The sequence below is a fragment of the Rhipicephalus microplus genome, chromosome 3 (assembly GCF_043290135.1).
Source record: "Rhipicephalus microplus isolate Deutch F79 chromosome 3, USDA_Rmic, whole genome shotgun sequence".
NCBI classification, from domain to species: domain Eukaryota; kingdom Metazoa; phylum Arthropoda; class Arachnida; order Ixodida; family Ixodidae; genus Rhipicephalus; species Rhipicephalus microplus.
In genome coordinates this window covers 125,387,798-125,459,886 of record NC_134702.1, presented here as the reverse complement: position 1 = coordinate 125,459,886, position 72,089 = coordinate 125,387,798, and the positions used below count along the sequence as shown (strand labels likewise).

The window sequence follows — 72,089 nt, the reverse complement described above, 5'->3', positions numbered from 1 at the left end:
TGAAAGCGAGAAAGGTACAGTCTCTGGCAAGCGCGGTTGCTCTTACGAGTCGCAGATCCTAGGCATGATTAGCGCCACTTTGCGGTCACACGATCAGCAGGCGTTACGCCATCTGTTGAGGCGACATGCTTCTGTGTTTGACTTTTGCCAAGAGGTGAAGCCACTACCATTACCATGTTCTCGCGCTCACCATAGGATTGACACCAGCACTGCCTATCCGATCCGACAAAGCCTAACCGAGTGTCGTCATCAGAACGAAAAGTTATTGCCGACCAGGTTCAAGAAATGCTGAACAAGGGTGTTATTGAAGAGTCGTGTAGCCCGTGGGCAGCACCTGTCATCTTGGTTAAGAAGAAAGATGGTGCCTAACGGTTCTGCTTTGATTACAGAAGACTCAACGCCGTGACCAAAAATATGTATATTCGCTGCCTAGGATTGACGATGTTATTGACTGCTTACACTCGAATTCGTACTTTTCTTCAATAGACCTACAATCAGGATATTGGCAGATACATATGCAGCCTTCAGACAAGGAGAAGACCGCATTCGTGACGCCTGATGGACTGTACCAATTCAATGTGATGCCGTTTGGGCTTTGCAATGCCCCCGCCACTTTTGAAACGTTTATGGACTCTGTCCTTTGTGGTCTTAAATCAGAGGTGTGCTTATGCTACCTGGATGACGTCGTCACTTATGGGCGTACCTTCGTAGAGCACAGCGTCAGTTTAAGCCTTGTTTTAGACTGCGTCGGAAAGGCTGGCTTGATTTTGAACTCTAAGAAGTGCCGGTTTGGTGAACGACAGGCTTTAGTCTTCGGTCACCTAGTTGATAAAGATGGTGTCAGGCCGGATATCCGCAAAATCGAAGCAGTCGGCACATTCAAACCACCGCAGACACTGAAGGAACTTCGCAGCTTCTTGGGCCTATGTTCCTACTTTCGCCGCTTTGCGCCCCGATTCGCGGACTTAGTACACCCACTGACGAGCCTGTTGCGAAAAGACAGCCCATTCGAATGGAGACCTGATTGTGACGCCGTATTTTCTGAACTGAAATTTCTACTAACATCTAAGCCTATTCTTCGTCATTTCGATCCTTCTGCTCCTACAGAAGTGCACAGTGACGCAAGTGGAATTGGCATCGAAGGTGTGCTTCTTCAGCGCCATGATAATGCAGAGCATGTTGTTGCTTATACGAGTCGATCTCTAAGCAAGGCTGAATTGAATTGTACGGTGACAGAGCAAGAACGTTTGGCGGCTGTATTCGCCATTCAGAAGTTTCGATGTTACGTCTATGGTCGTCCATTTACGATTGTGACAGACCATCATTCATTATGTTGGCTTGTTACCCTCTGAGACCCTTCTGGCCGCCTTGCTCGATGGGCTTTACGCCTTCAAGAATTTGACTTCAGCATTTCGTACAGAAGGGGACGGCGTCATTCGAACGCTGATTGCCTTTCTCGCCTACCTATGACCACGACGGAGGACAGTGCAGATACCCTTGACATCTGTTTTGCTGCGGTCTCTCACACGTTTCCTGACGCCAATATCTTCAAACGAGAACAATTGAATGATTTATCTTTAGACCCTTTGTTCGTTGACGCTCGGAATCTCAAAGGCAGCGGTCGCTTTCGCATTCGTGATGGACTGTTGTGCAAAACGAATTACTCAGCAACCGGCGCAAGTTATTTAGTGATTGCATGTCAAAGTCTTCAATGCGACGTTCTCCGTACTGTGCACGATGATCCAACGTCAGGACACCTTGGGTTCATTCGCACCCTGCATCGAGTGCAGCAGCGTTTTTACTGGCCCCGAATGCGAGATTTTACAAAACAATACGTCTCAAGCTGCGAGAATTGCCAGCGCCACAAACGGCCTACCAGTGCACCGCACGGCCTTCTTCATCCCGTAGAACCACCTACTACGCCTTTCGAGCAAGTGGGCATCGACCTATTGGGACCGTTTCCGCGATCTTCGAACAACAACTGCTGGATAATAGTGTGTGCCGACCACCTTACCAGATACGCCGTTGTGAAACACTAATGCCGAGCCGAGAACACTGTTTGTTATAACGCGATAGCGTTAGGGCCGGTTCACGCTAGCGGCAACCATGCCCTGACGGCGCAGTGCCGGACAAGCGGCCGGCGGCGCCTGCAGGAGAGCTGTTCCAATTGCCATGCAAGCTCCTCCGACAACCATGGCTTCCCTTCCGAATGCAGATGTCCCACGCCCCGAATCTATCAAGCGGCCGCCGTGCGCTCTGTAGCTCGTAAACTCCGAACTGATGGTTCCATTTGCTCTAGACTCATGTCCTTTAGCTTCGACAACAAAGTACTCGAATCGATTCGGCATCGTTTTTGAGAACGATACTCAAAACATTGATGCCCTAGTCCTAAGCGACACTTCCCGAATCTCAGAGGATATAAATACGCGTTTGTCTGTTGTTGATAACGCTAGATAGCTGGTGCCACTTATCCAAACGCTTGCTTTGGGGACATCATTTTGAATTGTTTGCGCTTCTTAAATACCGGTTAGGCGAATATGCTCTAACCACTGCTGGAACGTAGTCTGGGAACAACAGGTACGACATATTGTGAAAACCGCGGAGCAACAATGAAGCCGCTGGAAGTGTCCCGCGGCAGACGCAGACAATGCAGAGAGGCAAAACCAGACGACGCGGCTCAGCCATGCTGCTTCTCCGTCGCTGATTGGCTACGCTGTTGTCCGGCAAACAGCAAACTTCAAAAAAATGGGTCTCGCACCCATTCTTCGAACGCCAGACGTGCGAAAAGGAAACAGCCGCGCACGGCTGCCTGAAAACGTCAAACGGCGAGGCATGCGTGCCACTACACTCCAAGTCAGGTGCCGGATAACGAATGGCACATAGGCGGCGCGCTCCTGCGCACTGACTAAAATCCTGTGTATAGGGAGCCCAGCAATAAAAAAATACTCGTGACATCCGCGCAGCGTGGGTCACGCAAACAGCCTGTAAGAGCAGGCGCAAGAAAGAAAAAAAGAAAAGAAAGAGGAGAGCCGCCGTCTCCGTCGCGCCAGCCTGGCGCCAGGAGCCAGCATCAACTAACGCAGAACCGTTCAGCCACAAGCGTGAGCGTGGAAAAAAAAAAGAGAACCCCCCCTCCCCTGCCGTCGCCACGCCAGCTGGGCGCCCGGCGCCGCCATGACGTTCACCGTCGCCTGCATGCCGTGGCATTTGTGAGTCGCCGTTTCGTCTGCTGTCTTGTGACGGTCGTTTTTCTACAAGATGGTCTGAGACGGAAACGTTTTCCAGTGCTATATGGCACACTTTATTCAAGATATTATGCATCTCTCTAAATTTGGGCATACAATGGGGTGTTCTTTCACATTGTTACTCTTTTGATTTCAATAAAAGAGCACAAACAACTTTCCGTTCATCAGTTGTCGAGGTATGACACTGTGTCATGCACTAAATAAAAGAGTACGAGTGCATGCATGACAGCTTTCTGAAAACCTGGCCTATGTCTGTTGATGCTCATGTTCTACCAAACAAGTTGAACTGATAATATTAGGAAAGCATGGCAAAATAGAAACAGAATGAAAGCCGCGAGACAAAAAAAAAGATCAAAATTGAAGATCTATTTGTCGATCTTTGATTAGTGGTTGCGTAATTTGATGATGAACATCAAGTACAGAAGCCAGAAGTCAGCTGCAGAAGTCAACAGGAGAGCCAAGCCGCGGTGGTCTAGTGGCTAAGGTACTCGGCTGCTGATCCGCAGGTCGCGGGTTTGAATCCCGGCTGCGGCGGCTGCATTTCCGATGAAGGCGGAAATGTTGTAGGCCCATGTGCTCAGATATTGGTGCACGTTAAGGAACCCCAGGTGGTCGAAATTTCTGGAGCTTTCCACTACGGCGTCTCTTGTTATCATACGGTGGTTTTTGGACGTTAAACCCCACATATCAAACAATAAATTGAAGTCAGCAGGAGAGCGTATGTAACCGACATCTGCTCACTCTTTTGAATATCAAGTACAGTTCTTATATTTCAGCATGAATTTGTAACAGTGAACCACGACCAAGACAACCAGTGTACTGCTGCGGAGATAATGTACCAGCTATAAAAATCCCCATTTTCTAAAGAGCAACTGCTAGCAGTAAGAATAAATATTTTGAGGTTCGTTCTGCACCTTTTCTTGACCCCAACTGCATGCCGACGTTCGCGAAAGAGATGTGCAGAGGCATTATTTATTTGGAGGGAGACCGACCTGTCCGTCGCTTATTTGTGTACGTCACACTTGACCTTGGTGCGCGTTTCGGCTTTCACTCAAACAGCGATGTGATGTTAAAGAAAGGTCAGAGTAGCCTTTCCCCATAAATAGAATCAGTGAAAGACTGAAAATGAGTAAAAAGCACTCTATATAGCGAAATAATGCGCATAAATTTTAATTGCAAAAATAGGTAATCGTCGAAATTCTGGAAAAGCGCTTCTGCTCCAGCGTGCAGCTCACGGCAGTTCGCGCGCAGCTCACGGCAGTTCGCGCGCATGAAATGCAAATATTAAAGTAGGCACGCTAAAATACGCATGCAACGTTTACGTGCGAAAGTGCATTGCCTCAAACAGCTGAGAATAGGCTGCTGTCACTGACACGCGTGTACTTCCCGACACAGATAAGCAAAATTTCTCACAGCACACGCGCGTGCGAGAAACATACGCAGGTTTTGACAGCCGAACACAGCCTAGTCCGCGAATTTCGGTGAGCGTAGCACCCGTAGTTCACGGGAAAGCACTAAAATGACGCACAAACACACGTTAATTGTTCTTGCGGAACGGCGCACCATGAACCGAAGTGGGAGCCGAAAGCGCTCACCGTGGTTGTCTCGAATTCATGAAGTCCTTCAAACTATTCGCTGATCAAATGTATGCACATGGCACAAAAACAGTTCAAGGTGGCGAAGACGGTTTGCGAAAATCCACTTGGTATATTCCTCAAAATGACTCGCCGTCATGCGGTGACGCTCTGCTACAATGGGTAAGACATTTGCTTCAAGCGCGTGCGGTCCCGAGTTCGATTTCAGGGCGGTGCTTTGCATGTTAATCTCGCAAATGTAAGTGGTTGTGATACTAATGGTGTCTAATTACCTGCAATCATAATATCTGTCGCATTCTTGGCCAGGAACTGCTCTGAAAAGCATAAAAAATACTTTTTCCCCCACCGCATCAACACCTGACCGCCCATGGAAAGTCACGCTTAACCGCAGGCCATATTTTGCGAGAAAAATTTTGACATAAAATTCATACTAAACTTTGTCCCGGCTATTCTGAAGGCCACTTAAAATCGGGACGGCTTCTCTGCAACAAAGCTACGGAGCCGCCTAGAAGCGGGGATAATGTGACCTTATTTCCTGCCTGCGGGAGTGTAATCTAGCCAGGATTTGACTCAGAGTGTAGCGTGAACCAGCTCACTCACCAGGCTTGACATTTTTGAGATGACAAGCGCAATGCATGGACAAGGCATTCATAATCACGTCTGCCAAAATTTGCAACGCTACGCGCCGCGGAATGGGTCAAATTTCAAGATGAGCGCTGCTTCCCCTCCCTTCTGCCGGTGCGCGCCCAGAGAAGGAGCGCATGATGTGCGCGTATGAATGACCCTACGTACTCGGCAATGCAGTGAAGTTGGTCCTCTACGTAAATGAGTCTGCTCTGACGTTGCAAACAGGGGCACGTGACATGGAGAGAATTATTTAACGCGGTATGCATAGTTTATGTAATCTGTTGCTTGAAGAGAATAATAAAGAAAAACTCCAAAGCATTTCCCCGAGGGTGAACATGGTTAAGTGCGAATGCACGGGGTGATGCTATGAGGAGTATTTATTAATTCGCACTATTATATTTATTAATCACACTCTCCGGGACATCCATCGCACGACCCGCTCTCGACGGGAACCTGAGAGAGAAGGCGGGAGCGCGAGAGAGAGGGGTGCGCACGCAGCTGCAGCGAGCGAGGAGAGCGGAGGAGTGAGCGAAGGGGGAGGGGGACGCGCGCAGCAGCGTTAAAGATATAAGGCGCGTTACTGACACCGATATCAGCGTCGCGTCCGTGGCTTATTCGGTAAAGCGTCGCGCTGCGGCCCGCCAAGTCCTCTTTCTTTTAAAGATAGAGAGAAGACTGCGGACGCCGCCGACGGCGGTGGATGGTTTGGGGTCGCTTATAAAGTGTATTCACTCTTAATAATGAGACGCAATAAGGGAATGTGAATTCTCCTGTGCATTGCAACGAAATGCGGGGCTGATGTGTCGGCGTTTCGCATTCGCTCGTTTACCCGCGGTCAGCGCATCGAGCAGATGACCGCTGTTGAACACTCCTACGCGTTCGCGAACTCATTGTATTCATCTATTCTACCGCGTCTAAGCCAGCGTTTCCAAACCGTCCCGCAGAAACAGCCAGAAGACCACAAGATAACGCTGGTCAAAAAAAAAATAATAATAAAACGCCGCTTGCTTGCTCAGCGATTGCACTTTTTTGGGCACGTCATGCGCACGTGACCTTTTGGTCTGATGCCTGAGGGGGTGGGAAAGAGATTTGGCTTGCGAAGACTACGCGGACTACCGGCAAGGGTTTCGAGCTCGCCTCCTGTCATCCTCGTTACGCACCGCTTCAAAAAACCCGTTTCGCCACTCATGATGAAGCAAGTCAAAAAATTTTTGTGGCAAAATGTTCCTCATTGGACACCCAAGAACTTTCACTGTATAACTAAAATTTGGTATTGGGCCTGGTGAGTGACCCTTTAAAGAGCTCGTGTCGCAGAAAACCCTTCGATGGCGTCAGCCCCATTGGTCTGTAAGCGAAAAATCGTCTGTGCGTCTGTGACCGACAAATCGAGTTACCCAGATAGCCGCGGGAGGCCGCTACTTGTCCACGCGTGCGTGCACAGTAAACCGATTCTGACCCTTAAGGGTGTCAAAAGGGTGCCGACACCCTAAGCACACCCTTTAAGCACCCTATTCGCGTCTCAGCACCCTACAAGCGGAACCTAAAGGGTGAACACATCAAAAGGGTGGAAACTAGGGTGCAAAAAGGGTGCAACAACTAATGGGTGCTGATGAGCACCCATTAGGGTGCACAGTCGCCGACAAAGCTTTGTAAGTAACGTGGTCATAGAGCATAACCAACAGCTTTTAGATGTCTACTGGTTAGACACCAGGGTCTCATTAATAGCCCCACCGCAGTAACTCTGGTATCTGAATAGCGATAGTGCCGGGCTGAACGTAAGTTCTGCACTGGTTCTTGCATTCTTGCTGCCTTTTTCTCGTCGCCTCACGGCCGGCGCTGACCAAGCCATGCGCTACAAGCTCACTAGCCAATGGCGGAGTACGCAGCTTGTAGAGCTACAACAAGATTGTGACTTACACATATAGAGCTCTCGGCCTCGTTTGCGCCTAACATTGAAAACAAAGGTTCGTCCATGACAGTATATATAAATCATACATTTGTTAATGCAAATAAATACAAACCAACAAGACCGTGGTAGATAAAATAGTTTTTGTGTAGTACAAATAGTTGTTAACCTTACAATGTATCAGTTGACACGCGTTACCAATTTTTATGGCGGGCTATGGACATTGACGTTCTAGTATTATAACATTACAGAAACATTTTCTTGATTTTGTTCATAGAAATATTCTTCAAAGCAAATTAAATTGAGCCTTGACTAAAACATTTTCCTAAAGAAAATTTACTAAAGACAGCTAAAATATTGTTTGCCAACTAATCTGCTTATTTTGATGTGACAAATTTTGCTTGCTGCCTGTACGTTGTACTAATATACAAACGCTTTGACACTGTTTCTAACAGCCAGCTTAACCACTCAACCAATGTACAGATGTTAACAAGGTATCGGTATAAGAAATACACAAGCAAACAAACGTTTCAAATTTCGCGCGCTCTTTCACATTTTAAATTTCGCGCAAAAACGCGTTATGTGATTTTGTCATTTTCAAAAGTAAAAAATATTCTATGCAATACGCACTAGAGTATCTTCTATCTTCACTATTTTTTACTTAAAGTTTAAGCAGAAATAATCTATTTACTTATCATATAAAAAATTATGTGCGCAAATGCGGATCGGTGGCGTCAGCAAGACAGAAATGGCGGTATCTTCCTGGAGGCCGCAACGGCCGTGTGCCGAGCGTTTAAAGTCGATTCTTTATGTTGTTCAAAGTGTGTTTGCGCTGTCTTTCGTGTTCTGTCGGTGCTGCTTGTTACGAAGATGCACTATACTCAAGAGAGGACCGGCTGCTTTGTACCATCGAGCGCTCGCCAAACTAAAAAGGTAGGTGGATGTTTCTGCTGTCGACGCTTTGTTTTTTGCTTCTCCGGCCAGGCCGCGGCGTGCCCGATCCAGGCTGTTATGTTTCCGCTCGCGTCCTCGGCTCCTCCCGCGGTTAACACCGAAAGCGCTATAGTATAATAACGTTGTGAACTAAGGTTTTTCTAGCTGGTAGACGATAAGTGAGTTTTTATTAACGTAGCGAGCCTGCTGGCGTGTCTGATTTCATTAGGCTCAAGTCTAAGCTCAGGGACGTTACGCGCGGATGAATTTTTTCTGCGGGGAAGGAGGTTAAAGCAATGTGCGCTGTGATGCTGTGAGTCGGCGGGCGATGCTCTGCACGCTATGAATCACTATATTTTTGCAATGCCGTCGGACGCCGTTCGGGGACTGCGCATGGAAGCCGTAAGCGTCGTCTGTGTGTCGCGTGCGTTGGAGTATTCCGGTGATTCGCGTTGAATTAGATCTTTGCGTATTTAATTTAGAAGAATGGAGAAGAATAACGTGGTGTCCGCGTTGGTATTTACGCGGCCTTGTTCGTTTTCTGTGCCAAAGAAGTATATGAAGAAAGTTTTATATGTTACGCGTCCTCTTTTCAACAGCTACATGATCATTAAATGTGTGTGACTACTATAAGGTAGATGTGTTTTTCTGTGTGACCAAATGTGTTTGCATCCACCGGGCACGTATAATAATAAATGACCATGATATTTAGCTTAATTAGGTGTGCGTAAACTTGACACAGCGTGCTGTAGGTGCGGTTCTCAAAGCGTGCAATTACGCCTAGGTCAATACATTTTCTCTATGAGTGGCCGAATAGCCGTACCTTAGCTATGCAAGCGCTAGGTTGAGCAGTACACTCGTTCGAGTGCAATTTCGGTGGTACTGCTTGTTCCCCCCTGCTCACATATCATTGCATTCTTCTGGTTTGTAAAACAATTGTGGGCGCTGCAGCCCGCTTTGGAGTTAAAACTTTGCCGAATACCTATACGTCTACAAACATTCTAAAACTAAGTTCTACCAAAACTTTTAATGACACTTTCGAATACAAGTGTAACGCTATATCTGATAACATCAATTCTGTATGACCTCGCTGCAGATTTACAAGTGACCTGTGATATGTGCAGTGTATGAATGCCTAATTTATTGCTCAAAACACAATAAGGTAATACATCACAGTATGCGTGCATATGTTGCTGCTGACATGCAAACTTAGACATTGTATTTATCTAAGAATGAACAAATCTAAACTGCCGTTTTTTGAAGATGTACGCATCAGACCAATTGAATAATATCAAAAATAATGTTCACCAAGTGATTGTTGTTTATTGCCTTGCACCAACGTCACTAAAACCGCCTTGTTGGTACTTAGACCACATGGTAGGATGCAAGATTCAGGACGTCATATTGAATGCTAATGTCACATGATATGCAAGGTAAATTGTTATTATCATACAGAGGCCAATAACGTTATGGCCTCATCGTTATCATAATGAAGCAGGTTAGGCAATATGTGATTCTGCTGCCTTTACGTCATGTTGGGAAACCATTACGTTATGTAGCTATCTGCAGCGTCTGAGATCCTGGTTGCCGGTCAATATTGCAGAAGCTTGCCTGCTTCATTGTGATGGCATGGGGTTCAAGATTGATGTTTTGTCTTAATGTTTCCACTTTTCCCCGCTATGGTCATTAGACAGCTTGTGCTGTTTGATTAGAAGTGAGGAGTGGTGCCTTTTTAGCCAACTAGAACAATTTAGATCAATGATCTCTATGAAGCAGCACACAATATTCATTTAGTGAACTCAATTTCAGGCGAATTATAAGCGTCCGAATGTTAGCTGTTTGAAGGAAGCTTCATTCGTTGAACTCATGAGAATAAATGGTAGAGAAGGAAAGGCAGGGAGGTTAGCCAGACCAGCAAAGACGGTCTATCACCCTACACGGGGGAACAGGGAGATTGAAGTCTTGTCGCAGTGGTCTAGTCGCTAAGGTACTCGGTTTCTAACCCGAAGGTCGCAGGATGATATTCCGGCCTTGCTGGCTGCTTTTTCGATAAAGGTTAAAATGCTGTAGGCCCGTGTTCTCAGATTTGTGCGCACGTTAAAGAACCCCAGGTAGTCGAAATTTCTGGAGCTCTCCACTCCCTTGGTAAAAAATTCATATGTCAGTATTGCTTTAATTTTATGCTTTATCTGCAGTGCATGCATATGTGCATACGGACATGTATATGCAGTGGTATTGCAATTTTACGAAATAAAATATTCATATGCTGCATATTGCATGGCATTTACTTAAGAAACATATCACATGGGTATCATAACTACAGAAATGCAAATGTGCCTCTATGGATGCGCTCGTGCATATATTTGGTCAGCTTCAAGAACAGAATTTATTGATTGCAGGCAACAGCATTACTCACGCATGCTTATCTCTTAATTACGTGCAGTCGATACAGCTAAAAGGGGGTGTCTTCATCTAAAAGTTCTAACTTCATCTTCGTGCATGAGTGAGCTATAAAGGTGAATGAAAATTCACATGTATGACATCGACATGAAAAGCTCTGCAGCAGCATGTTTTTTGTTGTATTTATACTGCAGCATGCCCTTTTTGTATTTCTCAGTTGCGTGCCACTAAATATATGTTGGCCATGCGTTTCTAGCCATTCACTGCAATTTGGCAAGCAGCGCATGCAGTCTAGACAAACCTCACTAAAATTATTTTTTTGCACTCGTGCAGAAATTCTTCGGCACAGTCTGTCATTTCGTTTGAGTGAAACTGCTCAAGGAAATTTCCTGACAAGGTCAAGGAGCCCAAGCACCAGCGAACTCTGAACCATTGTTTCAAGCATCAGCTCTGTTCACCCTGCTTATGCGCTGTGCCTCACCAAGCTACTGGACGCTGCCTACTTATATGAAGTGCTCTCCATATTCTCCTCACTTTGGCAGCAGTGTGTGTGGTCTTCACAGTGCTTGCCTAAATCATTTTTGCACAGGTGAGACACTTATTTCTTGCTTTAATTGTGTTAGTATTACTGCATGCACTCCTGCCAAGCAAAAGTACTAATGTTTCCTGTGAATTGTTTGTCATGGTAAACAGAGGATTTCAAGCACAAAATTCATACTGAACTTTGGTCCTTCAAGAAGTGTGGAACGAAGGTGGTGACAGTGTCAACGGGCTCTCTTTAGAAATAAAGGCTTTGCATGAAGAGCCTGTCGCACCTTGAAACAGGCACAAAAAACTTCCAGGTGAAAATAAGCAACTTCAGATGAAAATTGAAGAATTTACACTGTATTCAAGGTTGAACTATCTGACATCAAAGGCGTCTCAAATGAGGGTTTTCTTTTGACGCTGTCCGAAATTTTTGGGCGATGATGGAAAAACCATTACTCGTGATGATATTGACACTGCAGACAGAGTAGGAACAAACAAGCCTAGTTTTTAAAAAAATAGTAGTGCATTATGAATGATGTTACAAATGAAATGTTCTGGATAAGACAAAAAACTTACGTCAGTCTACAGTGGCCTTTCCTTTTAGATCAAGTAGTCCTATTTATGTCAACGAACACTTGACAAGACAAGGTAAGCAGTTAGTGAGAGCACGAATGCAAAAAAACAAGTTGGACGGAGGTTCATTTGGATGCAAAGCACAAAATTTATAGTAAAAAATGGAATTATTAGCAATTTTAAAGACTGCCTTTTTAGAAGATCTGGCGAAACGCTGTGTTGATGCCTTCAGAGCCACAATTTTCTTGAGCTTGCAATGTCAGTAAACTATGACTGACATGGCAGAATTTTGATACCTAGATAGTGAAAAATTGATACCTAGATAGTGAAAAAGGCCACCAGCTATCTTCAAAGCCTTTACCTTAAATGCTCTTAGCATTATAAATAAGACTAGTAGCCTGTGTCTCTATTTCGATGACATGCCGGTAAAATTTGATGCCATTCTTTTGACATAATCCTTGTATTTTTTGTGCGATATAGCCCACCAAAAATACCAGGGTACAATTATCATGGCATTGTGTAGTTCATGAAATGGGGAAAAGGAATAGCGCTGCACATCTAACGTTAATTTTTGGCCGATGTCAATAGACTTCCGTGTGTTAAGCCCTGTGTTGAGTGTCTAGTAGTACGACTTGGGGGTTTTGTTTTGCAGCAATTAGCACTCCTCCATTAGGTCATAAGTAGGAATTTTGAGTTTCTGGAAACTAGGTAACTTGATTTTTCGGTCACAGATGCACAGACAATTTTTCGCTCACAACCAACGGGGCAGACGCCGGCGGCGGGTTTTCTGCGACACTAGCTCTTCAACGCTGTCATGTTAAAAAGCTGACATAGGCAGCATTGATCAAATTAATGCAAAGAATAAAGTCAAGTGTGCTAGCAGGAATTGAAACCTAGTATTCTGCTTGGTCTATAAGTATTTTACCACAGAGCCATGCCTGGCCTCAGTTATACTTTCCAAATAGTCTCAAATGTTTGTGTAACGTAAACTGTCGTTGTAGTACTGTCTACCAAATTTTATAACTATTACATGTGCACTCCTATGATGCAGCCGTGAGGTCGAGTCAAAGTCAATTGTAGTCAGGCACCATCCTGTGAAGTATTTGTGTAGCAGTGTTGAGGGCTACCATCGTCGCTAGTGCCAGCGCAAACACCAGTGCTTCATACCAGCCTACCACTTCTAGTGTGGCTAATATCTATGTTTCTGTTGGCATCGTTACGAAACAGCAAATAACTGCTAATGTTGTCAAAGGTGTGACATCTCCCCATAACAAATGAAACATATGCGGCTCTTTAACGTATGTGTGTGCGAGAATTTGTACTTATATTGAGCTCCACTTCATAAGATCGCTCAATAAAAAAAATTAAAATACATGTTATGCGTGTTTCGCATAACATCGATTCCCAAAGTATGTGGGGTCTGCCAAATTTTTAGCATCAATTTTGTAACCTAAATGCTACCACAAACAATTATTTATTGAACATGAACAGCTGGACTGCAACATACTAAGTTTTAGGTATTAGAAAAACTGAATATGTTCATGACTAGAGCATACATAACAGGCAAATACTAGTACTACATACATGACACACTATTGTAGAGCTAGACTAGAATATTGCTTATTGGCACTTTACAATTCTTTAAAAACCCTTATTAACTTCAGTGCCTTATTCGGTTTGTTCAAATCGGATGTGCGCAATTACTTGATGAATAGCTTTTTAGTCAACCTAACTCGTGTTTCACGTGTGCATCATGCTGAATCATTGCTCAGATGTTTCTTGTGTATAAATTTCCTTTCTACTATGCTGTTTGTTTTTGTATGTGAAATCTGTTGTACGTGCTACCCTCTGTAGGCCCCCAGGTACTGTCAAGTTGTTTACACAGTTTTTTGCCTGGGGGACCTCCAATAAGCATGTTTTCAGTTAAAAACAAAGCTAATTTTGATGCTGACTTCTACTCACATAGAACTAAGCACACTCCAGCATTACAAAGTATATTGTATCTTGGACAGTCTGTCTTGTGAAACTCTTTGTGATTACTTCTGTCTTTATTTTAGGCTTCCGGTTGCGGTTGTGCTGTAGAGAAGGAGCGCTCTGACCACACTTTAGTAAAAGGAACCAAAGTCGCCTGGGCAGCTGAAGATGGATTGTGCAAGTGTTTGAATGATCACATTATATTAATCCAACACCACTTGCATTACTTTGCCAATATTTGTGATTTTGTAACGCACAAGTTTAGAAACACACACACATATATAAAGGGAGAGCTGTAAATAAGCCTTGAGCAAGTTTGTAGTCAAGACTTTTAGCATGATGACCAAAGCATGTTATATAAGCCCACATGTTTTACCACACACCTACTTTCCTATCTATTTTCTTTTTCAATTTTGTGGGCACTGGCAACACCCTCAATAAGCGCCTTTGGACTGCTGGTGCCTCTAACTTATATTTTGTTGTTCTAAATAATTTATTTGTTACCTACTATGCAAGGGGGGAAGTCAGAATGTTAAAAGTTGAAAAAGAAGTCTCGTCACAAAAAAGATGTCTACTCGTAAGAAAAAAGATTTGAAAAAACAGAAGATTGATCCTCACTCACAAAGATCTCACCATTACAATCGATGCAGAAGGTCATAGCTCATGTTTACTATTGTCAATCTTTTTCGGTTGTATGCTATGTACAATAAAATAGTGACTATTGGCATCATGTTAATTTATTTGTCATAAATTTTTGTTGGGGCCTAATATCTTGCATTCTCAGATGCATAAAAGCTCACGTCTGCTACACATAATTTAAAAGAGCGCAATGTGGTAAGGTTCTGTATTTAGTGCATATTATCTGTGTGTCTTTCAAAGTGAGTATATGGCATTTGAAATAATCACCAGTATTCGAAACTTGGGAATTTTAATTTGCAGGCATGCATGTCTGTATGGTGACCAAGCATCCATAAATTGTGCATGCATGTGTGCAGCAAGGGGCCTTGAATAGATTGCATTCATTCTAGACCAAAAATGGGTAGCACAGGCCATATACGCACTCTGGGATCAATTTCATGATTATTGAAACACACATATTTATTCAATATAGCTTGCTTTAAGGTATATATTTACATATTGTCTACTTCCACCTTGAACATTGCACCATGCATCCGGCACTCTGCTGAGCGCTTCTCGAGGGCACTTTGGTAACTAGTACACAAACGCACAGACAGCTGTAAGTGGGCCTCCACTTTGTTGACTGCTGGAGAACAACGGCTTCGCCAAATCACACTGCCTTTGTGGTGAAGCTAACTTTGCTCTTGCAACAGTACCAGCTTATCTAAAATTCGACACTGTTCTTTAGAAGTGCAGCTTGTTCTATCCAGAGCAGCCAAAAACGAAAACCCGAGGAACAGCACCTGGACAGGGTAAGGCACAATTGCAGCACTTCTCAATAACAGTGCCGGATTCTCTATTTGCCTACACATAGAGAAAGACAAACACTGAAACCAACTTACCAGTAGCTTCACTGCAGAGACACTGTGTTTTAAAAGACGATGATGCAAAAGCCCCACCTAGAGCTGTCACTGTGTTTCAGTGCTAGTTTCATAAGCGCCTGCGGAAGGCACTGTGTGGAGGGCCGGCCGCGTGCATGGTGCACGTGTTCAGGGTGGAATGGACGACTTAGTACATGTGTTCAAGTACTAACAAACTGTATGTGGGCTGTCACTCTGCATGGTCTACAGAGTATACAGCAATCTGCATTTTTAGCCATCTCCAGCGTCAATCCTAGATTTGGCCCACTGGTACGTCGATGTGGAGCACCCTTCCAGCACCCATTTGAAAGGGTGTTATGACATCACAGCACCTTTTTTTAAAGGGTGCACTCATTACACCCTTCAAAATTTTTGCTCTGCACCCTTTTCTTAAGGGTGCTGAGCTCTGCACCCTTTCTCAGCACCCGTTTTTGAACACCCAATAGGGAGCAAAGGGTGTTCGTCTGGCGACAAGCTCATTTACACCCTTAAGGGTCAGAATTGGTTTAGTGTGTGCGCGATCACTCTGAAGAAGCCGCGCATTCGAAGAAAAAAAAAGTGCTCAAGGTCACGAGGCGCGGTAGTTTTTTTGCCGTGCCACCCCTCCCTGCTCAGCGTCCAGCGTTTACGTCGGGACGATAGAAGACATGATGCAATTGCAGCACGCAACAAACCTTTGCAACTCCACTCGCATTCGATGGATTCTTAAAATTTTTGCGCTGTTGAATTCGTCAGACAATAAGCTCCTCTGCTGAATTCATTCCATGGTTACTTGAAAAGGTGTTTCAGGGCTCCTTTAACGCATTGTGTTTGACAGGTGTCACGACGAAAACGAGCCCATTCAGTGGTAATAGCGTGCGCTGGTTCATTCTACTGTGTGGGTGTTGGTGTGCGTGCGTGTGTATGTAAAAACATATGAATAAATATGCACTTAGCGTTTGAAGGGTGCACTAGGTGCCACATTTCGCTATTGCGTTGAACTCTTAAAGGCAAAGCTTAAGAGTCTCCCAATTTTCGGTCACTTGATAGTATTTTTTGACCGTCCACGCTAGCTACTAAAGCTGGGAAGGCATACCGCGTTTCTCGCGACAGAAAAACGCCATGTGCGGTGAACGGCGGTATTGTATGCACGTTGTAAATAAAAAAAAAAAGAAAGCATTATTCTTTTAACGCTGGGCTCTCACGTGCGAAATGCCAGTATGGATGGTACGCAATGCAATCACATTTCCTAACGAGTCCCTTCGAAGAGGCGAAGGAAATTTTCTCGATTACATGATTTCTGTCCTTAACTCTATTCACTAGATGTCTTGGCAACTATCTCTTCATCGAAACTCGGGAGCTCGCAGTTGGGCAACGTATGTATAAGCCCAATATTGAAGGATCATTTTCTGTATTTTCACGTGAAATATTGTGATATGTTCCAAGTTGTTTCGCAGTTATTCATGCCTTAGGCCTCGTGAATCATTGCTATCCACGCATACCAAGTTTTGTTGAGAGCATTCCGCACTATTTACACAAAGTTCATTGATTTGTAAATGTCTAACATGTATAACCTTGAGTGTGTAAAGATTGAAAAAGTTGTTTACACATTAGTTACCTTTGTGAAAAGAACGATACTCGATGCGAAAAATGCCCACAAACTGGCGTGTCGCTTTTCGGCTTGTAGCTGTAAATTTACGCTCTGGATTTTAAGGCATAAAATAGATATCACCTAGTTGTTTTCTTTACACTGTTACATTTCAAATAATGCTTGCTGGCTAGTGTGCGTTCAGGTCAGCCGTTGCTGACGCTTCCTAACGCCATGATTCTCTCATCAGCACGCGTTATTCCGTGACAAAAACATACTGAGTTCGCGAGAAGCGCCGAAAGTAATTCAATGAGAAGAATTTTATGTAAAATATTTAAACAAGTAACGCGTTTTTACTAAAATTGTTTATCCACGTTACAAACAATTTACGCTCAACATGCCGTTGAATGAATGTTGCAAAAAATTTTCACGTATTTTCCATGTCATAAATTATGCTTTTAGACGCAACAATCGTCTTGAATAACGAGCTTAATCACAACATTTTTTTATTGAAAGAACTCACTGAAGCTTACAGCAGCTGCGCATGTTCGTAAAGTGTGGTAATTGTTTTTAGTGGGCGAATTAGAAGTGTATGTTAAATTTGGCCTAATTATGTCTTATGACTACCACAACAGAAGAATATACACGCAAGTCCGACCACCATCCGCCAGCTTTCAACGTAAGGTTGTTGAAAGTATTTAGGTAGGCTATTGTGGTGCCGTGGTTGTTACGGTTGTTTACCCAAGTAGACCACCTCAAGAAACTTTTCGACAAAATAGAGGACACATGTGCAACTGAAACGCCATGGATAGAATGTGGCTTGTTTTCCAAGCAAACGGCTGCTGATAATGGCCACGAATTTTCAGTGTGACAGTGCCTGATGTTAATCTAGTGCTAATGTTTTCCTTGAAGCTTTTTCACATATCTTCTTTACAGACAGCAGATCTTGTAAACTGGCTGCAGTCTCTAAATCTAGACTTGAACGACGAGACAAGGCTGGCGAAGGTAAACCCGATTGAAATGATGGTGCGCTGCTCTCTCGACTTGGGAGTCCCAGCTATTGTGTCCTTCGAGCTTCTCGATACCCTGTTCTTCCACGGCAAGAGGGGAATGAAGGTGCGAAATAAAACTTTAAAGTTACAGAGGTTTAGTAAAAGAATTATCACAATGTGTTCGTGCTGCTTCACAAGTTTCTATCAGTGACATAGAATTCTTACGAATAATGCTGCTTTTTTCAATTTTCCTGCATTTTAGAAAATGGGTTTTTTTCATATTTCGAAGAGAGTGGATGCGCGAAGGAATGATTCACCATAAACTAATTCAAGTTGAAATATTGGTTGTTTTTTATTGCTGTACTCTCCAAGATCTCGCGTATGACGATCTTTTCCCCTGCACAAGGCTACTATGTTGTTCAAATAGGAACCCCGTCTTCCAACACGCAAGGTCAAGACCAAATTTTGCTCTCAGTCATTTACCATGTTCCATCTTTGCTCCTGTCCCGCCGCGGTGGTCAAGTGGCTAAGGCAACTGGCTGCTGACCCACAGATCACGGGATTGAATCCCGGCTGCGGTGGTGGCATTTCTGACGGGGGTGGAAATGTTTTAGGCCCATTTGCACAGATTTGGGCGCACGTTAAAGAACCCCAGGTGGCCTAAATTTCCGGAGCCCTCCACTATGGCGCCTCTCATAATCATATGGTGGTTTTGGGGCATTAAACCCCACTTATCAATCTATCAGCTTTGCTCCTTTACCAATTTTTTAACACACCATCCTGGCTGCCCGAATCACGTTCTTCTCATGATAGCGCAGAAAGACATGGGTAAAAGGAAATGACAACGCCATCATCAGACCTGTTCTAATGAGAATTAACAGACAATGATGCCAAGTAATGAACTTGGTATTATTAGGAATGGCAATGAAAATGTGAAAAATAAAAGGGAACTAAAAGATAACTTGCCAGCACTAGGATCCAACCGGCAACCTTCAAATAACGCGTCTTTTACAGTTCATTTCATCATTCATAGCGAGGGTCTTGCTCTGGAAGACTTGTTGTCTTCAGGTAGTATGTGTAAGATTATTGGTAAGCTACCAGCTCGTAATAAGATCACGTGGTACGCCATAACAACGTGCTGAAAGAGTGTCCTACACTCACCGCAATGTCAACAGGGGGTGCTGAATAGAGCTCCTACGCTCACATGCACATAAATACACTATATAAGAAACGGGGAGGTGACTGCCGCCGTGGCTCATTGGTAGAGCATCGGACGCATCACTAGAAGGTCGCAGCTTTGAATACTTCCGGTAGCAAGTTACCTTTTTGTCCACTTTTTTTCCCCAAAAAGGCAATGCAATCCTAACTCACTTCTTTTGGTGTAATCATGTGTTAGGTCTCGTAAGTGTTATGTGTAACAAAAAAGCGAGCCTCTTAACTTTACACTTCTTCCGTTCGTTCAATTTTCTGTCGCATATGCGGCGTTTAATGAAGGACTAGAGTGGTGACGAACTTCTTTTGATCGTCTCCATCCCATGTTTTTCATGTGGCCAGCGTACTTGCTTCCTCTTCCACAAGGAGACATCAGAAATCCTTAGGTGTTGAATATAGTATACTGAAATCAAATTGCCGTAACTTCCGATGGTAACTGCATCCCAAAGCTATCATCCGCAAAATACGCGGACAGCGTATTATTATACGCTTAGGCAGGCATTAATAGCATTAGGCAGGCATATATGTGTGACTCCATTTGCTCTATCTGTTGTGACTGAGCTGCTATTTGCCCTTAATATGAAGTGGGCAGGGTCGGAAGTTGAACAATAGTTAGGAATTCACTCATATATAGTTGTATATTTGTGTCAATTTAGCAAATATTGGACTAAAACTGAACGTTATGGGATACCACTTTGCCTGCACGCATGCTGCGTCCTATAGTGGTCATAACATAACATATGTTATATTACAATTGACCGTCGTAAAACAGTTAAAAAAGCAAGCGTGTTAATTACCTTGTAAGAAGGCACGGTACCAACCATACTGAAACGTAATCACTGTCCAGAGCACGAAAGAATACTCAAGAGCTTTTAGTTCAATTTTTAAGCTTATCAAGCTGACCTTCGTAATTCGCGACTAATTTTAGCAAGGAGGTCACATCAGGCATATGACTCAGTAGTCATTGTGGGTCATAAGATTTCTATGTGGAATTAGACTATAGATTTTGAAAGCCCTCTAAAACACTGCGTTTTAGGTGGAGGTGAAATGGACTCAAAGTTTAATTCTATTTAACTTTAAAGCGCAGGTTTTGTTCTTGAACGCAGTGCATTCCCGAAAGAAAAACTATCGAAGGAAAACCTACCTGGCGAGTCTTAAGCCTGTTACTCTGTAGCGATTCTTTGTGCCTCCTCAGATATACCAAATATTGAGGCATAACATTCCCTGCATTGAATTATGTGGCGTGTCATTTCGTTACTCATTTTCAACAGCCCTTCGCTGGTAGAGTGCCTTCAGAGAGAGCATAACTGATTGACGTTGTGCGTCACTCACAATCGCAAAAGTTGTTTTAGGCCCTCTTCAACACGATGAGTATGGTATATATGTACTTACGTTCTTTAATTATAACCCTTCGTTGTGGCCTAGTAATTATGTCACTTGACTGCTGACTCGAATGCAGCAAGATGGAATCACAGCCACAATGACAGAATCACATTTTTGATGAAAGTGGAACTATTTGAGGACTTTGAGCTTAGAATAAGGTGCACATTAAGCAACCCCAGTTTGTTAAAATTTCCGGATCCCTCCACTAAGGTGTCAGTAGGTCAAATTGCGATTTCGGGACGTTATCCATCGCCAATATGTTTTAATTTATTATAGCAATTTTCCTACAATACATTTTGAACACGTCAACTCAGACACACGTCACACGTCAACTGCACGAAAACACAATATCAAAAAAGCCATGCGTATAGCTATTGATTTGTGCGTTCTAACACCCTAAAACCACCTTATGATTATGAGAGACATCGTAGTGGAGGGCTCCGGAAATTTGGACCACCTGGGGTTCTTCAACGTGCACCCAAATCTGAGCGCATGGGCGTACAACATTTATGGCTTCATCGGAAATGCAGCCACTGCAGCCGCAATTCGATCACGCGAACTGCGGGTTAGTAGCCGACTACCTTAGGCACTAGACCACCACGGTGGGACATGCGTATACATAGGCAACGCAAATGTGCAGATTCGAGTGTCGTCTGAGCATCAAGTCAATAAAGATTACTTCTCCCTCTTGTTTTTTTTTTACAGGTTAAATTTAGCACTCAAGAAGATCAATGGCTAAAAGAGCGGAGCGTGCTGCCAAGTGACGTTAACACGAAATATTACACCTCCCTATTGCGCCGGTACGGTGTCGTAACTCGACGAGCCACTGAGCTTGCGTTGAGCATCGCTGGATACGAAATAGAACGTGAGCCCACACCAAATTTCTCGTTATGGCTGACATAGAAGTGAACTGAACGTGTAAGAGGCATTTGTTGTTATGGTAAACTGTAAACTTACAGCAAAGTTGTTTTGTAAACGAGCGAATGGCCTTTTTTATGCACAAACAATCATAGCACGCATCGTCTTCGTTTTTGATATATGCGGGCGCTGCATTCGCCTCCATATGCAAAGTTAAATTCCTTATGCTTCTCTCTAATCTGTCGTGTATCAAGCCGCTTTGTACAAGTGATAGTCCCTCACAAGTAACTCGTATACGTACAGTTCTATAGGCACTACGCGCACATGATCAGGGCAGTGATGGTGGCGCCTGCAGTGGAATTTCTCCGGGACAGCCTCATCGGTGACGCCACTTGGTCTTCGCAGCCCTGAAAAAGGTTTTAGGTATCCCTTGAGCAGGTTTTCCCATAGCACCCATGTCTACATACCGTACTTCACACCCATAACATGGCACCACTTTTTCAGGACACATGTCTATATGACGGAAATTATAGCAATTTGCGTTGTGGTCTTGCTGCAGATTGCCTATTCGCACACATGCGAGCTGCCTGGCTTCCACCACGCTTTCAGTAAACGCGTCGGCTCCCGTTTCGTGTGCTAGCAGTAGATCTGACGTGGCCCTTCTTTATCGCTTTTTAGTGGTGTTTTTTTTTGTCAACTCTGTTGTAAGATATTGTTATGTAACGTAGGTTGTCGTCCAATTTTTATCTTTCACGCAAAAAGCTTATTTTGCAGGGCTCCTTTCAGTCTTCGGGTTACTCCGCAAGTTTATGGAACAGTCTGTCATTCACAAACTAACCTGCTAATTCGCATCATCAACACATCACCTCAAAGAAGTTATGTGAATGAGGTTGCGTCATCAATTGTAACTGTCACGGTTTAAGGCTGCAGAACTGCGGGCACGTATAGAAACCAGAACGCACGCGCTGCTTGCTTGGACGAAAAAGTGTAGCCGCTCTTGGACCTGAACCTACATAAACTTTAAAGGCTTGATAGCAGGACGCAGGAAGCCAAACACACCACACAGTGAGCCGTACTTGAAGCGGTGCGGATGAACAACGCGTTAGCCGTAACCCTTTCACGCCACATCCTCACTGCGGTACCGGCCTGCCGGAAACTACTGCGCAAATTGTCCGAGAGGGATTATACATACGATGTTGTTGGCAGGCGGTGGTTCTTGGAAAACAATTTGCTGAGGTGCTGTGTGGTGTACATGTATTTGGGGGAGGGGGTGGTGGTTCTTATCTAGAGACACTTGGTAGAAAAGGCGCCTGCTAAAGTCGGTAGCACCGCAGGATGCCATCTCACTCACCTTCTACCACTTGACGTCTTGGTCTTTGCCCCGGAGTGATTACTGCACCCTGCCCTTGGTGACATCAGACTCAAACACGCTGACTTGAGTGGAGCGTCACCAGGTTTCCAGCCCCTTGATGCGTGTTCCAGTTGTAGCCTTCTTGCGCTTGAATGTGACGTCCTTGCTAACGACGACGTTTCTTGTTAACTTTTTGTGTAGTATCCGGAAGTCCTACTTTTGAACTTTGGTTCCACGTCCTGTCAGTAGGAGGGCTCGATTGAAACCATCGACTCCTGGACTATTCCGGTAGATGAGAATGAGGGGATCAGAACCTTTGTCTTGTGGTAAAGGTAGAATCGAAAGCACCATCAGAAGTTTTTTTTTATTGCAATAGCACTTATGTGCTCACCCTGCGCTGGATTTTGCCACCGGCACTGGCGTCGACGTCAACGTCATTCGCCGTATGTGTATACGTATATCTATATAAAAACGATAGAAGGAAAAATAATCCAGAAGACTCCGGCACGCGGAGTCGAACCTCCGGCTTCTAATGTATGAGTACGAGGCATAAACCAGTAAGCCACGAAGGAGGACCTCGTTGAACGTCTAAATGGCAAGCTATTTATAAGTGCACTTTTGTGCTGGCCATGGGAATCTTGAGGAAACTACCATCGTGTTTTCAGCATTACCAGTGAGATGGCGCAATGAGCGCGCATTACCAGATCGTCATATCCCACGCGTAGCTTCCCCCGCCGAGAGGGGATGCTCTCGAGTGTGCTCACTTATCTCGCGGTGGGGACAATCGTAAACCTTGTGCTGTCAGCGAGACGATTCTGTTCAAGCGAGCGCACAATGGCCACTGCACTGGTTGCACAGTCTTCCTTTGCGATAAGGGCGTGTTTTTCAGACACAGCGAAGTAACAATTAGGACGCTTATTCGTGCTCATCTGTTGAGTACGTTTTGTGCGTCATTTGTTCGTGAGAAATGCGGGGCACGTTTCAATCTGGTTGCCATTTTTCGCGTGACCTTTCGATTTGTTACTATCGCGTTCATTGCTTCGTCTTTGCGGCAAAGCTGTGACTTTTTCTTTTTGAAAATCATCGTGTACACGGAAAAACGAAGGTGCCACGAGAATAGCCGCTGACTGCCAAGATTTTTGGAGAAACCAAGAATATGTATATGCCCGAAGGAATAAAAATCGCGTTAGAATTTTAGACACGAGCGGGATGCCTGATAGCTGATCTTTTTTTCCAGCAGATCAGGCTACGGAAGAATGAAAGATCACTCATAATTTTAGTAGATGATAGAGACCTCGAATAACTCTGTGCGTGCCTTCACGATATTGTTTTAGGAGGGTGATGCTGGACAGGCAGGAAATTTACCCATATCTAGCACAAGATGTTACTATACATTGATCTCAATACCACTCTTTAATGAACAGACGTGTTCCTGAAGTGCCTCGTTATTGCAACGCTCAGTATCTCTAAAGTGCGCCCTGCCACATGTACACGGAATTCCGTATATGACTGACGTTGCACACGTCCAGCTAGAAGCTTCTAGAACACGCTAAGTGATCGTTTGTTTTTAAAATTATTATTTCTTTCCCTCAGTGACGCCAAATATTTCACTATTGTTCATACGAGAGAGCTATGAGTGCGCGTGTCTGTTGCAAAAAGTTTTGCTCTCTAAACATTTTTTTTTGTTTATCCAGTTATGAGCATCGCCGAAGCTCAAATCCATCCATACGCCCCCGGAATCTATTGGGCCATCGGTAATTTTGGTGCTTACACAGCACCATACGTCAGTTCAGGTAGGTGAGAGTATGAATCAGATTTTCTATTACATTGCAAAATAAATCTTTAGGTGCCTAATGTACAAAAGTATCCTGCATTTAATGGGCTAAACTTTGAAATAATAGACAGTCCTGTTTATAGTATTTTCACACTAGCAATAGAAGTGGTATTGCATGCTGCTCTCTAGCGCACTTTCCTGATCGCATGCTGCGTGTACTTATCTCCTAGTCCACTCAGATGAAACAAGAGGCATCACCAATAGCAAGCACATGATATGAGTTAGCTGAAAACGTTTATCAGCATACCTAATGGTGATTGTAAAGGCGCACAGGCCCCTTGCAGTACTATGTCATCTGCGATAACTCAAACACGACGAATTGAAGCTTACTGTGGCTGCCTTGACCGTTACTCTAGCTACCTTGGCACTTTCTTTAGTTACCATTACTAGACGATTTCTTCCTTTTGTTATCATCACCAGATCAGTGGGCGAGCTACATTTCGAAGTACACCAAGAACACCTACAGAAGTAGAGATTCTATGATCGTCCAACAGAGCGTCCTCAGCCTTATCGTTCAGCTGCTCAAGGCGAAGTCCGTGGGTGAGAAGGGGCTTCAGTACCTGGTCGCTTGGAGTGTCTTCAGGCAGCTGATGAAATACACAGTGCCAAACTTGCTCGTCGGCAGAAGCACGAAAAGCGCCGCTTGCTACGAGCACGCCAAAAAGGCGATGCGCATAGCTGTCACAAGCCCCTACTATCAAACCGGTGCGTTAACAGTTTTTCTACGGTGTACATTTGAAGAATGTATTGCTGATGTACTAGACTCTTTACAAGAATCGTCGCAGAGACCATATTCATTCTAAGGAGTGTTTGTCGGTGTTCCTAGCATTCTTCAATTATAGCTGTAGAGTGTTCAATCAAACTAGAAGGAATTAATATCTATCTATCTATCTATCTATCTATCTATCTATCTATCTATCTATCTATCTATCTATCTATCTATCTATCTATCTATCTATCTATCTATCTATCTATCTATCTATCTATCTATCTATCTATCTATCTATCTATCTATCTATCTATCTATCTATCTATCTATCAATCTATCTATCAATCTATCTATCTGTCTGTCTGTCTGTCTGTCTGTCTGTCTGCCTGTCTGTCTGTCTATCTATCTATCTATCTACCCACCTATCTAGCTTTTAATCTATCTATCTATCTGTCTGTCTGTCTATCTATCTACCTATCTGTCTATCTATCTATCTGTCTGTCTATCTATCTATACCTATCTCGCTATCTATCTATCTATCTATCTATCTATCTATCTATCTATCTATCTATCTATCTATATATATATATATATATATATATATATATATATATATATATATATATATATATACCTATCTGTCTGTCTGCCTGTCTGTCTGTCTATCTATCTATCTATCTATCTATCTATCTATCTATCTATCTATCTATCTGTCTCTCTGTCTGTGAAGTTCTGTCGTGTTCGTTTAAGTACCCACTACATTGAGCGTGTTCGTGAAATGACAGATGTATTACCAACATGGGTAATGTGTTACGATACTTCAAAAGAGTTGACTGTTGGTCGAGTTGGTGCTTCGAGATAGAAACCCTCGTGAGAGCGCGACTAAACACTACACGCAGCCTGTCCTCGTCTCTCACTTTCTGCGTGTCGTGTTTAGTTGGGCTCTCACGATGGTTTCCATGTGTTACGATATCATTCAAGTCTACGTGAATGTCATGTTCTTCATGACGGGTGATAACGTACTGATTAGAGTTTTCTTTGCTTGCATACCCGAACATGCATGAAGCAGCATAAGCAACATTACTTACATTTTTTGATGTGGGCAGCGTTTTATTGCATTGTAAACAGACTAATAACGTTCTATATCTATATCTAAATGTAGTTTATGGACTGCTGCACAATGCTTTCTACTACTGCTCTTACAATACAACAAATATTTCTATTGTCGTAATGAATACCGGCTTTATTCCACTAACTGTTTTGCATAAGAAGACAGTTTCCGGTGAAATAATTCACTAGCTCTTATCTCTATTTGTAATATCCAATAAAGCTTAAGCAAACTGTCCCTTTTGATAGTATTGCATTGAAGTTGTTTTCCGATCTTAATGTTTGTTCCCTTCGCATGCTTAGACCATGTCCGCGCATAAGGAAACGCTGATGTCGTTTTTTTTATTTTATCGAAGATTCAGCTGAAAAGAACTGGTACCGCATGGTAGCTGCGGACGTTAGCATAGACTGTTTTGAAAACTCTTCGGAAGAATAAGCAGCAAAGAAGATTCTTCTTAATTTGTTTCATCGCTACTTGTAGAAGTTATGTCGATTACCATATTTCTTGTGTGGTATTGGTGCACAGCAGTTTAGGGAGGCCAATTCGTCATATGCTGTTGTCCTGAAATCGTACGCAGTCGTCATCGCTTTTTTTTTTTACTCGGGTGAAATTCTATACAGCATAGCCAGCTCTAGCGTATTTAGCACGCGCTCAACCAAAGCGAAATTTCTTCCCTGTTGGTCTTAGAGCACCTTCTTTATGACATTGGTTGTACCGAAAGTACGATTACCAGTGAGCTACAGATTCGAGCGAAGGTGCTAAGTGAATCCGACAACCGTGTGGCGAAGAGTCAAACCCACTCTCTCAAGACCACCCGTACGCCATTTGCTACGTCGCTCGGTGTTTCCTTGGCCACCGTAAGGGATGCAAGAGTGATTCCTGCTCCCGCCAAGTGCGAATTTTGAGCAGTAAATTATTTTATATGCGGAATCTCCTTTTTCATAGGCAAATTGCTGAGGTTTGTGGTCAGGAGTGCGTGTCCAGTCAGCCATAGGTTCATTGGTTTCTTGTGCTTGAAAAAAAAAAAAAGAGGAAAGCAGTTTACATGCTAATTTACTTACGTACAGAATTTATTTAGTTATTTGTTTATATGTTTATTTATTTTCTTATTACCTGGAGTAGAAAGCACTGAAGAAGACAGTGAATTTGAATAAAAGGCCATACTTCTCGACTGCACGAAGCAGTGTAGTTTTGAGTTTTACAACGCAGACAAGACCAAAAACTGAAACAAACATAGGAGACAGAACTTTCGCTGTTGCGTTTGTATTTACTTTGTGTCGTGTTTTTTTTTGCACCTTTAGCTAAAGAAATGCGCCACTGGATTGCCTAAAGAACTATTCTTCGAAGTGTAGCAGTATAGCTGTTGGGTAAAGGAAGTAAAGCAATCATGTACAGCGTCTCCGAGAAATGAAATATGTCTTCTTGTTTTGCGATGACAAATAATGCTTCACTGAAAGTTTTGTCGTGAGTTGCATTTGTCACATGTGAGCAAAGCTCGTTTTTGTGTGCAGATGATCAGGCACAAGGAAACGACAGGATTTTAACCAACAAAAAACTTCGACAAAAATTTATTACACCTGATAATAAATTGCTTAAACCTTACGTTTAAATGTAAGCACTGCGATAATTTTATTGGTTTCCATGTTCCCTGCTACGCAGTGGTCCCACGGAAGTCGCTCGAAGATGTGAAAACAATGCTGCTTAATATTCGCAATGCGTACGCCGAGACGTTCGAGAATTCAAGTTGGGTTGAAGGACAAGATCGCTTTATTGCTCTCCAGAAGCTCTTCAAAATGCGATCATACGTAGGAAGTCCTGAACGATACCTGGATCCCGCATACGTGGAACAACTCTACAGTCAGTATTTTTATTTTTGCATGCTCCACACGCTTACGCAGCAATTTCGCGAAATTGTGGCCGTTATTTGAAATATATCTATATATATATATGTATATATATATATATATATATATATATATATATATATATATAGATCTCTTCTCTCTCTCTTTATATATATTGTTGTGCCACAGACATGTTCCTCGATCGGGAGCAAGTCTCACAAGATCTAGCCCTGTTTCGACGAACTGTCTCCCCCCCCCCCTCCCAGCGCCGCCTTCTGTGCAGGAGAACCGTGCAGTCCGGGGATAACGTCGTTTCCTCCGCCGAACCACTTTGCAGTTCCGGGTAGGGCTACGTCTCCCCCTCCGAGCCCGAGAACTGGTCGGAAAGAATGGACCAAAGACGCTATTTAAGGCCGAGCCGGCCCCATGTTAGTAGATTTTGCCCCAGCCGACGTTGTCGTGCTGGCCGGCCCTGTAAAACGACAACCTGCTACAGTAAACGCTACTTTTGTTGCTGTTTTCTAAACGGATTGCCTCCCTGTTTCACCTTCGGGCTAAGGCTTCATCGAAGTCCGCTCGACGGCTCGCCGCTCGTCGCCACCGCTACCATTGCGACAGAGCAAAATTCCTAACAATATATATATATATATATATATATATATATATATATATATATATATATATATATATATATATATATATATATATATATATCTGTGTTCGTTTAAACGGCAAGCTATTTATATCTACAACTTACCGCTGCTCAGTCAGGATCATCTCGAAGAGAATTGTGTTTTCAGCATTAGCAGCAAGATGGTACAATGAGCACGCGTTGTCTCCCGCTCACCTACGCTTACTTCTCCCGGCTTTGAGAAGGATAGCCCTTATCTCGCAGTGTCAAGGAGGGGAGGATGGTGCGCCTTGGTTTAACGTGACTTTGACATTTGTAACTATCGCTGAAACAATACGCGATAAACGCTCAACAACCTGTGTTAAGAACATGTTTTCCTTTTTTGTTATTACGATTTCTATATAGAGAGATCACCCGTGTTTTTTTTTAGCTGCCCATGCTGATAAGAGACCCTTGAGTAGGGCTATTCTGTAAAAGATTACGCCTATTATTCTAACTCTCCTTTCACTTCTTTTCCGAAACAAATTTCGCGCAACACATAACAGAATGAAAGTACTATCACTGTGTGAGAATTGGTGAAATAGCGAGGCTTTGTTTTTGTACCTACAGAATCGTTCCCAAATGTACCACTGAACCGCCTTTTCCCATCATGGATTAAGGCTATGTCCCTTTCTTGCCATCAAAAATGGGCCGACCGGACAACGCATATATTTGACGAGACGGACGTGAAAGCACATTACCAACCTGACTTTAACCTAATTGTCATACCAACTGCCATTATTACACGCCCATTGTATTACCTTGAAGCTCCACAGGCGCTTAATTATGGTGGCCTCGGAATGGTAAGTTCTTTCACACTGTGTCCAAAGGATCTCGAGAAGTGCATACAAAAACCTATCATCACAGCCGAAGAATCTCTATGAAAAACAGATTCTAAAGAAAGCAACAATGCAGGAACCATGTACTACCGGTGTGCTGCATACCTATTATGCAAGTATAAGCGAGTATTTCATTTCTGACGCATATTGGGAGCTATGTGAAGAAATGCTTCTCGTAGCAAGTTATACGTGTTTGATGCAGCTGTTAATTATTACTGAAGTTTCTTGGGCATGTATGCTAGAAGTAACACGTATACCAGTTAGGAGCGTTCACTGCACGTGTGCTCATTCCTCTGTTAAAGAATCAAGCCCGCGGAAGGCCCTACTTCCTCGTGAATAAGCTGCAACGCTCACCATAAAGCAACACATGCAATTCCTTCTCTGGGAGCTAGACGGCTTCAAGAAAAAAACGAACAAATGTGGCTGACACGTCTGTACAGAAATCAGTATACAACACAAAAGTGATACGTGTTTACATGCGGCAGTAAAGTTTCAACACGAGTTTTCTAATCTACGCGGCTCACGATCGGTTTTAACAGCTGAGTGTTTTATGCCGCTCTCCACCATGGCTCCTCTGACATAGCTTCGTCACGGAAGTGACGTTGATTGATAAATTGAAAACAAAACAGAAGGCAAGCATCTGCTGCGCGAAATCGCACCAGCAACCTCTCGTTTCCCAGCACGCGACGCTAAGCACTCCACCAAAGAGCGTACCTCGCACGGAATGATAACGGCAAGCCATTTATAAACACTATACCCTGTTAGGCAGGGCTCACAGCTTCTATGAAGAAATGCGTTTTCGTTATCAGTGACGAGATGGTCTGACCAACTCGGGTGGGGAGCTCAGGAAGGCCTTCGCCTACACGAAACACAGCCTCCACGGAGCGTGGCCTCTCCAGCGCGCACGCTTAGCAACCTCGTAGTTATGGAAAGGACGAAGGTCACCTCGTATGCTGCGCCAACTCGTTTACGAAAGGAGCGCGCTGCTAAACGACGACGCAGGAAAAATTCTGACAGTTTGCTTATGTCTTGTGTACACTTGTGCACTCGTTTCACGCCTCTTTTTTTCCAGTATGGAGCTGAGACAGCCGTTACTCCGCGCTGGTCCTGTTTTTCCAATTTCGTGCGTGCTTTGTGCTTGATATGCGCGCTGCAAGTTTCGAGCTGCTTGCCGTTCCTAACAGAACTTTGCGATTTGTTGCTGTTGCTGGAACCTGCCTAATAAACGCTTAACTACCTCTGCAAAGAAAGGTTTAACTTTCGTGTTAGACCGACTTATATATATAAGGGGACCAGCCACTTCGTTCCCTAGGAGTCAATCCCAACAGCTTTAGGCATAAAAAACTCCGGCAAAGCTGTTTCCAAAATACATCCTTTGCTATCACTATGTCCGGCCCTCTGAACTTTATTTCAGTGAAAGATTTCTGTTCTTTCAGATAGTGGGCCATGAAATTATGCACGCATATGACGCCAAAGGAAGAAGCTTTGACGACGAGGGAGGACATCGACAATGGGCATCCCGCAGGTTCATGGAAAAATACAGGAAGAGGACGCTTTGTCTCAGAAGAACGTACAAACTTGCCGTAAGTACAGGCGTTGGATATGCCTGACCAATCTTGCAGCAAATAGAGGAGTTTTTGAGGTGGCTGCTCCCCATGAATACTTCGAGAGAATTGAGCAAAAAGTACGATTTTTATGCTTAGAAGCAATTTCGTCATTAGAAACAATAGAGACAGTTTTTTAACATTGTGTGCTTTCTTCTCGTAAATCATACTGCTGGAAAATCTTGTGTAATGAGAAGAATTTCAAGTTACAATAACTTGATTTGCAAGTATCATGAAAATTGTTCGCGTGAAACACTCTTACGTAATTGCGATTGAAGCATTCAGCTAATTTTGAATAAGCAAATTCGACCATCAAGTGCCCCCGTGATTAATACAAAATACTTTTCTTCTTGTTCACCATATCAATGCGTATTTCTAAAAATGATTGTAATCGGTTCTTTTATTCAACAATATAAGAAGGACGACATTGAAGATACCTTTAAATAGAGCGTCTGCCTAATGGTCAATATATTAGGTGCACAAACCAGACAGACAAGAGAGGTCACGCATTTCTGTGTCAGTCAAGCTATGGCTGATGGTTCACGAACACATCAAAGGAACATCAAAAAATAGCTGGCGCCACAGCTTGTTCATAGGAGGTTAATCTGAAAAGTATTTCGTTATTTCTGTGTTAGTAGGGAACAAAAATGGAACGGTTGAAAATACACATGCTACCTGTAATTTTGTACAGTGCACGGACACGAACAAGCCTTTCGGTAATAGCGACTGTACTGCCCCTTGGCGTTGCGTCACATGTAAACATACAGCCTCACGCTTCTTAGGAGAAAAGCTCGTTGGGGCCACACTCCACTCTCGCCGTTGAAGTTCCGAGCGCAGGGGAAAACAACAAATGCACGCTGGCAGCGAGCGCAGGACGGGGCGGAAGACGCCTTCTCGCTGCAGCGCGCGGGCTGCGCTTGCCCCACACTCACTCGCTCAGCCGTTCCCGCCAACAAGCGCTGCAAACATTCTCCCTACGCACTTCCCACCCTACGCCTTCCTCAAAGCCAGAAAGGACGCTTAGTCATATGCTTCCCAATTTAAGAATTTTCGCTTATCGACTGTACTCATACACGAAAGCGTCCGTTTTAAAGACAATAGTCTTTCTTGGGGACCTTCAATGGAAAAATTTTGGTGTGTTTATCTGTCTGCCTCTTTGTCTGTCTGTCTGTACATTTGTCTGTCCGCCCTTAACGATATCTCGAACGGCACCAAACGGCTGACCACATCCGCAGCGCCCCCCCCCCCCAAATATTTCTCAAGACTTAGCGTTCATAGTTGTGCGATTGTCAAGTAAAAACCAATTATTGCGCATATCTGAGGCGCCATAACCACACGTTGATGTTTTGTATTTCTGCATTAATGCTAAAAGAGGCACACACAAGTAACTCTAAGGACTGTAGCGTTTATTGCACTGCGCTGACACTGCTTTGCTACGACGACACCGTGGCGGAACCTGCCCGTTGCTTTGCGTTCCACACCTTACCACCTCCGAGACTGGCGCACAACTTTCTTCGCGGGTGCGCACGCCTTCGTTTTCGAAGATAACTGCCAGATGGCGCTCGTGTCTAACGTGCCTCGATGCGCTCGTTCGCCGCCGCTACACGCTCGAGGCACTCTGAGGCAGCGCCTCCAGAATACCATTCACCGATTTTCTTGCGCAGAACATCAAATAAGTGTTTTCTTCACTCTCTTCAAACGCAAGACTATCGTCTTTCGACGCAATTTGCAGTGTAACATGCAGATTTCGAACAAAGGTTTTTATCAAGATTTCTCAGATCCTATTATTTACTTACACAAGTAATACAATATCGCACGATATTTATTCCTCTATTGTACTTTTTGACCACCCTAACAATCACTTACACCATCATTTATTGTCCTTGTACTGAGCGTTATTGAAACAGAACACCGCCAGCTAATGCAATGTATGTGATAACCGATGACGGACTGAGAGGTTGTTTTCAAGTGCAGATTTTTATCCATAAGAAAAATACTTATGAGTGCGAAGCGCGAGCGTGTGCACGAGCTGGAGATGCTGGACTGCTCGAGAATTTGTGTCCGTACTGGCTGTCTGCCTATTACCTGACGTTGCTATTAAACTCCCTTGCAAAGTGTTGGAGGTGCTGGGTACGCAAATCTGGAACTTTGAAGCCGGAAGCTGCCCACTGTATCAGCAATGCCTGATCAGACAACCGAGCAAGGCGCCACCCAGGAAAGCACGGCCCTATCTGAACTGGTCATCGTGCCTACCACCCTGCACCAACGGGATCACCCCTTCTTTAGCGGCACTGAGGACAAAGATGTGGAAGACTGGTTGCATCTGTTTGAAAATGTGAGTGCTGCCAACAAGTGGGACGACCCCTCGAAATTGGAGTATGTCCTATTTTATCTCAAAGACGTCGCCTGCCTGTGGTTCACAAACCACTGTGCTGAGTTTACCACTTGGGCTGCTTTCAAGACCACCCTGGCAGCTGGGTTTGATCGGCCCGCAGTACGCAAGCTGCGTGCTTAACAGCGCCTACGCGGACGTGCATAAAGGCAGGGCGAAAGCTTCACACACTAAATTGAGGATGTTATGAATTTATGCCGGCTATTTGACCCTGCATGACCGAACAAGACAAGATCAGGCATACCTTGAAAGGCATAGACGATGATGCCTTTCAAATGTTGCTGGCGAAGGGCTGAAGTACCGTATCCGAACTTGTCACCTTGTGCCAGATCTTGTAAGAGATTTGCAAACAACGTGCATCAGTTCCGAGGTCGAAGGCAGCAGACGACTCTCTCACTGCCCTGGCCGTCGGTGGCGACAGCACATTGCTGGAGCAGATAAAAGAATATGTACGCGAAGAGGTCGCTCGACAGCTTTCGTGTCTCTCGTATCTGCCAACCACCGAAGCACCGACGAACCGCCTAACGCCGACCATCAGGCAGGCTATTCAGGAGCAGTTCTCCGAGACGTTCCCATTACCTACGTCTCCCTCTCCACCAACACCTGTTGCCGCGCCACTGACTTATGCGGCCGTCGCGGCAATGCCTCCATCTCGTCTGCCATTGTATACGCCACAACCTGTGCCACCGTTCACCGCGCCGTTTCCAACAACACAGCAGCATGCTGGAAATCCTTGGCACTCTGCTGACAACCGGCCCATGTGTTACTTTCACTGAATTATAAGCCACGTTGCACGTCTGTGTCGTCGGCGCTTCGCAGTTAACGCACCAAGATACCCTGACTATTCGTTTCGGCCTCCATACCGCGCACCGCACGTGCCACCTGAAGTTCACGAACATCACGCACAAGCTGCTTCCAGCACTCGAACCGCCACTTCTCGACGTTCTACTTCCCGCTCGCCTTCTTCTTCAACAAGTCGTCATTCTGTATCGCCTATGCGTCGACGACCCACCTCTATTGAGACGGAAAACGCACTGCCGCAGCTCCGGAGGCACGAGCTGCGTCGTAGTCTAATCGTTAAGTCATCGCCTGTCTCTCACCAATCTTATTGATGTAATCGTCGAATATGTACGAACACTTGCACTCATCGATACCGGTGCCGCGATATCTGTGATAAGTCAAAGGCTCTGCCGCTCCTTTTGTAAAGTGACGATGCTTTCTCCCGTGGTTTCTCTTAACACTGCGAGCGCCCAACAAATTTAGCCCGTCGCGGCATGTACAGCAAAAGTGGTCACTCGAGACGTGTTGTACACCATTGAATTTCACGTGTTGGCTTTGTGTTCCCACGACGTCATACTAGGATGGGATTTCTTATCACGTTATCACGCCATCGTGGACTGTGCTCGGGCCGAAGTGGGGCTGTTACCGTTTTCTTATGCGCCTTCTGTTGATGCGGCCATATCTGGTGTGGCTAACTTTGTCGTCGTGGTAGACATTGACCTTCCTTCTTTCACCGCCCAGTTTGTCCCTGCCTACTGTGCTTCACTTTCTGATGCTACCATCCTATTCACGTCATCTGACATCTTCGATAGCCGCCACCACACATCGCTGCCATTCGCCGTTCTTGCGCTTTGTCAAGATACTACCGTAATATTAATTTCCAATCCTAACTCGTGCCCCTCAGTGTGAGCCTCAACGAGACGCTCGGCCACATTCAGCCAATTGATGAAGGTACTATCATGCTTGCCGATTTCTTTGACACCAAGCAGAATATGGAGCTGCATGCATTGCTTCCTCACCTTGCCTCGGACAGCCTGTCTTCCGATGCATTTCACCGTTCTATTGACTGCCATCTAGCCCCGGCTCAACGAGAGCAGCTTGTTACCCTGTTGCACGAATTCAGGCGTTCGTTTGACTTTCCCCAAAGTGGTGCTAGGAAGGACGAACACCGTTATGCAGACAATTGACACAGGGAAGAGTACTCCTTTGCGCCAGCACCCCTATCGTGTGGCACCGGCGGAGCGTCGCGTAATAGCAGAACAAGTAGACGACATGCTACAGCGTGGAGTCATCAAGCCTTCTTGTAGTCCTTGGTCTTCAACAATTCTACTCGTAAAAAAAATATGGTTTGATCCGGTTCTGTGTAGACTACAGGTGCCTAAACAACAATTCAAGGAAAGATGTTCACCCACTTTCTCGCGTAGACGACGCTCTCGATTGTCTCCAAGGTGCAGAATTTATTTCCTCGCTTGACCTTCGCTCAGGTTATTCGCAGGTCCCAATGGCCTATTCTGATCGTTCGAAAATGGCCTTCGTCACAGCAGATGGCCTATATGAATTTACCGTAATGCCATTCGGACTCTGCAATGCGCCCGCCACATTCGAGCGAATGATGGACCGCATTTTGCGCGGTCTCAAATGGAACATATGGTTGTGCTATCTGATGACGTTGTGGTCTTTTCATCCTATTTCACTTCTTATCTCACACGTGTGCGTAAGATACTACAGCGCCTTACCACCGCCAGACTTCAGCTTAACCTGAAGAAGTGTCACTTCGGGGCTAAACAACTGACCATACTTGGCCATGTCGTTTCGAAAGCCGGCATCCTTCCCGACCTTGACAAGCTTCGTGCTGTTGCTGAGTTTCCTAAGCAGACTACAGTTAAGGAACTACGAAGCCTTGTGGGCCTGTGCTACTATTTTCGTCGGTTTTTCCGGAACTTTGCGTCCATCCTCGCTACACTTACCAAACTCCTTGCTGGCCCCGCAGATCTTTTGAATTGAACAGCAGCCTGTGACGAATTCTTTGCAACACTGCGCCAAATCGTTACTTCACCACCCGTACTGCGCCCTTACGACCCTACTACGCCGACCGAAGTACGCACGAATGCGAGTGGCGTCGGCCTTGGTGCAGTACTCGTGCAACGCTTACCAGTTTTTATGGAGTATGTAATCAACTATGCTAGCCGCGCCCTCACTAAGGCAGAAGCCAACTATTCTGTTACGGAAAAAGAGTTCCTCGCGATGGTGTGGGCGAGAAAAAGTTTTGCCCCTATTTGTACGGCCAAACTTTAGATGTGGTAACTGACCATCACGCGCTCTGTTGGTTGGCTTTACTGAAAGATCCTTTTGGTCTTCTTGGACATTGGGCACTAAAACTCCAGGAATTCGACATAAGCGTAGTCTACTGATCGGGGTAAAAGCACTCTGACGCAGATGCGCTTTCACAACCACCCGTGAATTCTGATGATACGGAAATATCAGCCCTTTACCTTCCCCTCTCTGCCGTCAGCGTCACAGACATGTCATCCGAACAGCGGAAGGACCCCTGAATTGTCTCGCTCTTGAATATGCTTTCTGACGCATCAACTTCCGGTTACCCGCGTGCTCTTCGCTGCCAAGCGACGCGTTTTGCCATACGAAATGTTCTGCTATACCGTCGCAACTATCAAGTGGCGGGTCGTAAATGGCTGCTAGTCATACCCAGGCGTATGTGGTCTGATAAGTGCAAATATTTTCATGCTGAACCGCAACACGCACACGCCGGTGTGCTAAAGACGTATGAGTGGATTTACCAACGATATTACTGGTGGGGTATGTACACGTTTGTACGGAAACACATTCGCTTATGTTCCTTCTGTCTGCAGCGCAAGACATTTTCTCAGTCAGCCGGTCAACTGCAATCTTTACCATGACCTGCACGCCCATTTGACCATGGTGGGATTGACCTATACGGCCCACTACCGTGCTCTGTTGGTGGTAATCGATGGGTGATTGTGGCTGCCGACCATCTGACAAGGTACGCCGAAACAGCAGCGCTACCTTCGGCTGGTGCTCGTGACGTTGCAACCTTCATCCTGCATCGGTTCGTTCTTCGTCATGGTACACCACAGGAGCTCCAGAGTGACAGAGGTCACGTGTTTTTGTCCGAATATCTGCAGCAGTTCCTACATCCATGCTGTTCGGTACACCGCACATCAACAGCCTACCACCCGCGAACAAACGGCCTCACGGAACGTTTCAATAGAACCTTTGCAGACATGCTCACTATGTGTATTGATTCCAACCACTTCAATTGGGATGTCGTTCTTCCTGTCGTGACGTACGCTTACAATACGGCGATTCATTCAACAACAGGCTTTCCTTCATTTTTTTATATAGTCGTGACTCATGCAGCACACTCGACACAATTCTGTCATACAAACCTGATGCCTCCGAGTTCAGCCCAGCTTCATAAATGGCCGAACATGCCGAAGAGTGTCGTCAGCTTGCACGGTCCTTCACAGCTGATAATCAAGGCCTCCAAAAAGATCGCTACGACCATGATCTTGTTCAGGACACTTTCCCGTTAGTTCTCTCGTGTGGCTCCGACTGCCTTTGCACTCTCGTGGACCGACTCTCAAGTTTGCACCGAAGTATACGGGCCCTTACCGCGTCATACAGCACCATTCTTCTGTCACCTATGTGATTGAACTGCTCAAGCCGTCCACGGACCAACGCCGCCTTGGTCTTGAGACAGTCCACATCAGTCGCCTCAAGCCCTGCGACGACCCTTTTGTTCTCTTGTCACCTTTAGTCGCCAGGATGACTCGTCTTCATCACGAGGTATTGTAGTGGGGAATTCGCTAGGCAATGACAAGTGGGACCATCTCTGAGTGCGAAGCGCGAGCGGGTGCGCGAGCTATAGACGCTGGACTGCTCGAGCATTTGTGTCCGTACGGGCTGTCAGCCTACTACCTGGCGTCGTTATTACACTCTCTTGCAATATAAAAAAGTAAATATTATATTTGCATGTCAATGATCACTGTTTTAGCAGGGCTCATATATTCGCTTTCTTGTAGTCGCACTCAAATACAGTATTTTTTAATAAGTGCCTATAGTATTTTGAATTACAACTCATTTACCGGTGGCAAAGCAACATTATAGATTATTTGCAGTTTCGCAGGATAATGCTATTTATCGTATTACTTCAATTTTTTAGCAGAAAGAACTGTAAAGCTCAATCAATCTAAGTTGAGATACCTCGGTCCAGAATCTACAGAGAACAGAAGGTTGTTATTTCTCCTTGTTTCTTGTACGCAGCATATTCCAGCAAGAGAAGCTGTTGCAACTTACAATTTACAAAATAACGCACTACTGTTGCACGAGTGAAAGTGATACATCCTTACAGAAAATTGCCTGTATAATGAAAGACAGTGTAAAGTTCTGCAGAATCTTTTGCGGAGTAGGTCAGATGTGCGCAAGCTCTACTCATCGAGCGAAGTGTGACAGAGCGAGCATTACAACTCAAAATCATGTCGTTGTTACGGGTTAGTTGATGACCTGTTTATGCTTTTGAAGAATACAGCTTGCAAGGGGTACGCCTTTTTTGTTGCATTTTGTTGCATATCTACAGGGGAATCATATAAATGTCCCCACGCGGTTCGCCAAAATTGTATGAACCAATATTAACGCGCCTATAGAATTTATGCACTTAAGACCACCCTAAGATGCACAGTTTCCATACGTTTTGTCTTTATCGTGTTAAGATTTGTCAATATCCAATACCAAGAAATCTTTATAGGAATTTCACTAGTGTTAGAGAGATACTGTTTTGCCTTTCAAGTACAATACAATGAAGCAGCGTACTGTAGCGTGGCTGGTTTTGATGACTTTTGAAACGTGTGCGTAACGCGCGCAATTTAAATTCTGACTATTCGCAGTTGCGGCGAAGAGCTCGCCGGGACGAGGTAGATGACTTCACCGAATCCGAGATTTTGGCTGATCATGTGGGTGTCAAGACAGCATACAAGGCGTTCTCTTCTTTGCCAATTATGCAGCGTACGCAAACGTTGAAAGGTCTCAACGTATCGGCGGAACGCCTGTTCTTCATATCTCAGTGCATGAAGATGTGCGCAGAGTATAGCTTTCAAGAGGGCCGCCACGCACCTAAACGGCTGCGGTGTATCGTGCCACTTATGAACATGCAAGAGTTCACAAATGCGTTTGGTTGCAGCGGTGGACAGTTGATGAATCCAAGGAAGAAGTGTGACTTCTGGTCGTAACAAGACCGAGGTCAAGCGCAGTGTTCGGGTCTTACTGTGGTGTACGCTGAACTCCGAAGTTTAAATAGCGTACTTCATTGTCAACATTTCATTGATTGTATATATAGGGAAGTATTATTCCATGGCCCCATTTTCATTTTGCCTGCCCGCTCCCTATTTTCTCGACTGGGGTATAAAAGCGAGACAGCGCACAGTCACGCGTTTCGCTTATCTCGTATCTCTCATGTAACACCGAGATTCTTGCGTAAAGATCTGTACCGTTTTCTCAAAAATATACGTAATTCAATACGTTACCAGCCCCTCTTCCTCTTTCAGGTGTCCCTTATTTATTTTTCTATGCAGTTGTTTTTCTTTTACTCTAGTCTTTGTTTTTCATGTGTTGCATAAAAAATATTGTTCTTTACAAAAGCTCCCGCATTGGCGTTTAGCTTCCAATTTTCAACTATTTACCTACAAATACAATGTTTCTATTATCCATAGGACCTGTGATATATATTAGGGTGTTTGTTATCAAAAGTTCACATTTCTATAGTACACATACCATGCGTGCTTGGTGACAGGAGTCGTTGAAACAAAAATTACGGCTTCAACAATTTATATTATTCGCAAAATGGGTCTTTGTTACGTAATATTTTTTATGAAACCTTCTTTGAACAACTTGTCTTCTCTGCTAGGAACTAGTGAAAATGAATAATGATAATAAAAAACTCAATGCAGACAAAGTTTCGCAGCAGTATCTGCATTTTACGAACAGCATAAATTTGGATAAATCTGCCAGTCGCACAAAAAGTTTGTGGACTCTTGAGCTTCGCCTTGAAGTGAATACAGATCAACACCCGTGGCTGGATTCGGTTCTAGATACATAACTCAATCATGCCGTAAAGATACGATTTGTGCGTAACGTTGGCTTTTTCAAATTAAAAGGCGTACTGCAAGTACAGCTGCGCAGCGCCCACTAACGCAGATTTTTTTCTTTGCAAAGCACGAAAATGCTGACAGGGCTTCAGTAAGGTAACACGGACTCACTGTGTTTCCAGATAATAATGATCACTTATTTCTGACGTGTTCATGACGAGTTGACCTTGAAACGCCCACTCGTTGTGCGATTCAAATGTTTTGACTCTAGCTATGTTACGATTCTGCTAAAAAAACTTACATGCGTTAAACTGACTCATCTCACTACAGCCTATACATATACGTGTTTTCATAAGTTCTTTAACTTTTTGAAGGAGTGGCGCAGCTTTATGGTGGAGCAGTTGCCTGTTACGCCGAAGGCTTTGTTTACTATTCACTAAAAGCAAGTGTTTGTTCTCGAAATTTCAATCTCAGACAAGGCTGAAATGTCGCTCACAACTAAATAAGACGACACCGAAATTTCCCTGAAATGGGTTTCGAGACACAATAGCATTAAATAAGGCTACAATCTCATTGGCGGTGGCATTGGTTCAGGGGAAAGGCAACTTTTATCTCTGCAGTTTAGGCTTATTCTGTCTCTCTTTAAGGGTAGTTTAGGCAGTGTTCTCAATCAATGTAAAATTTATTTTCCGAAGAAATTTTGTGCTGATCAACAAGAAAACCGTCCATTCATCCTCACTTTCTATTGGGTAAAGCGAATCACTCTAAAATATAATGTCTTTAACTCAATAAATTTTTGTTCGCGCTTTGGGGTTTCTAACAGTATACTCTAACGCTGAGACACCATGTGTCTTTTGAACTGAGATCTGCACATGATCACAGTCAACTGGGAACATCGCTGTAGAGTAACACTTCGCATGCAACTTTTCCACTCCATCACAAATACGTATCGCAATCACAACAAAGAGCTGGTAGATCCAGTCCACGGGGAAGCTCTCTCTACTTTGCGAAAATCCGTCGATCCTACCCGAATACGCAAGTGCCTAGCGTATGCTGAGAACGTGTCCTACTTCTTGACTGACGTAACGACGTGGTGTTCGAAAGTCCGTTCACTCTGACTGTACCCGTAAAAGCTAGTTGCACATAGAAGCCAGCTAGGGGTGGTGCATCACAGCGCCAACTTTTTTTTATCCCTGATAGTTATGATTGCAGCAATAGTTATAGATCAGCCACCGAGGGCTGAAGAGCTGAAGAAGCTGTAGAAGTTATTGAATACAAACAAGTTATCAATTTCATGTCTTGTGTAAAGATCATGAACCCAGAAGATGCCTTTTTTGACGACAAACGAGAGAAGAACACTTGTGTGATCTGACTTCTATCAAAACACCAGACAAAAATTTTAAAATAAACTTACAATTACAGCTCACGCTTGTGCTCCATTTTAGCTAAAAAAGTCAGTTTGAAATAAAAATTCAAGGAAATGTGAGCTTCGCCTTAAAGAGTAGGTTGCAATAGCGTAATCGAGCCTCACGTGTATTACCTTCCGAACTACTAACCTGCTACGATTCTAGGTGCAGGTCTCCACCATGCCTTAAAGTAACGAAAGTAACACTAAATGCTATTACAAACACAGTTAGGTGCCCGCTACGGCATTTTTGTTTCTGTTGTGAATTAGCCACGAGACTTGTACGCGTCCGTCGGGCAGCACGTGAACATTCTCGATGGTTCTGCTGCTGCTAATGATTAAATATGTCGGAGTTTTTTTGTAATAAGTGAACCTTTAAAACATGACTAGCTGCTCAATTCACATCATGTGATGCTTGGCGCGGTTCTGCTTTCCTTTCGCGCAATATGAGAAGTGTTAAGCGGACTTATTCCACTACATGACATCGAAATAGGGCTTTTTGCAAACCAGTTTCAACAAATATTTTGGCTCTGTGGTAAACACCTGCTTGCCACACAGACGGCGCGGGTTCGAATCCCCTATTTCAATTACTTTACAGCCTAATGACTTTTAGTTCATGGGCACAAAGATGATTTTTGTTCACAACCAACCATGCTGACACCAACGCCAACGCCGTAATTTCAGCGAAACGAGTTATTAACGCTGCCGCGTTAAAGACGACTGAGTCCAGAACCCTACGGGCACAGGAGAAAGCCAGCACTGCGGGGAGGTGGTAGACACCTACCACATGGTGTGGGCCTGCCGAGATAACGTAGTCATTGCTCCTAACCCTAACCCTAGGCGAGAGGACTGGGAGGCGGCTCTGCTCGGCTGCTCTGGCCTTTAGGCCCAGCAGTATTTGGTCCAGAGAGCCAGGATGGCGGCTTCATCCAATGGAGTACCGGAATAGAGAATATACCTAGTCTGTACGGACTTCTAAAAAGGTCCTACACGTATATAACGTAAATAAATGCTTTTCGCGAGCACTACCACTAGGACCCCTAGGAATCAAACCTAGCCAGACCCATTGGAACAGCGCTGAATTGGAACCAGAAACAACCAAACTGGCTGTATCCAGTGTGGTGCATTCGTGTCTTCGTTCCTTACTTGGCATGCTTTCATTCGCAATTAGTTCATGTTGTGTGAGTTAGCACTTGAAGTCGATGGGCAAAACTAAATTATTTAGAGTTCGAGGCCATTTTCTTACTTCTTTTTAGCCTTTATAGTTTCTAAGTTTTGCGCTATGGTATTAAATCCGTCGTTGGGTCCTAAACTGTGTATTTCACATAGATTTTAACTGAAATTGAAATATTGAACACATGTATTCTTTGAAGAGAACTAAGACATCCCAGCTGTCACGGCATAAAACGAGCTAAAAAGAAGAGCTGAATCAATTCTTGAATGTTTTCAATACACAATTTTCTCGTGGGCACCACCGTGTTGCTGAGTGGTTGGCTGTGTCTCCAGTCTGGCAACCCACTGGCTTTCGCAAATTCCCAAACGCGTGCCTTCGCAGGGCCACGTGCGCTGCGAGGGGTGTAGCGCACACCGGCACGCGCTATTTGGGCCATTTCCACGCAGCATAAAGACGAAAATTTCCAGACCACTCACTCTCGCCCTGTGAAAACTGTCGATCGAGGTGAAGAACATAACTCTGCCTACAGCCGGGACAGTTGTGTCTGTTCCCTGTTTGGACCATTCGCTCTTCAATTCTTATCGTCTGCACTATACGGATCAAGTTAAGTATAGAGATAAGTATAGAGCAGAACGATTGTGTTAACTTTTATCTCAAAATATGGGTGCATCGTTCAATCTCGGTAACCTACTCTTCTTTCACGTGCCTATTCAAGTGCAAATAAAGCCTTCCAAGCTATTAAAGACATGTATAAATCCTGCTTCTGGCTTCTGAAGATAGTAAGATACATAATATAATTGTCGTGTTTACGCATAAAATGCATAAAAGAAGCAAGCACAAAACTACAGAGAAGAGTGCACAGGGGGTGCGTAGATTTCACTAGCGTTTTAAATTTGACATATTTTGTTCACATGAGCACAAGCGTGAAATTTGTTCTAGCACGGCCGACCACTTTGTCAGTCGCAAAAAAAAGTCAGTTAAAATGCACTTGTTTCGTCCATTGATCGCTACTAAAGAATGACTAGAAAAAAGAAACAATTTTTATTATAAAGCTCACGGTATACTGTATAAGAGTGCACTCTTCCATGGCCTCACAGGATATTGCAGCTTAGTGGGCGTGGGCAAGGGTCGCCAGTTGGCTTCTAAAGCACGGTTTAAGGTGTCCAGCCCCCCCCCCCCTTCTCCCCCCAAGGACGAGAAGAGTCTATGCATAGCGATCCTAAGAGAAAAGGAAACAGGTTAAGTGAGGAGCGAGAATATGTGACTTTCAAGGGGTACGCAGTTCTGCCGGGTTGAAGGTGACGACCGCCCCAGTCTTCAGAGAGAGCTGGGCATGATCGTCCGAAAGTTGCCAGTCATCCGTCGGCGTTCTGGCTGGTTGTACATGAAAAGATTGCGTATATCAAGAAATCACGCTCCACTTTGAGGCAAATATCATTCTTCATTTAATTTATGGAGAGTAACGCTGTGCATAGCTGAGGTCTGTATTTCAGTGTGATAAAATATTTTTTTATAAAAATACTCGGCGTCTTTCCAGAAACTAGTGCGACTGCGCTAATGCTCACCATATATAGTACCGTTTCTCGTTTTTTTTCCCTGTCAAATCAAAACCGCACATTGCAGCTGGCGTGAATATGAGTCCTAAAGCGTTTACGTCAGACCATACTGCCACTGCCTTTCGCATCCAATATGATGTCCCCGCCAGAACCAAGTCGATGGCTTCATCGATTACGAGACTTTGATAAACCTGGGAGAAATTTGTGCAAACTAAGAGACTTATACTTCATTGCGCATTATTTGACAGAGTCTGACGCTGATGGGCCTCGACATAACAGCAGCCTTCCTAATTTTCCTTTGACAAAGCATCGAGTTGCGAGTTAAAAAAGCCAAATAAAGGTTAAACATGCACCGCTGCACTCCAGATGTATCATGTCATTGATGAATATGTAAGAGTTCTCACGTTAGTTTCGATGCGCTGCAGAGAAGCTCATTAACGACACAAACAAGTGCACCTGCTGCGACGGCTGCATTTCCGATGGAGGCAGAAATGTCGTAGGCCCGTGTACTCAGATTTGGGTGCACGTTGATTGATTGATTGATTGATATGTGGGGTTTAACGTCCCAAAACCACGATTTGATTATGAGAGACGCCGTAGTGGAGGGCTCCGGAAATTTCGACCACCTGGGGTTCTTTAACGTGCACCCAAATCTGAGCACACGGGCCTACAACATTTCCGCCTCCATCGGAAATGCAGCCGCCGCAGCCGGGATTCGAACCCGCGACCTGCGGGTCAGCAGCCGAGTACCTTAGCCACTAGACCACCACGGCGGGGCTTTTTGGGTGCACGTTAAAGAACCCCAGGTGGTCGAAATTTCCGGAGCCCTCCACTACGGCGTCTCTCATAATCATATGGTGGTTTTGGGACGTTAAATGCCACAAATCAATCAATCAATCAAGTGCACCTGTGTAAAAAGTGATTATCAGCGATCAAATTTTGTATGCATTTTATTCTTTGTGATCTGTACCGTAAAGCAGCCGTTTTGCTAAGTAAATAAGGTTGGCTCAATGTAATTTAAAATAACACACGACTAAAAAAATACTGATCTTGTATGAAGTTTCACAACACTTGAAACACAGAAACTTTGCGATTGTTAAGGCCAATCAGGATTCCTATAAGTTGTTATTTGGCCTTAGCTAGCTTATGCTGGTTGTTTCTAGATAGCTTCTAGGTCGGTTGGTAGGCTTCAGCTATTTCACGCTACCTTGTACCTACGTTCATTTGCAGAACAGATTGGTTAGATTTACACCATAGACCTTGACATGCATGATCCAAGTTCTAGAGACAAACTGCGCTGAACCCAGGCCTTCCCACCTCCCACACATGTACATGCACGTCATCCTTGCTGCAGATCTTCGATAGTTTCCGGATCGTCACGCAGCCGCGGTTGCCTCTTCCGTTAGCTAATATTCTTTAGTACGTAGTCGTTGTATTCAACGCACCACCATCGCTACGCATCGATTTATTGTTGGGTTGACCGTTTCCCTGTTGATTTTCTGTCAACCAGTTTGGAGAAGTGGAATTTGCCTAAACCTTCAAGCACATTCTCGTTCATTAAAATTGTAGTTTTCCAGTTCACTACACATGGAATGATTTGCTGCACGGACTCGCGTTTAATAATTCTATTTTAAAACGAAAGTGTTTTATGCGGGGGTCAACCAAGACTTCATTATCGTATTTATATCGTAGAAAAAGAGTGAAAATTACGTACGGTCACAAACAGAAAAAAAAAAACGTTTTGTCAACGGAAGCCCAACCCACAGCCTTGCAGTCCAAGATATCAGACACCGGGCACGCTGCACACTGAACCCGGGTCTCGTACTCTGAATAATTTCCGAACGCGCCTTTTATATCTAACACTGTTCTTTCGCAGAAATCGTGGTACAGTGAATTAATGCAACGCGACAAAGACATCCATCATTAGTTCTCCAACGCGTAGTTTGTACACATCCGTCCTATTGATCGCCTTTTTGCTAGGAGAGCGCAATCTTGTCAATGTTTCAACACAGCGTCACGGGGCGACATGACTGCTAGCGTCGGCTTCGCTCGTAGCCTCCATCGACACAAAAGTTATCTCTGCGTGGTCTGCTTGCCACTCCAAGTTCTCCACTTACGCGCACCCTTAGGAAAGTCGCGGCCGGTCAACAGCGTAGACACGAGGCTCGTGGAGGGTCTGAACAGTGTTTAGAAGGCACTGAGCCTTCTAGGCACGGTGCCTTCTAGGTACAGTGGCTACAGTGCCTGGTACTGCACTTTTTTCGTAGTCGGGCAGGGGTGCTTAATACTCTAAGTTATCGCGAATTGGTGACCCCAGCCAAGGTTCGGCATCAATTCAGAGACAGCTATCCTAGCACTCACACCACTTTCTGTGATTTTGCTGTCACCGTTAATTACTACGGCTACCACAAACATCTATCACCATGGAACTTTGTTTATTCATTGATTATGGACACCAGTCACCAGAATGAAAACATATCTCTAAGCTTTCACACGGGTGCGTGCACGTTACACGATTGTATTGTTGGCAGACGTCAAGAGACAGTGTGCTGGCTGTCGTGTATAAATATACAGTAAGCATTTAACTGATTCCGTAAGGGCAAACTTCACTTTCGTGTTCTAGCAACTCATAAGAAGCAGCAAACAACCATGTTTTCATTGAATAATAATTATTTGCTGGTGGGAGCTCCCCCATAGTGTATGCCCGGCAATTTGACGTAGAAAATGGCGTCTTCGCTATCCCTGTCTATTTCGCTACGGTAGTGAGCGTCTCAACTTTCGTCTGAATTTGAAAATTATCCATTGCCTTTTCCTCCGGGAGAACCATGCATCCTCCAAGTAGTGGGTTTGAGCCAAGATTCAAGGAAGAGAGAAGCCATGAAGCAAGCGTCACCACAGTTTTCTTCACTATTAAAAAATTCATCAGTCAGTCTCAAACTGTATCCATATCTGTCTCCTTTACATTTCACATCACCTGTCTTTCTACTTCAAAGAAATATATTAGCTATGATTTCCACGAGTAATACACTAGAAAAAGTGCTGGAAAATTTTGGCTACTACTCAGTCCATTTTCTGCAGTGGGTTGAGCCCCTCGAGACTTTTGGAGCTTTTATTTTTGTGGCCTGCAGTGCGAATGTTTGCGTGGTTCAGCAAAATAATCTAAATTAAACAAAATGATCAAGTAACTAGTCTCTAATACTATCGTTCTGCGTAGAGACACATATCTCTTTTGAAGTAATGTGTGGATTTAAATTAACACAGTACTATTATTTATCATTATCCTTTCTACATTTGAGTAAGCAGCAGCCTTAATATAGAATTAGAAATATTTTCATTCTATAACCAATATGTACTAAACAATTTCAGATTTATCAGACTATTCAAGCCTTGACTTATCGCAGTGGGTTTTAGCCACAGTGGAAGTAGAACAACGGCAACCGTTAACCGTGGCACGCCGTCTTCATCAATGTTCTAGAGCTCACCCGGTGCCACTTACCCAAAGCACGGTAATATTTTGTTGCTAGTCTGCTTGGTTGTTCTTGAGGTAACTAATTCAGATATCATTCGAGACACACTGGCGCACATTGCTCTTATGTTGCCATCCAAGATTTACATGGGCACACACTTCGCACTAGATCACATGCACATTTATAATCCAAATTTGATTGGTTGTACACCTACCACTGGTGCCGGCTACAGCTTAATATCGCTTCAATATATTCATTGACCCCAAATTGGCACACGTGGAACTTGCCACAGGTGAATCAGTGAAATATCTAAGTTATAATCGAAGGGATCCGCCGAGCTCTCCGAACATGGACGAGACTTTTTCGCAGCACTACACTTCACAATGCTTGCTGTGAGAAACCAAGCAACTACCTCGGCAAGTTCAACAGTGAAAATCAAACGTTGACGTGCATCACGCAGTGGTCTGCTTTTGGCCGCCGGTTTTCTGAGTGCAAAAGATTGATTTATTGATTGATATGTGGAGTTTAACGTCCCAAAACCACTATAGAAATATAAGAGACGCCGTAGTGGAGGGCTTCGGAAATTTTGACCACCTGGCATTCTTTAACGTGCACCCAAATCTGAGCACACGGGCCTACATCATTTCCGCCTCCATCGGAAATGCAGCCGCCGCAGCCGGCATTCGATTCCGCGACCTGCAGGTCAGCAGCCGAGTACCTTAGCCACTAGACCACCGCGGCGGGGCGAGTGAGAAAAATTCTCTCAATGTGTAGGGACTTATCGTGCCCGATGACATATATCAAACATGATATCTACCGTGGTCTTTCCTATCGCCGCGCATATTTATTCGATAATGCATCAAATACTGATTGGTCCGATAGTACACAGTTCCCACTAATTAATGCTGATCGGCCATATAAAACGAATGAACATTCATTGGCAGCTTTTTAAAGGCAGATTTTCAACTTCTGCGAGCGCTGGATGGGTGCTTTCCTAATTATTCGAAAAGACCCTGTTATAGCAATAAAAAATCACAAGCTATCTTCTTCATTATCGAAGCTAATACAATTTAAAGCGTAATTCAGGCGCAATGGCTCTTTTACCATGCAGTTCATATCAACTGTACCATCAATAAAAAACTATCATTAAATAACCATCACTAATTTCACTTTCATCAAAGAACAATAGCTATGTTTTCACTAGTTAATTGAATGCTGACTGATTTTCTTTGAGTATGACGCTAGTTTTAGGTTTAGTATACTAGTTTTCGAAGGAAAGTTCAAGTGTAATGTTTTATTTTCAGGAGTTCTGCACTCTTGCTATATTCAGCGCATCTTCTGATATATCGTGCTGGCATGCAGTTGGGTCTCATTCGGCTGCAGCTCGCGTACTTCGTTTTACGTTTGAGGCACCTGTACGTACTGTCAATGTGATGAAGTACATCCACCAGCAATATATTCCACTATCAGTGCTTGGATGCTCGCTTTATCGGGCCCGATTGGCCGAGTAAATTTTTGTGTTTGCAGGGGTGTTATTCTGAACACTGTAGAATTCTGCAATGTTGTCACATTCCGCGATTGATCGATGCTGATTGGCCCAGTGGACTGCTACGACCTCTCTGATTGGCCTAAAATGCCGCCATTACGAAATTTACCAATATGCTGGTGTCAAACAGCGTTCAGTATAGCACTTAATTTCCATCCTCTATTCATATCTGAAACACAGTGCGTTCAACTGTTTTATTACGCGTGCTTCTATATTCTGTTGTCGGCGGTCTTCAGTTTGTAGATAATGCAAACGGAAATACAATTGTAATGTACGCTTTCTTGACGCACAACGAAAGAAGAAACCAAGGCTCTCAATATAGCTTTGGCAATCGTGGAGGGCACAAAAAAAATTCCCACAACCAAAATCGAGAGATTTACTAGTGCGACGCGCATGTTAGTATTTGCAAATTAAAGTTGCACTTTGGAGACTTCGACGCGTTCGTGCGCTCTACTGTGAGGTGATGACTAGGTCAGGTTATAAAAGGTCGTGCAGTGCACGATCTTGATCACGCGCATCCACAGTCCACATCTCTTTCACAGCGCACACTGTGGTCGGAGGCCCTGCTTAGCTTCATAGTGAAGGTCACCGTGGTCCTTCGTCATGGCTACTCAAAATACGACAGGCGAACTGCCTTATCACAATTTCTCAAACGACTGACTGTAGCGAACGCGAGTGCTTCACTTACGCAATATGTCCTCAACGGCCAGTATCGAGCGCTCTCACAGCTCTGCTTCAAGCTACAGCTGCGGAAATCGATAAAACTGAAATCCTGTTCGTACGTGGTGATTCACAACGTAACGACAGCGTCGACTGATGCCTCTCTACGTAGCTCGCGAAGCTGTTGCGTCCGCTCTTGTATGCGCCGTTGCTGTGGCGTGAAATCCATCAAGCACTTGATTGCGATTTGGTTGTGCGTCCGACTAGTGGAGAGAAATTCACAGCTCTTCGGCTTTGTGTTCAACGCGCAAGCACACCTAATGTTTAGCTCTGTGTAGCTCTGTTGTTTCGCACTCGCATGTTGCGCTTGGCTGCCCAGCAAAGTGCAAGAGAGCCATACTTTGTGATAACTAAAACTGTGTCGGCAAGTGGCGCTGCGTGTACAGAACACTCCAGTCTGATGTCTATGTTCGACTTCATGAAGATGTTACGCCAACAGGAAGTACAGTCATCCATTCTGGCTAATGAGAGAATAGTGCATGACACAGTGCGTAACGCACCTATCCATACCGACAAAAAAGGTGCTACACATATTTTAGCCATATCGTGTTTGTAATATAGTTCGTGCCTTGTCCATCTTGGTGGAACAGAGGCTACGGTGCTCGGCTGCTGACCGAAAGGTCGCTGGTTCGAACCCCGCTACCGCGGTCGCATTTTGGTGGAGGCGAGGTGGTATAGGCTCATGTACTGTGTGTCGTCTGTGCACGTTGAATAACACCAGATGGTCAATATTTTCGGAACACTTCACTACGGCGTCTCTTATAATCATATTGTTACAGTGCATCAACGACAGGAGCAAGCGTGGCACTTAGCGAAGATGAAGAAGACGCCTGTGCGTTAGGCGCTTGCGCGAGAGGCAACTCAGATACCTTGTTCGGCTGCCGATTCTCGGTGGACGCTATCCTGGAAGCCTAGACCTCGCCCCGTCACATTTGGTGGAGGTGCTGGGTAACCGCCTCGCAACGGAACTTCACAGCGGCCGACGTTTGAAGGGTCATTCCACAACGATGATGGAGAGTACGGCGTCTGCATCTGCTCCTGGTGTTCCTGTGGCCGGAGATGATGCGGTAACTACATCTCCTTCTGCGACCACAACCTTCGTGCTCGAACCTCCGCGGGATCCTGGCACGTTCAGCGGTTCCGGCGATCCAGATGAAGTTGACGTAGAAGATTGGCTGGCAGAGTACGAACGTGTGAGTACTCGATACCGATGGGGCCCGACTCTTATGCTGGCAAACCTGTTATTCTATCTTAGGGGAACCGCCAAATCGTGGTATGAGAACCATGAAACTGAACTTGTGAGTTCGGCAGTGTGCAGAGAGAAAATAATGGACCTGTTCGGAAAGCCGATTCGAAAAAAAATGGCCGGGAACAAAATGCTCGCGTCTCGGGCGCAGACCTCGACTGAGTCTTACGTCTCCTATATAGAAGATGTGTTATCGTTGTGTCGCAAAGCCAGTGCCAAGATGCCAGAGGCTCTCAAAGTCGGACATATTCTTAAGGGGATTGCGGATGACGCATTCAACCTCCTCATCTGCAAAGATTTTTCTACAGTGGACGCCATTATAATAGAATGTCGGCGCTTTGAGCAAGCGAAGAGCCGGTGGATTAACAGCGTGTTTACCCGCCTTCCGAATACGGCTGCAACATCATCTTGCGAAGACCGTGCAAGAACACAGCCACCACCTCTAGATTCATCGGATCAGGTGACCCCAATTGTACGGCGCGATCTTGAACCCATTGCCTCGGCTCCAGCTCACACCGCTGCAAGTGACACCACCCCACTCACTGCTAACATGGTTCAAGCCATTGTCCGCCGAGAACTCACCAGCATAGGTATTCCCTCGGTGTGCGCTTTGCCCAGCCCACAGCGAGCTTCATGGCGTCCACCCTCGTCCTATCACGAGCAGCAGTGTACGGCCCGATCTCACGACCATGCTGCCTGGAGAACCATCGACCGTCGACCAATTTGTTTTCATTGCCACCGTATCGGTCATGTCGTCCGTTACTGCAATTACCGCTGGTCCTCGCCACCTCGGACTTTATCTCAACCTCACTACCGACAGGACAGCACCCGCTTCGCGTCTGCCGCGCAGCCTTCTCCGCCAAACAACTACAGAAGGTTCAACAGCCGATCTCCGTCACCGCATGGTCGTCAGTCGCGTTCGCCTTTAGGACGTCGCCAGTCGTCTCGATCACCGCAGACTCGCAGGCCGTCGTCCCCATTCAACCCCGCTCCTGCCTACCCGGAAAACTAAAAGGTGCAGTGCCCGGAGGTGACGCTGCATTTTCGACTCCCTCAACGAATCCTCTCTTGACGCTTCCGACAAGACAAAATTTGTTAGACGTTGACGTTGAGGATGTGGCTATTTCTGCCCTTATAGATACTGGAGAAGCACATTTCTGTAATGAGCGCGAACCTTCGCCGACGCCTACATAAAGTGCTCACGCCTGCCGCTTCCCACAAGCTTCGTGTCGCTGATGGGAGGACCCCTGATGTTCAAAGGATGTGCACGGCCCGTGTGTCCATTGCCGGTCATCCTACATTAGTTCAGTTTGCCGTCATTTAATTGTGTCCTCAAGACCTAATACTTGGTTTGGACTTCCTGTCACGTCATTCTGCGCTCATTGATTGTGCCACTGGTGCACTTCAGCTTGAACTGTCGCAGTTTGCCGATTTTCTAGCTGACTATTCTCCCTGTTTATGCTCTCGTCACCACGTTCGCTTGCCTCCGCAAGCTGCTAAATATGTCACTTTGTCGGGCTCATGTCATGTTCCTGATGGTGTCTACCTCGTCACTCCTATAGTCGGCGTACTGATGGCCCGAGACGTCGCCCTTGCTCACACTGTTGTCGCCGTCGCTAATAATACAATGGTTATACCACTACTCAACGTGAGTCTCTTGACTCAAGTTATTCCGCAAGACATGCCTTTCGCCACCCTGTCTCCACTCGACAGCTGCAACAATACTGGTTTGGGAAGCGATACTACATCCCCCTGTCTTGGCCGCAATTACACTCTGCCTGCAGATGACATTAACAAGACGATTGCTCCCGACCCCACTGCAGTGCAAGCTGCCAGCCTCCGTAGTCTGCTAACATCATATAGAGACGTTTTCGACTTTGACCACCACCCTCTCAGCCAAACAACTGCAGTGACTCACCGGATCAACACTGGTCATGCCAGTCCTTTACGGCGGCTTCCATATCACGTATCTCACAAGTAACGCCAAGTAATTCAGAATGAAGTGGACAAAATGATTACTAAAGACGTAATGGAACCCTAATCCAGCCCCTGGGCCTCCCCAGTCGTACTCGTTGAGAAGAAGGATGGCAGCTGGCGCTTTTGCGTGGACTATCACCATTTAAGCAAAGTGACGCACAAAGATGTCTACCCTTTGCCTCGGAATGATGACGCCCTCGATTGCCTCCATGGTGCCCAATACTTTTCGTTTATTGACCTTCGGTCCGGCTATTGGCAAATTTGCGTCGACCCCATGGATCGTGAAGAAGCCGCTTTCGTTACGCCCGACGGCCTCCACCAGTTCAAAGTCATGCCGTTTGGACTGCGTACTGTGCCGGCAACTTTCGAGCGCATGCTGGACTCCCTTCTCCGAGGATATAAGCGGTCCATCTGCTTATGTTACTTGGACGATGTCATCGTCTTTTCACCTACCTTTGATGGTTATATAACACGTCTGTCAGCCGTTCTGGATGTTTTTCGAAGAGCTGCTCTCCAGCTCAGTTCTGCAAAATGCCATTTCCGACATCGCCAAATCACCATACTCGGCAACCTTGTCAGTGCGAAGGTGTTCAACCAGATCCCGAAAAGGTGCGAGCAGTACAACAATTTACTGAACCACGCTCAACCAAGGACGTCCGAAGTTTTGTAGGGCTATGTTCCTATTTTAGTCGATTTGTCCGCAACTTCGCCGACATCGCTCGACCGCTTACTGATCTCTCAAAGAAGGACGTTCCCTTCGCATGGGGTATAGAGCAAGCGGACGCCTTTTCGGCTCTTGTCCATCTGCCGATTATGCCACCAATACTGGCCCATTTCGACCCTGCATTACCTACAGAGCTTCGGACCGATGCCAGTGGCCATGGAATTGAAGCGGTCCTTGGCCGACGACAGCACGGGAAGGACCGCGTGATTGCTTACGACAGTGGTCTTCTTTCACCTGCCGAACGGAAGTTCTCCAACGCTTAGCGTGAATGCCTAGCTTTAGTGTGGGCGTGGCGAAATTCAGGCCTTACCTGTGTGGCCGAACATTTTCCGTTGTTACGGACCATCATGCTCTTTGCTGGCTGTCATTGCTAAAGGACCCATCTGGACGTCTTGGTCGCTGGGCGCTCCGTCTACAGGTATGCTCATTCGTGGTCCACTACAAGTCGGGACGCCTGCACACAGACGCAGACTGTTTGTCACGTTATCCGGTTGAAACGCCTGACTTGACAGACCTTCATTTAGACCCCTGCGTTCTCTCCATCCACGCTTTAGGTGATATCTCCACCGAACAACCACGTGACCCGTCGTTACTCTCCATCATCGAGCATCTGACCTCTGCTCCAACAGACCCTTCCGTTCGCCTGTTCGAACTGCACGACAACATTCTGTATCGTCGCAGCTTCAACGCTGATGGCCGGGAATTACTACTTGTGCTTCCCCATCACCTGCGTACCAGCGTTCTCGAACAAATACATGACGTACCTACAGCCGGACACCTTGGCGTCTCTCGTGCCTACGATTGTTTGCGACGTCGCTTTTTCTGGCCCGGACTGTATCTTTCTGTGGTTCGCTACGTCACTGCTTGCGACCGCTGCCAACGCCGCAAGCGCCCCTCTGTGCTACCGTCTGGCCTCCTACAGCCCATTGACATACCGACGGAACCATTCTTCCGTGTTGGCCTTGACCTGTGGGGCCCGTTTACTACGGCCACCTCCGGAAATAAATGGGTTGCAGTCGGTACAGACTACGCCACACGCTTTGCCATCACTAAAGCCCTGCCGACAAGCTGTTCCACTGACGTCGCTGACTTTCGCTTGTATGAAGTCATTCTTCATCACGGCGCTCCGCGGCAGCTGCTTACTGATCGAGGAAGGTACTGTCTTTCACGTGTTGTGGATGACATTCTCCGCGCCTACTCCACTGAGCACAAGCTTACCACCGCTTATCATCCACAGACAAATGGATTGACCGAGCGTCTGAACCGAATGCTGACGCAGATGCTGTCAATGTACGTTTCGCCCGATCACCGTGACTGGGACAAAGCACTCCCCTTTGTCACGTTCGCCTACAATTCTTCACGGCACGACACAGCTAGTTATTCGCCGTTTTATTTGCTATATGGCCGACATCCAGCATTACCATTTGACACGCTCCTTCCTTCGGCTTCCCCCATGTCTACTGAGTACGCCGGCGATGTCGTTTCTCGAGCCCATGCAGCCCGTCAGTTTGCCCGTGATCGGCTGCACTTGTCGCAAGCGCACCAAAAAGAGCGCTATGACAGTCGCCACCAAAGCGTGCACTTCTCGCCGGGGTCTCTGGTACTTCTCTGGACACCAAACCGCCAAGTCGGCTTATCAGAGAAGCTACTATCACACTACCATGACCCCTACAAAGTGTTACGACAACTTAGTGACGTGAGCTACGAGATCGCACCCCTAAACAATGCCTCTTTGACCCCCTCACTCCAGACAGACGTTGTACACGTTTTCAGACTCAAACCGTATCACCCTCCTCGTTCGTCGCCGCCGTACTAAGCGCCGTGACGGTCCTTCCGCCGCAGGAGAGTGATGTTACGGTGCATCATCGACAGGAGCAAGCGTGACACTTAGCGAAGATGAAGAAGACGCCTGTGCGTTAGGCGCTTGCGCGAGAGGCAACTCAGATATCTTCTTCGGCTGCCGATTCTCGGTGGACGCTATCCTGTAAGCCTAGACCTCGCCCTGTCAAAATATGGTGTTTTCGGGATGTTAAACCACCAATGTTATTATTATTATTATTATTATTATTATTATTATTATTATTATTATTATTATTATTATTGTGCCTTGAAGGAAACGCAGCCTGACTGAATGTCAACGTTTTTACTCTGTGAATATTTGCACGAGTGAGTGGTTTTTGAAAGCGCTAGTACTAGTTAGTACTAGCAGCTTTTCCTCGATACCATTGAGAAATTCCAAATTCACTACGACGCAGGGTATAATGGTAAGCATCGCAGACAAGAACCAGCTCCTAGTCGAGGGCAGTTACGAAGATAAGAGATGCCGAACCGACAGATTGAGCACACTATCCTTTTGCGTGCTCGCTGCTTTGCCTTGGGTCTTCATCAGCTTATGCGTGATTCTATTCCTGCTTTCGGCGCAGCCCAAGGAATGGACTACTGATACGGTGGGTACCTTACCACCACTGGATATAGTTTTGGACTGCGTAGTGAGCAAAGCCATGCATACACTGTGTCATCTACGATGCTCAATTACGTAGTTTGTTGTTAAATTTCAGATCTCGCTCACTTCATGCTTACAATCTTTCTTTCCGAAACTTACAATGCAAACCCTCATACTCCTCAACTAAGTGTCTTCAAATATTTGGAGAATTCATCACGCGCACGCTGAATTTCTTGTGACAAGAGCAGTACCCGAAATACAATGTTTAGAGCAGATTTCTTGTTAGACTTTTTACTTAATATAGTGAACCACCACATTTAGGCAAGGCCGTACGAACTACGTCATTCAAGGTTGAGTGCTGAATCTAGTTAGGTTAATCTATACAACACTTATTGAACTTGATAACAAATGAATGGAATAAACGGATGCACAGTCATAAGGACAAATTGAGTTACGGTGGTGTCACTTCAATGCAGTCAACTTTTATTACGTATTCTAATTCAGGGGCACGCGTCTAGATAAAGTGGTCGTCACGCGGGTGTTGCCGCTCTGCGGGTAGAACAACGTTTGCTACGGTTCACGAACTAAACTGTATATAGTTCTGCATAGATTTTAAAGCTTTTGCTTTCCTCGACTCATCGTTTACAGCTTATTCATGTGCTGGATTGCATCGATAAGTTCGGGACAATACTAACTGATCCTCTAATGATTGTTCATGTTTATTAGCATTCTGGTTGATGCAGCACCAAGGTTATAACTATAGTACAGACTTTGTCTTGGGACCGCAGATACGCTTTTCTCTTTCTTGTCACGGCTGAATGAAATGAAGTGAATCCTAATGCGTCATTTTGCTTTGTTAGACACAATATTTTTAGGAACAAAAATGCAATCAAGTCAACCTAACTGTAGATATTGTTATGTGTAGTCATTGTGATTTGAACATCAATAGGCTAAGGTAGACGAAAAGATAAGTTTTCAAACGGAAGGAAAAAACCTGCAATATTCGAATAATGTGTCAGACGTACTACCAACACAGCTAGGGCTGAAGCGCTCCTCCCGTCAACATTGTGGGTGTATCTGTGCATTTAGAGCTATCAGTTTGAATCAGCACCATTCTGAGTCACCACAAGAAGATACTTTTTTTCTGATTCTTGGGGTCCCGTAGTAAGCTATCTTTCTTCCAGCTCACTGTTGACAACACCCTCTTGCATACTACCATAAAGCATGAGTTCTGCCTGAACTAGACCATTGCTATGTAAGAACGAATGAAGGAAAACTTTCGGGGACGTGCTATTGGAAGAATATAGGTTCGATTAGAGCCAGCAGCAAGTTGTATTTTCATCCACTTTACTTTTTTCAGATTAATATCACAAATACACTACAGACGACAAGCAGTATAGATTACTTGGCTCTATCACATGTTGTTAGTTATGTTTCCCCAAATGAGACTTACTTGATGGCTAATGCACCAATTGGATCACCACTTGGCAAGTTTGCGTGGTGCCTATAAAAAGATGTGCACAATGTCACACCATACTTTTCAACAATGAATTTTTTATTGCAGTAAGCACTATGCCCCCGGGACAGCGTTTCTCAGCCATAGAAATTCTGGGGGCCATCTGTTGACTACTGCAAGAAATTAGAGACTCCTTCCAGTGCGAAAAAACTGGAAAGGTGGGGACAGGGGGGGGGGGGCATAAACTAACCAAACTTGCGTAATGAACTAGGAACCTTCCATTTTTTAGGGACAAGGAATGCGCAAGCGGAAGTGCGCTTCCAATTCATCACAGCTACTTGTAAAATGAATTGAATGGCATTCAGACTTTCTAGATATGTAGGTTTATGTGCATATTTCTATACGTATTTTAGGGTAAAATTATCTACAGCAAATTTTAGTTTTATCGCCAGGCCATCAACACCACTTCGGTCTTGTGCATGATATTTATACTTAGTCTATATATTTGCAACTATGTAGCTACTTCATCAATTTTTATAGGAGCGACTACCATTTACAAGCGCACAACGCCATCATAAGATTTTAAGTTGCTTATTTATGTCCTATCTTACGTGGCTAAAACTCACCAGCACGCACCTTTCAATACTTACTGTGATTAGATAGAAAATAACGGCGAAGGCACAGCATATGCTTCCGGACGTATTCCTTGATTGCGATCTACTGATTATTCCTGCACAACATTTCATCATGCGCACAAGCGTGTAACATTTGCATGACAGTGTGGACATTATTTACTCATCGTTAATTCTGCGCTGACCATTGTAGGGCAACCGGCTTTACGCAATCAACTGGTTGTTCTTGCACAGAAACAATGTAGCGGTAGAGAACTTAAAGGTGTGCATTCTGATAGGTTTCATGTACGCATGATGGCTGGACGATTGCAATACTGCAACCATTTCCACGGACTCTAATGCATTTTCAAGCGTATAAAAGTATTGCGAGTGGACTTATTTTGCTCAATACATTTCTGAATTACATTAATAATCACGTAGACGTGGTAAGTGTCAATATGGCCCGTAATCAAGCCCCATTGCTCTGTAGCTTTTCATAGTCAAGACTCTTCCTTATTACAGTAGAAATTACCTTAATGAATATTTGGCGTAATAGAAGATAAAACGTTATGCACACCATTCTCAAAGCGTTTCAAGTTTACTTTTCGCTGTACAGATAAAATGCGGGTCATTTCGACGTCTCATGCTTTTGCTGAAGTCCACTGACAGATCCTGAGCGCCCGGATGGGTCCACGCTCCCAAATTGTCATTGGAACACTAGAAGCAGGAAACGTTTGCCTGGGTCTGCCATTGAAATTCAAGACCATTGTTGCAGTGTGACTTAATACGAAATTTCTCTATCTTTGATCACATTGAACGCTACATCATAGTTTCTGGCTGTGTTTCCCCAATACATGTCTCCCAGAGCATTTGTAACACCATCGATGAGCGCACATAGGTTTTAGCGTTTTTATTGAACAATGATTTCGCTGAAGCTCAATTTGTCTGTTGCCGGCTTGGTTCCAATATAGGTATCCGCTACATCTATTGTGGCAGTACATGTGTGGGAAATAGTGCATGTGCGAACAGCACATGCGTGCACAACAGTACGAGTGCAACAGTAAACATGCATGTGCGAAGACGAATTGTGAGCACAACCTAAATAACGCTTTACAGCGTGAAATAGGTTACTTCATTTACACATCCTATTCTTGAATGATGTGATGCTTCCGCCTTTTTTAGTGGTTGTTGCTTATGTCTGCAGTTACCTGCTTGCCGCACATTTAGGCTTTTCCAATTTTATGAAGCTTTGATTTCAGACCAAGTTCAAATATAAATGTTGATTGATCGAATAAAGGTTAGTTGTCGTTTTTTATTAGTTTAGTAGTTTTGGAGAGCTTACTAAATTGTTGCCATATTGTGTTCCTAAAATTCACTTGTAGCTTCAGTAATCAGCCAAGTTACAGTTATTTTCTGTTTTCTCCACGATGAAAGTTTATTCAGATCTCAGGTATCGGGTTCTTTCCAGAGTATTTTTATATAGACTTGTTTTACCGGAACAATACTAAGTTTACGACTTTTTTCATTCAATAAACCTCCCTAATTGAATTCTAGACCGTGAAAGCAACAAAAAAATCTATTAGGTGTACAAAGCTGATGGACGATATTGAGCATGCCTACTTCTCTGCATCATGGCCAATGTCCATCACTTTGTTAAACCGAGTAGTAGCCAGGGAAAGCTTTGGCTTGTTTGATACGAAAATATATAGCCTGAAATTGAGAAGCCTTCTTCTTGACGCTGAGAGTCGTTTCAAAATTGTTTAATCATTGTACAATAATGACTGGATAATGTGGTGTTTTACATCTACCTTCACTCTACACGAATGTAGCGAGAAAAAAAATGAAGATTTGTTTTCTCACTGTTGTACGTGAGGCCTCAAAAGCACTAGAATCGTCGTACCCTACGTATGATGATGTTAGAGAAACACGCGTTTAAACTACGGTAACGATAGTGGCACTAAAACTTACTCAATCAATGCCATGCCCTGTTTGTACTAATAGGCGGGCACTTTAGCCGGGCTTCAAGTCCCTGTGCCTTCCGGGTCTGGAATGAGACACACGCTGTCATCCGAGCCGGGACCTTTCGTTACAACAACTACTGTGCCTACAACGCCACGAAAACCGTCACAGCGCCTGCGATCATCTGCATACCGAGGTGGTGACATATGCACATCGTACATTTGCCGGTTCCCGGCACAGTGGCTGCGTCCGAAACTAGACGAAACGATAAACCCTTGCGAAGACTTCTAGGGCTACGTTTGCGGAACCCATAGAGGAGTGAGCCAGTTGGGTCAAGTAAGTTGGGGCGATTCAATGTCAAAATTTTTGTTCAGGTTGTCACATGACCCCGGCGCTAAAGATAAGAAAATTAAAGGAGGCAGGCTAGCCTTCCACTCCACTTGCGTCTCTACAGCAAGCACTTAAGTCTCTGCTTGAACACTGCAAAGTATAATTCCATCTGCCCGTAATGATCAAACAAATTCAATTTAACTGCTCAAGAAACGCAGTCAGCAGTAGGTTTGGTTTTTAAAATATTGAAGTTTTATTGCCGTTACACTACAGCAAACACGGTCATGTAGGTAAATCATCAATCGCACTATCGGCGCCTCAAGCCTACACAAAGTGCCCTTTTTCAGTTGTGGAGAATCGAGCATCAGCAGCGCCACCTTAGATAAATATATTCAGCTCATGTCAGTACACGTAAAGCTTCGTCTCACGTAACAATGATGTCTTGCGTTCTTAAAATATAAGCTCCTTGCTAACTTTCTGGTACGCCGCATCAGTCTGTCCCTTTCATCTCTCATAGCTCCCCACCAAGTCTGCTACATTCCAGGCAGGGACATTCATAGTCACACCTGGCTCATGCATCACATAATAAACACACCACTCGACGATTCGCCCAGTGGTTACTGGTTTTCATAGTTCAGGAAAAGGCTTTTGACTTTGTTGAACCTGCCTATTCATTCAAAATCTTCAAAGCTGGCATTCCGTTATCCTGAGACATTCATCCGCCTTATTCAGGCTATGTGCGCTATCTCTGAGAGTACCCTTTTTCTATAGATTCGCGTGAGAGCTGCCAATTTCGGGTTACACGAGAGTCCGTCAAGGTTGAACTTTATCTGTCATTCTATTCGTCCTAGCCCTACAACCATATTTAGGGGCTATCGAACGAGGTTTATATATTCGTGGCTTATCCCGCTCTGGTTGCTCTGGAGTTAAAGTAACTGCCTATACCGGTGTTATTACTTTGTACATACACAACAAACAGTCACTGCAGCACGTCCTCAATACCTTCTTGCAGTTTGGTGTAATTTCCGGTGCGCTTTTACACTTGTCAAAAAGTCAGCATTTTTTCATTGCAAACGCTGCCCGACGTCTTCACATGAGGTTGCCTTTGCAGTCGTCCCCTATTATGGAGATACTAGGTGTCACAATGCTTTCTGTATACAGAAAACTATCTGGGCATTTGTTGTAAAAGCTATAACACAAAATATTGATGAGGCTAAGCACTTTGATCTTCCCTTTTAGAACACCGGTACTTGTCGCAATCGGTTGATCTCAGCAAATTTTGATACTTGTGCCACATCGTCAAACACCCACCCACTCTACAGTTCACAAAAAAGTTCTGAGTTTAATTAACTCGCTCTTTTGATTTCGTGGGACAGAAATATTATCGCGCCCATTGTTAGCACAACCACGCAACCAAGAGGCTTCACGTTCCCTGACGTGGTCATCACGGGTTCCATACTGTGCGTACGCACTTTATCGCGGGTGTTAAATAACGATGGTACGCCTGTGCAAACACTCGCACATTACTACGTAAGTGCGTCCTTACGAGTCTTAGGGGCCCGATGGTCTTATCGACTGTGGTCTATAGATTTTCCTTTAACCGACTGTGTATCGTGCCTTCCTGGCCTTCCAGCACCTTCTACAGACCGCACAGCCTGAAATCAATGTAGCTAAAGCGAAAGTCGTGGACATAGTGGCTGCCCTTCTGCAGCCTTTCATACCCTGACACCACGATGTGGTAATGAGCCGCCCGTGAAAGCACATGGCAGCAGCGGCGTTGCCAAACCATCTTCGTGACTTTCTTAAAGATGGGGCTGGAGCTTGCTCCCCACACACGATCGGCTACAACGATGGCAGCTGGTGCACGTGTCCACTTGCCCCAACTGCGTCACGGTTGAGACCAACCGGCATGTGACGATCGAATGTGTGACCGCCCGCCTTTTTTTAAGTGCGGTTTATGCTGGTTTTTGTGGTCAACATTTCCGAGGGTTTGTGTCCAGCGAACGGTTCCTGCGGGGATGTTTCGCGGCACTCCTAGTAGTTGCCCGCCTGTTCAGCCTTTGGCGTAACTTCTGCGAATTCGTTGCTGGGAATGACTGTCGACTTGCATTAAGGTCATTATTGGGGTGTATGAGGCTTGAGATGCACGCGCTCGGGTCCGAACAGCTCGTCTCATTGGGTGGTGGTGGGGGTGAAAAACATTTACTGAAACTATTTATATTTGAGAGAGAGGGACGACCTTAAGGGCCGACCCTTTACAAGCTCTAGCAGGAGTCTCTAGTCCGGGACCCCTGTGGCTTCTGCGGCGGCAGGCGCCCTGGCTATGAGGACTCTTTGGCCCGCCAAGACCCAGCAGCCGAGTAGGACAGCCTCCCAGCTCTCTCGGGTAGAGGGTGTAGGTGAAGTGATTGGGGGGACCGCCAGGTTAAAAGGGCATGCCCACACCATGTAAAAAGTATCCGCAAGCGGATGGGCATAGTGCGGGCATTCACGGGAATGGCCGGATTGAAGTGCTTAAGTGTAGCCGGGCAACATACTGTGTTGGCGTAAAGGCGCAAGAGCCAGCGCTTGTCAGACTTAGTCAGGCCCGGCGCTGGGGGCGGAAATCGGAGCCTGTTCGATTTGTACATCCCTGTAATTTCATGAAAGGAGGTTACCGGATTAGGTTGTGGATCATCAGGCGATGAATTGCGAGGCGGGTCCCGGAAATCAGGCGCACGGGCCGAGGCATCGGCAGCCTCGTTACCACCTAGTCCTGCGTTTGCTGGAGTCCAGATGACGAAATGTGTATTCGGGCGGTCCATGTAATGACAGCGCTTAAGGATTCGAGCTGCGCGAACGGTGATACGACCTTTAGCAAGATTCTGACATGTGCTCCGCGAATCGGTAATAATAAACCGAGATGAGGTGTCTGCTGCGGCGAGAGCTATGTGACTTCCACCGCATGAGTGATGTCCGTGGCTCGAAATGTGAGCCCTTGGACAGGCACGTTTTGATGGACTATGGCCGAGTGTACCACTCTCCATGGTGAGGGCCGGACACGTCCGTATAAAAGACTCCAAGACGAGACCCATAGCGACCCTGCAAAGCTGTAAGCCGCGCAGTTCGCCTGCCTTCGTGAGTCCCCCTAGCCATGTTTTGGGGCAGAAGCTGGATAACCAAAGCTCCACGCCAGTCTTCTGGGATCATGGTCCGCTCCACTCCATTGTAGGTATAAAAGAAATGGAGGTGGCGTAAGAGACATCTCCCAGCGTGCAACTTGGTAAGCCGCGAGCACTGGTTGTTGAGATGGGCCTTTTTGAGTTCCCCGTACATGTTGGTGTTGCCCAGCTCTGCCAGACGATGGTTAGACGTCGTGATCCGGAGGTATAGGGTGCGTTTGTATAGTCTTCGGAGAATTCTTTCCAGCGTGTTCTCATCGCATTTGCGCAAACGTAGGTGGGGTGTCGAATAAGTGATTCGACTGGTCACAAAAGCGTTGGCGAGGCGTAGATAATCACGGCATCTGAAACCCCCTCGCTTGTTCGAGACTCGGCAGACCATGTGGCCCACCTGATCCCCGACCATATGTAATTTTCGCAGGGTGGTATCGACTTTCCGGCTCTTGTGTATAAAGAGCCATAAGACGCGGATTTCTTCGCGTTCCGGGATATTCCCGGTGTGCAGGAAAAGTGCGATTTGAGTCGTGTCTTTTGCTTTAGGGCGAAGATGCACGTACTTCGATTTCGTGGGGGAGAATTCGAGGCCACAGCGATGGGCGTAGTCATCCACAACCGATGCTGCTTGCTGCAGGCTGGCCTCAATGCGGCCAAGAGAACCGTGTGTTGCCCACAGCGTTATATCGTCGGCATATAGAGCGTGCCGTACACCGGATATATATATTTCAGCAGTGGGGGGAGATGAGTCATGGTGAGATTGAACAGAAGGGTAGAGAGGGCTGCTGCCTGTGGTGTTCCTCGAGTACCTAGAACATATGGACCGCGCTACTTGTCTTGAATGCGGAGGTACGTCTGCCGTTCCATCAAGAACTGACGGATGTACCTGAAAGCATTACGCCCACAGTCTGTTTGGGACAGATGGGTAAGAATTATTTTGTGGGTAACGTTATCCAACGCTCCCTTCAAATCCAAGGCGAGGACTACTTTGTCGTCACTGGGATGTTATACCGGCTCAATAACGTCACGGTAGAGTTGCAGGAGAATGTTCTGAGCAGAGCGATGTGGACGGCAGCCGTACATAGTGTCGGCAGAGGTTCGACGGGCCTCGAGGTAATCGGAAAGCCTATCTCTGACTGTTGTTTTCATAAGCTTCCCCACACACAAAGTTAAGGAAATGGGTCGGAGATTTTCGATATTTATTAACTTGCCCGGTTCGGGAATAAAAGATATCAGGGCCGTTTTCTAATCAATCGGGAGCGGTTCGCACACCTCCCAAATTCAATTGAAGTAGTCGAGGAAGTGAAGGTACGCCAGGTCTGGGAGGTTGGCTAAAAGCTTAACCGTCACTCGATCCCGACTCGGCGCTGTTCCTCGCTTCATTTGGGACAGGGCCGCCTTCAGATCGTGGAGTTGAAAGCAATGATCCAAGCCTGTGTTCCGTGAGCCTGCATATGAGTACGCCGGTCCGATGGAGTCCTGTCGGCCACAGGGATATTTATCCCTAAGAGCCTGCGCCAATTTATCCGCGTCACCCACGTAGGCGTGGAGCATGCATTGAAGATGCTTTTGCGTTTGTTTGCGGGTTTGGGTGGGGTCGATGAGGGCCCTGAAAAAACGCCCCGTGTTGCGATTTGGCATATGTTTAGCAGCATTGTTACAGTACTCTACCCAATTGGAGTCAGCGAGCTGGGCCGCGTACTCGGCTGGTTCTTGGGTGAGGGCTACGATGCGGAGTTTGCGCTGATGATTATGCTTCTGTTGGCGCCATTGGCGGACGAGGCTATGCCGAGCCTCCCAAAGACGGAGGAGATGATTATATACCGCCAGCGTGGCCTCTGAGAGCTTAACCGTCTGCTCAGTTTTGCGAAGAGACGTCACCAGGTGCGGAGCCCAAGTGGCGTAGCCTCGTTGAGCTATGGAAGCCAGGGTCGTGTATCCTGAACGGAACTTCGTCCAGTCCGGAAGTTTCGCGTGTTGGTGGGGACAGGTGAGGGGATACGTCCGAATGGTAGTGAGGAGATTACAGTGGTCACTGACGAGAGTTTCCTTAGTGTTGAGCCAGTCTGGATGTCTGATATACTTGGCGAGTGTAAGGTCAGGACATGTATCTCGACTTACAGAGTTACCAATGTGGGTTGGGTGTGCAGGGTTGGTTTGGATAGCGAGGCGCAGGGTAGAAATAAGCTCTGCCAACCTTCTACCACGCCGTTCTTTCTTATGGTAACCCCAGGGGGAACTAGGGGCGTTAAAGTCACCTACAATGACTAGCGGTTTGCTGCCTGCCACTGCAAGGGCTTTGCTAAAAACAGCATTATAGGTTACGTTACGGAGTTTGGGCGAACTATAGATGTTGAGGATGTGTAGGGACGCGTTCTGCTTCTTAAGCGGGAGGATAGTCACCATAACATACGAGTAAAGCGGATCGCATTTGAGATCTACCTGGCTGGCGGTGTAATTTCGATGCGAGGGCGGTTTGCGCATCCCTTTGATACACGGTATAATTTGTGAGCGCAGCATGCGCGCCCGGCTCCTGAAGAGCCACTACCGCAGGCAAATGAACGTAGGTTTCTAAATGAAGCCGGAGAACAGCCCGCTTACTGCGTGCCTTAAATCCTTGGCAATTCCACTGTAGGATTATAAAAATATCCGGATTAGCGCGGTCGCGGCGTGATCTAGGACCGTTGCTCGCCATCGTTGGAGCGTACTGTAGGGGGGGGGGGGCTCCACGAGAGCAAAGAGGCTCACTGGAGCTCCGCTGCTCAATCCGGTGCTCACTTTAAAGGTCGCAGTCGAACTGTTACACTGCTCGTCTATCGCAGCCACCTGGGAAAGGCGCCATGATGCTTGAAAGTTGGACACCCACTTAAGCTTAGACCGGCGGGTGTTAATAGCAAGTTGGGGCAACTGGGCAACTATGACGCCCGGGATGCGGTCGAAAACGGTATGAAGGGTGGCAGCCAATCTATCCTCAATGGTGGTCACTGTGGACGCCATCTGGACCTCTAAGCTGCTAGGACGTGCCTTTATCGCTGCGACGAGGACCGCGTTGTACCCATGTTGAGAGGGGGCACTATCCATCGCCTCCAGCGCCTGCCCGGAGGGTGTTTGTTCCCGGATGGGAGTGGAAGGGGTACGCGGTTGGGGTCGGGGGATCAAGGAGGGTGGGGACGGGGACGCTGCCCCGCCCGAGCCGCTCACTTGGGGTCCCTGCTGAACGAGGGCGGCTTACAATGAATCGCCACGGCCAGCAGATTTGTTTCCCGGTGATGGCGGGTTCGTTTTGGGCGGGTCGGGCGAACCCTGCCTCACAGTAGGCCCCTTGGCTTGAGATTCGTCAGGAGTTGGGCCTCGCCGGGAAGGCCCAAGAGCAGGCGGCCCAAGGTGCTGGGACGGAACAGGGTTGTAGGTAGAGGGCTGAGCCCCTTGTGGCGGTGACCGAGAGCCCGGTTTCCATAGCTTCCACGAGTGCCGACGTTTTCTCTTCTTGGGGCCGGCTTGACCTTCAGGTGGAGCATTGTGCGGCTTGGGTGGCGGCGCCCTGTAGCGTTCCTTACAGTACCGGTCCCTGGTGACGTGGGGTCCAGCAAACAGAGCGCACCTGGGCGTGCATTCGTGAGGAGCGCGGGTGCCATCCGTGAGTGGCATCGCCTTTCCGGAGATGCCGCAAACGTTTGGTTTAGGGCCGGGGCCGGCGTCGGGTCGATGCTCAACGGAGACTCACCGGTTGTAGGCTGGCACAGTTTTCTTTTAAGACAGCACCGCGATAAGCAGGGCGTCATAGGAGACGTACTGAGGCTTCACCTTGCCGGAAAAGGTGAGACACACCTTATTAGAGGTTCCCAGTCGCCGGACGTGGAGGATCTCGCCATCGGGTCGTTAAAGGCTTTCAGGAAGAGCAGATTCGGTGTCGGAGCGGCGCACCGTCACTACTCCATAACATGTTTCTTGAGTGTCCGCACGCAGGTACCCCAACAGGGACACAGGTCAGACAGGTGAGGAAACCGCACACTCATCGATAAGTTTGTCCGCTAAATGCGGGTTCGAGGTGTACACCAAAATGAGATTTTGGTCCCGCACCATCACAACGGTGACCAGCCGCTTCGTGGTCACTCCGAGGTGGGAAATGAGCGCGCTACTGGCCCCGTTTTTGAGGAAACTGGCTGCTAGGGACAGCTGGGTCCTAGGCTTGAGCACAATGACGAAGTCTGTTGCTTTCGGCTTCAGCAGGGCTTGAGGCTGCCACACAGGCCTCTTGTGTCCCCGCTGCAGGCCCGCGGAGCGCGTCACAGGCGGTCAAAGTGTTGAGGAGCAGGCGCCAGCATCAGCGTCGGCAGCTGCGGCCACGGACGCTGCGTTGGGGGAGGCCGCCGTGTGTGCGTTGCTCGCCTGCTCCCGGCGAGCGACTGCTGCAGCAAGCGCGGTGCTCTTAAAGGGTTGCGACCGCTCCGGGTGGCTGTCCGAAGACGGGACGGTGGTCCACATCATGCTGTCAGGATCATATCCAGTTTGGGTGTCCGCCACGGTTGCGGCTGCGGTGCGGGGTCGGCCGCCCGTTCTACCGGGAGGCGCCATGGCCGTTAGGCTGAGAGACGCCACTAGCGTCGTCGAGACATATGTCACCCGTGGAAGACGTAGAAGGGCCCACCTCCCAAAACAAGGTATCCAGAAGAACCAGATCACATTCAGGTGACGGTGGTGAGACTTTCTCGGAGGTTCGAAGAGGTAGCCCGAAGTTCCGATCGAACATCGTCGGAGCCAGTTTGCTGCACGACCTATACAGTTGCGCGCTCGCCCCCCCCCCCCATTCTCCTTGGGAGAGCACTAGTTTCTGCACCATTAGTCAAGCCCATTTGTCGAATTTGAGCATAAACAGGTACAACTTATTTTTCGGCCGACATTGTGCTCAGCTGTGCCATCAGGTCATAGTTGATATGTTTGTCGCCTTGCCTTTTTGAACTGTGTTCGCCACCTTGGTATGCCATACCCTGGTGATTCTATCACCAAGTTAATGTAAACTCTAAAGAAGTATGTGCACCTGCCAATTTAACCATTTGACCCATTCCATATAGTATCAGTTGTGAGTTATATGCATTCGTCATTCTGTTGATCTGATTTCTGCTGTTTTCTCTATGTTAAAATGTTAGTTTTCGTGTTTTGCTGACGTGATGTACAAATGTGAAATGTAAATGTATTCCTGAGTACTGATGTGTCCTGCATAACCTATGCTTTGTACATAGTTTGAATAACGTTATTCTAAACAAGCTTGCTAGCATACGCTGCCTGCGTGAGCGTTGCGAGGTGAGAGAGTGAAGGAGCATAGTAGGAGAGAGGGGAGAAGGGGATGCGCATGCGCAATGGAGATGTAAACGCCACGTGGAGGAATGCCTAGAGGAGAGAGATGGGTAAGCGAACATAGGTTAACAGGCGCTCCCTGCTTTGGCGTTGCGATGTCAGAGAAGGGGAGCGTAAAAGAGAAGAGAGGAAGGAAGTGGACGCACGTGCACAGTAAGGGTGGTCACACGGCACACCGGATTGAGCGCGACTCTGTGCTGCTTCGCATTTAGTAAACTATTCCTAATTCCGAAACAGCGAGAGATGGAGCTTGACTTAAACAGTCAGAGTTATCATTTTCCTAAAAGGGCACAGGCAAGAAGCATATGTGTGCCTGAAAGTTCAACGCAAAGGCAAGAGAGCATTCCAGTAATTATGGTACATACATGGTCGCTTTCATTTTTTTGGAATTTCAAGAACTATCTGGAGAAAACCACGTTATTTTGTTAGGACACGCAAGGCACCGATGGAGAGCAGAAGTTTGGCCACGACCAGCCAACACCCCGACAAGCGGATGTTTCGCGGGCGTAAATCCAAGCGGGTGAAGCGCGCTTTCTACTCGGTTAAGAATGATGTTTTTGCACACTCAGCCGTCTAACATACATGATCGAATCTGTTGCCCGAGTGCAGCTTTGCTCTGGTATTGTTATTCTCGTTAGTCTTGGTTTTTCACAAAGCACCAAAACCACTCCATCCATAGACACTTACTGGGAGGGTGTTGCAGCACGCCATTTTTAGCGTGATTGTATCTGCAATAGCATACAATAAAAATACCGAGCACGTATGAAATACAGCTTTTCATGGGTATTTTTGGCCTACAACTTCTAACCATTCATTTGCTTTGAAGCAAGAGGTCTGGCTGAAGTAAATACAGGCTTGTCACCAGGGTCACTTTCAAAGTGGGTATTACAATGACAGACCCACTTTCGCTGAAGCATCACTTGCACAGACCTTCTTTTGCGGTGGTTGTACATTACTTTTGCGCGAAACAGAACACTTACGCCACACTGCTGCTTTATTTATTTCTGCTTGATGAACACAGTTCACCAAAAATACCTACTCATGCTCGCTGACAAGGTTCAATGTAAACATGCTGCAACCAAGCTGCGCCATTTATGTTTACTCAGCCAGGGAAACGAAACAGATAACAGAAAACCAAAAAATGGCAGCATATCCACAGAGTGCATGATGGAGAGAGGGGCGAATCATTCGTCCATTCATTAGTTCTTGCTTCCGTCCACCCATGCGTCCGTCGGTGTGAGCGTCCATGCGTCCATCCGCCCGTCCGTGCGTGCGTCTGTTCGTGCATCCGTCCCTGCGTTCTTCCAATAATCCACCCCTGCGTCCATACGTGCGTCCATCCATGCAATTGTCTGTTTGTCTGTTCGTCCATCTGTTCAACACTCCAAGTACCACCATCTCGCATCTTTTCATCATATAATCCCCGTATAGAAGCACAGCCATTCAAAGGACATTCCAAGGACTAAACGAGAGGTGGCACACGCACACATTCTTACGGCTTGCGCTTCGGGTCTACTTTCCACCTTTAACCACCTCGAGTTCATGGTATTGACTAGTTCACTGTACTCATGGCACTGCGGCCCAACGCTCGCTAAACCTTTCCAAAACCATGGAGGTTACGGCCAGTGAATATAACGTAGCTACCTTTTCCTGTCAGATAGTGCTCAATGTACATGCCAATGGCTGCTAATGGAAATGAGAGACAGCAGAATTCAGCTTTTACTTCCTTACGGCTTGCGCTTCGAATCTACTTCCCACCGTTAACCACCTCGAGTTCATTTATGGTATATACTAGTTCATTGCCTTCATGGCACTGCGGCTCAACGCTCGCTAAACCTTTCTAAAACTAAGGAGGTTACACCCAGCGAGTATAACGTAGCAACCCTTTCTTCTCAGATAGAGCTCAATGTACATGCCAATGGCTGCTTGAGGGGATCGCAGCGTGCGCGTTAACTAAAAGCCAAATGCTCCCGTCTCTCGTTCCCCCTTAACAGCCATTGGCATGTACATTGAACACTATCTTCTATTGTTTAACAACGCACAGAAGAAATCTCTCACCGGCACCACCTTGGAGGTCAGACTGTTATATCTTTTACACACGACAACGACGACGAGGGACGAGCAGGTGCCGTTATAAGGAGCTTCGTCCCTAAATAAACTAGAAACTACAGCATAGGATAAGCTTTCTTAAAGGGCCACTCACCAGGTTTGACAATTTTGAGCTGATGAGCGCATTGCGTAGATGACGCATTCATGATTACTGCCAAAATGTGCAAGGCTATGTGCCACAGAAATGGTTCAAATTTCAAGGTCAACGCTGCCACCCATTCATTTTGAGGGTGCGCGCCCAGAGAATGAGGCCATGACGTGCGCGTATAAATAGC

The 72,089-nt window shown here is 45.8% G+C and overlaps 1 protein-coding gene across 1 annotated transcript; it reads left to right on the top strand.

The window, feature by feature from the left end:
• Positions 1–24,382: 24,382 nt before the first annotated feature.
• On the top strand, positions 24,383–40,335 carry LOC142803333 (endothelin-converting enzyme 2-like). The gene is made up of 5 exons (XM_075888451.1): positions 24,383–24,475; positions 24,937–25,221; positions 27,993–28,190; positions 31,123–31,269; positions 39,385–40,335. Exons 2-4 carry the CDS (start codon positions 24,996–24,998, stop codon positions 31,134–31,136), a joined length of 438 nt encoding a protein of 145 aa, XP_075744566.1. The 5' UTR covers positions 24,383–24,475; positions 24,937–24,995; the 3' UTR covers positions 31,137–31,269; positions 39,385–40,335.
• The last annotated feature ends 31,754 nt before the right edge of the window (positions 40,336–72,089 follow it).

Excerpts from the sequence above, each read along its gene's own strand:
- LOC142803333 (XM_075888451.1), top strand. The coding sequence starts at position 24,996 with ATGATCGTCCAACAGAGCGTCCTCAGCCTTATCGTTCAGCTGCTCAAG. Across the intron at positions 25,222-27,992 it reads AAGCCCCTACTATCAAACCG|TGGTCCCACGGAAGTCGCTC; the intron begins GTGCGTTAACAG and ends CCTGCTACGCAG.